The 72,089-nt window shown below is 28.6% G+C and overlaps 1 pseudogene; it reads left to right on the plus strand.

The window, feature by feature from the left end:
• Positions 1-26,084: 26,084 nt before the first annotated feature.
• LOC111316383 (terpene synthase 10-like) lies at positions 26,085-56,575 on the plus strand (annotated as a pseudogene).
• The last annotated feature ends 15,514 nt before the right edge of the window (positions 56,576-72,089 follow it).

Genomic DNA, 72,089 nt, shown 5'->3' on the forward strand with positions numbered 1-72,089 from the left:
TAAAGATTGAATTTTTATAGCCATTAAACCAATGAAAAGATCATTTTGCCATTAATATAAATTTTTTCATATTTAAGCCATTTTCTTATAAATCAATGTTCCCATGCTCATTTTTTAGATTTTAAAGTATCAAAAATCATGAAATATTATGAAATTAAGTTATAAAAATTATCGTGAAAATCCGACCTCGAAAAGATCAAATTATGAAAATACCTCATAAGGGTATTTTGGTAATTTCACAACTCTCGGGGTACTACTATGATTCTGAATGAACCAAAAATCAACAAACAATATGAAATTATATCTAGAAAGTTTCACAATAAAATGACCTTGAGAAGGTCAAATTACGAAATTAGGTCAATGGGGTATTTTTGTTATTTCACATCCCTAAGGTACAATCAAGGTTTTCAAAGTTCTAAAAATCATCAAATATTATAAAATCATAATTTGGAGCTTTTCATGAATTTTCAACCTAAGAAAGGTCATAATTACAAAAATACCCTTAAGGGGCATTTTAGTAATTTTACACCTTTTAAGGTGTAATCTGGGTTTTTAGTGTATCAAAAATCATTAAAAAAAATTCATTTATGATTAAGAAGTTTATATGAAAATTTGATTTCAAGAAAATTAAATTACAAAAATACCCACAAGAGACGTTTTGGTAATTTTACGCTTCTCGAAGTGCAATCGAACTTTTTGTTACTTTAAAAATTACCAATTTCAATCTTAAACCACATTAGTTTTAATTTTGTTGTGAATTTTGATGATTGACCTGGGTTCTATCCATTTTTATCAAGTTTGATCAATTTTGACTAAATTTGACTTTGTTTGATCAAGTTTGACCAGGTTTAACTACAGTTAACTTTAAGGTATATTAGGTCAAATTAGTCTAAATTTTGATTTTAAGAACTTGTAAAAAATTGAAAAATATTGGATTTGAATCGAGTTGAATTTTGAGTGCTTTATAAATGATCTAAAATTTGCCTGGATAAAATTAGGTGTCTACACCTTGCATGTTTCCATTTTTTACAAGATAAGTTTAAAGTTTTAGAACTTAATTTACTACAAACTTACCCTTTAACATAAAGCATCTTTCTTAGCATTTAATATAGGATCCAATGCCATCTTGATAAGATCTTTTTTTGAACTTACCCTCAATGTGAAGGGTGATCCTTGGTTGGGATTCATTTAAGAAGAAATCAACAATCTCAAAAGATGTAAGCAAATGGATAATTTCTTATTTTGCGAAAGGAATTTGAAAGATGGCCATTTTTCATTTCAAGTATGGATATTTCAATTGAAAAGCATTTTTCAAGAGATGATTTTCTTTTCTTTTTGATCTTAGGTTCATTTGAATGTCTTACATGCCTAGTGCAACTCTTTTCTTTCATTTTCATTTTTCATTTCTTCTTTTTTGTTTGCAATTTATGCTTAGAATGCACCATCTCAATTTTGTAACTAAGCAAAGGCCCAATGTAACAATCTTCATTTCATGCCCACTCATGATGTTCATGCAATTTGTGTTCAATTAATGACAATGAATGTCATACATCAAAATATTAAAACAAAGGATATTGTGGACATCAGATAATTTTGCTGTTTTGCTAAATTTGCCTCAAGATATGGGCAAAGAACAATTTTGCAAAAATAATTGAAAAAGAAACATAATGTTGAATAGGTCAAGATGTTGGTAAAAAATATTAAGAAAATATGGTTTTTCAGTAAGTTACCCCAATGAAAGGTTTGAAAAGTTTGAACTTTCTAAAGGAACTTGGGTGATGATACATTTGAAATAGCCTTAACACTTATCAGATCACCACAACTTAAAATCTTTCAAAAAATGTATCATCTATTGGCTTTCAAAGAAATTTTAAAAATATTTTCAAATTAACAAGTTTTTTCATTACCCATAACCTTAATGAAAGTCATTAACTTTGAGATCATTATGGTCAAAGTCGAAATGAAGTCTTTGAAACTCAAACTAATGCCTTTTAAATATTCAAGCCTTTGAATGATCTAAATTTTAACTAAATTTAAGCAAGATAAGATTAGTGAAAGGAATAGGTATATTCATTCTTGACAATAATCACCAATTCTCCTAATATTGCTATCATAAAAGTTTTTTTTTTAAAAAAAATCATTTTCTCCAATTAAGGAAAAAAATTATGTGGATTTCCATTGCCAAAACATCGAAAACTCAAAAGATGAAAGAAAAGAATTTTCAATATTTACAAATTTCTTCCAATTCATGGCAACATGTTATAATGCTCAAACACTAAAAGCCATTCACTATGTACAAAACCAAAGTTAGCCAAGATTGCTTTTTGAAAAAATAGGCATTTAGCTATTTTATGCACAAAAAATTAAGCTGAAGTTGTTCATGCATGAATTGTTTACATAAACAACAAAAACAGATGTACAAATTCATATATGTAACACATGAAGAAATGAACCCAAATTATGTAACAAGAAGATAATATATTCTAATTCAAAATCTCATCCATTTTTATGCAAAATTCTTAAACAAGAATATAAATATGAACAAATCAAAATAAAAATAAAACATGTTCCTTCTTGTGTCTTAATCTTTGGTTATTTACTAACAATGGATGAATATAACTCTAACTTAGGGTTGGCTTCTTATGGCTCATTATATGTAGGGGTTTAGATGTCTTGACAATCTAAAAGTTTTCAAATTACTCCTTACATCATTGTTCATTATAGACTAGTAAGACACCCCAATCCTCACCCATTATAGGATTTAAGCGAAAATGGTTCAATTTGAGTGAAAGTACTTTGCTAGCTCATACGAAGGTTATCACTTCACAAAAGTATAGGTACTATTTTCCTTCTAAAAGAAGAAAAAACTAGGGTAAAGACCTCATAAATGTAATGCATGTATAATGTGTATGAAGGAACATGGAAACCCTTTTACACATTTTATTAAAAAGTTTCAGATTTCACCCCTTTTCAAGTAATTCACTAAAGGATAATACAAATACAAACATGTTAGTAAACAAAAATATATACACAAATGATCAAAGTAAGACTAATAAATAAAGCATAAGATAACCTAAGATTAACAACTGGCTCGACTCTCTAATGTCCTCAATGAAGTCACCAAGTTATCATAACATGTAAGTATAAGAACTAGCCCATTAGACACAACACATAGAGTTTCCATTAATCTTTTTTAACTAAGTGTGATTGAAATAATTATCATTTATTTTCAAACTTTTTTAAAAAAAATTTATGTGATGCAAATACCAGAGAATACAAGAAAATTGAAATTATTAGTTATGCTAACCTATATATATTTTATTAAAACACAATCCTAATTTAAGAATTCAAATCTGTACAATATTAAATAAATAAGTATGTAAACTAAAAGAAACTAATAAGAAAATAAGAAAACTATAATACTTGAAAAAAATCAAAATAAAAAAATAAACTAAATAAAAAAATTAAATAAAAAGAAATAGCAAAGTACTTATCATCAAACTTCTATATGAATGTCAACTTCAGTGGAAGTGGTGATGACATAGGATTGGTCCACACTCCCAAGCAATGAAATCAACACTCTCCCTAGAGTAACATTTTCTCTAAACTTGGTGGGTCTAGGCTTGATTTCAACTGTTACTTTTTTGTTCGTTCTCTTTTTTATTTTTTTAAATTTAAATCACTTAGTCAGTGTTTAGTATGAAGTGATGAGTTTAAAAATTACAGTGATCTGCATTAAGTAATTATATTACCTTATTATTAGCAATTTAAGAATCTTAAGTGATAATGATATTAAATCATTGGGATGAAAAGATCACTGTCTTGAAAAGTGATCTAATCTCCATTTAAAAGGTCGGGAAAGTTTAATCACGGTGAGAAAGTAATCTCTACTTTTTTTTTACTAATTTACCCTGATTATAGCGAAAATAAAAATAGGATTCCCTCCAAATTTATTCTTTTTAAGCAGAAGAGAAATTAACCATTCTCATTGACTCTGGGTATGATTTTCAACTTTTCCCTCGTTCTTTTCTAGATTTTATTAAGTTTTTTTGTTGTTTATATTAGTCATTTTTAAAAATATTTTCATTTTTTTTCCAATAGGTGTTTGCAGAGCTTAAAGCATTGTTTTTGAAGTTTCTAAGTAAGAGCAACCATCCCCATATATACTGTTAACCATCAATCTCGTTAAAATTAGTGGTTGATTTTTTTTTTTTTAAGTTTATGGTTGTTTTGGCTGTTATTATGTTATTAGTTTTTTATTTCTTTAATTATCCAAAAAATTGTTTCTTTTCAAGCCATACCAATATTTTGACTTAATGAATGTGGATGTTTGGGCTTATATCAGTTTATAAACATGCATTATTTTTGGAAATATTATATGCAGCATGACTTGATTTCCAAAGCTTACGCTTTTGCAAAATCTTATTATCATTACTATGCAAATGATGTTATTTGAAAAATTATATTCAATCCTATTATTTATAACAATACTTATACTTCAAAAGAAAGAGACCCATAATTCATTAGGACAGAATGGAGATGCTTGGTGTAGACATCATATTAGAATATCAAATATTGGTAAAATTGTGTTTGATACTGATCTAGGGTGCATAGAGAACATAAGGATGGATAGAAAAGCATTTCAAAAGTTATATCACCTATTAAGAATAGTCACTAAACTCAAACCAACTAAGAATATAGATGTAGAGGAAATGGTAGCTATTTTCCTACATGTAATTGCACATGATATTAATAATAAAGTTATGAAAAGACAATTTGCTTGTTCTGGCGAAACCATTAATCAACAGTTTTATGTTGTCCTCAACTCTGTGTTATGTCTCTATTCCATGTTGTTAAGAAAACCTGAACCAGTGATAGAGATTGCAATATTGATAGGTGAAAGTGTTTCAAGGTATATGTTAATAAAGAAAAGGTTTTTATTTTGTTGTTACATCTTTTGTCTTAATATTCTTTTAAATTAAGTTATTTTTTATGTAGAATTGTCTTGGTGCACTTGAAGGGACATATATAAGAGTCCATGTAAATGAGGTCGACAAACCTAGGTATCAAAATCACAAAGGTGCAATTGCTACTAATGTTTTAGGTGTTTGCACCTGAGACATGCAATTTATATGTGTCTTGCCTGGTTGGGAGGGTTCAGCTAGTGATTTTAGAGTGTTTTAAAATGCCATTTCCAAAAGAAATGGCTTAAAAATACCATAAGGTATGCAAAAATTCATATAAAGTAAAATTGAACTTTTTCATATCATATAAAAGCATAATTTAATTGTATTAAAACTAATTAAATCAATTATATTATATTATAAGATACTATTCTTATGTGATGCTGGTTACACAAATGAAGAAGAGTTTCGACTCTTTATAAAGGGGCAAAGGTATCATTTGAAAATGTGGAGGCAAGGGCAACAACCTACTAGTGCTCATGAGTTCTTAACATGAAGCATTCTTGAGCTAGAAATGTCATAAAGAGGTGTTTTGGCTTGCTCAAAGCAAGATGGGCAATTTTAAGAAATAAGTCCTTTTACCCTGTGAAAACTTAATACGGGATCATTAATGCTTGTTGTCTTCTTCATAATTACATCAAACAAGAAAATAGCTTTCAATCTTTGTCATAACGTTTAGATCTAGGGATCTATCGATAGACATTGACTTTAAGGAGTCGTCACCAATCTTTTTTATTTAGGTGCGATTGGCTACCTAATGATCTATCTTTTCAAGGAACACCTAAACTTAAGGGTTCCTAAAAGAATAAGCTCGGGTCTATTAACCAGACCAAGGTTCGGGAGTACGGTTACATATGAGGAAGGTTATAGCACCCTCACAATGCCCATCAAAAGATGGTACCAACTTAATTTTGTGTTATCCAATAAGCCTTAAAAATTTTACCAAGTAATTAATTATTAAAAATTATTCTTAATTGACTCCAATACTTTTGGCAAAAAGTTAAAAAAATTCCCTCACCTCAAAAGTATGCAAGAAAACTATTGTTTCACTTGCAAAGGCTCCATCGTCAGATTATTTAACATTAAAAAAAAATTCAAGACAAGAAAGGAAAAAATAAATAAAATAATGATTCAATTTTTGTTGCAAATCCTTTTTTATTATTTTTTTAAAAACTCATTACTTTTGTACAAGAAAAATTGATACTTTTAACTTTTCTTTAAAGCATTCAAAAATTTTAATTTTACGAAAAATTGATACTTTCAATTTTTTCTCAAAATATTTATTTGATAATTTTTATTTTTGAGGAGAATTAGTACTTCTAACTATTCCCTAAAATGTATTTTTTGGAAATTTTATTTTAGAAATTGCATTTTAGGAAAAATTGATACTTTCAACTTTTCCTCAAAATACTTTTTTTTTTGGAAATTTTATTTCAATAATTTTATTTTCAAGAAAAATTGATACTTTCAACTTTTCCTAAAAAATATTATTTTTTTAAATTTTATTTTTAAGGAAAACTGATACTTTTAACTTTTCACTAAAAATATATTTTTTGGAATTTTTATTTTAGGAAAATCATTAAAAAAAGAAATAAAATAATAAAATAAAAATAAAAATAAAAATAAAAATGAAGGAATAATAATAATAATAATAAATCAATCAATCAATGAAAGAAAAAAAAAAAGCTTAACGCGGCTCGGCTTGAGCGGCTAGAATTGACTCGGCTTGAAGAAGAAAAACAACTCGAAAATGCAGCTTGGGAGTGCACGGCTTGGCTCGGCTCCAGGGGTCAGCTGGCAGTCGGGTCAAACGTGGGTCAAAAGTAGGTTGACACTCGAGTAGGGTCACCTGATGGCAAAACGCGCAGATCTTCTGAGAATAGTAAGGCTAAAACAACATCATTTTTCTGAAGGTATAAAAGGTTCCAATTTTTATTTTTTCATAGATTGCTTCCTTCCCTCTCTCTTTCCTCTTTTTTTTGCTCCTCTTTCTCTCTAAAAGAACCTAGAATCCAATTGAATGTTCTACCGAAATCTGAAAAAAGACATCGAAAACTTCAAAGTTAGCCAGAAAACTCGTTGGAAAATTTAAATGCCGCCAAAAAGTTCATTGAATTTTGGAAATTTTCTAGAAATTTAAAAAGAAAACTCAAAAATTTGGAAAAATTTTCCTAAAAACTTTAAACTACCTCAAAACACTATTTTTGCTTCTGTTTCACCTCTGTATTATTTCCCTTCTATTCTCTGTGATCTATGGACCTATTTATAGGGATTGATAAGAAGAGTTTCTGATCAATCCCAATTCCCTCTGGGATTTGGATTCAATCTTTGAATCCAATCCCAACTCTGCCAGCCCCCAAATTCACGACAGAATACATTCTAATTTTTTCTGATCCTAATCCAACCAAAGATTGATCAAGAAAAAGATAAAGTCAATAATAATAATAATAATAATAATAATAATAATAATAATAATAATAATAAATAAATAGATAATAAATAAATAAATATATTAATAGATAAATAATAAAAAATAATTAATAGATAAATAATAATAAAAATAAATAAATAAAAATAAAAATGCAAATGGCCTTACTCATTTGGACTAGGCCCAATTAATCCGAGCCTGGACCAAATTGGGTGTCCATAGCTACCCCTCTTTGCACATTTTTTGTGAAACAAGAATTATGCAAAGACGTAGACACCTATTCAAGACTCCACTTGACCTTTTTTTTATTTTTATTTTTTTTGTTAAAATTTTGATCAAAGCTCCTCTAAGCAAAGGCTTAATGACTTAAAAAAATAAACATAGCTTCTCTAATCAGAGGTTCAACGACTTAAAAAAATAAACATAGCTCTTCTAATCAGAGGCTCAACGACTTTGGAAAAATAAATAAAGCTCCTCTAAACAAAGGCTCAATAACTTTGGAAAAATAAATAAAACTCCTATAAATAGAGGCTCAACGACTTTGAAAAAATAAATTGCTCCTCTAAACAGAGGCTCAATAATTTTGAAAAAATACATTGCTTCTCTAAATAGAGGCTCAACAACTTTGAAAAAATAAATTGCTCCTCTAAATAGAGGCAACAGAACTTTTGGGAAAATAAATGGCTCTTATAAATAAAGGCAATAAAACTTTAAAAAATAAATGGCTCCTTGAAAATCATGTCTAGAGGAGTCAAAGATCTTGTCTGAAGGAATTTCAGGAGATTATGCCCAAGGGTCTAACAAATCGATCCTGATATAAAGAGATATCCTTTTCCAAGGATTAGAAACTTACCTCACAAGTTTTTTCTCAAACGAGAATTGTAAAATAAAAAAAGTCTTCACATCTGTCTTCTTCATGTGGGATCTTGGAATACCCTTGCTCTTTGAATTTATGCACTATACTTTCTTAAATGCATATATGCTATGCGAAATACAATGCGTGTAAAATTCAATGCATGTTATGTAAATGCTGGCTAATTAATTCCTATTCAATTGTTGTACTCAAGTTTTTCAAGCTTTTTCTTAGGCCTCGAACCCTTTGTTCTTCAAAAACCAAGTCAGCATAACTTTCAATCATCTCTTTCATTTAATTCTCACATTCTTTCTACAAGAAATTCCTTTCCAAATTAAATGTCCTTATTAGGAACTAAACATCTCAAATTTACCCTTATCATTCTCGACCTTTCCAATGTAATGTAGAAATCTTTCATGCTATTATTCATTTATCAATCATTATTTCAATCTCAAAAAGTAAGAATGCATTCCCACATTTCTTTCATTGTGAGATATGAAAAAGAAAAGAATAAGAATGGTTAGAAAATAATCAATAGAAGAGACAAAGAAAAATATAGAGAATGAAGTGGAATATTTTTTATTAGCAAAAATGATGGCAAACTTTGGCCAAGAAAGAATTATAAAAATGGGTATAGGGAGAGAATACCCAAAAATGAACAATCAGATAATCATGATAACACATCTTGAAGTCTTTTTAGAAAAACTCAACCACCTGACACACTTAACAACTTAGAGCTCTTCAGAATTTGCTAGCCTTCATGCCAGTGAATTTTTTAATTTGATGCTATATTCTTCTTACCTAAGTTGCTTTTTTCAGGTTTTCAACTTAAATAAACCTCATTTTTGACTCAAATCGCCATCTTAAGGTTTTTTACCTTGAGTCCTCTTTTTTCTTTATTTTTTTTATTTTTTATTTTTTTTCTTTTTTTTTTCAAGCATAGTACTTTTTCATAGCATCAGAATTTATAAGATGAGGTAAATCATTTTCATCCATCTCAGCCAATATCAATGCTCCACCCGAGAAAGCCCGTTTCACCACATATGGCCCTTCCCAATTCGGAGTCTATTTTTCTTTATTATCATGTAATTTGGGAGAATTTTTTTTAAAACCAACTCTCTTTCTCGAAAGCAACGGGGTCAAACTTTTTTGTCATGAGCCCTCATCATCTTTTTTTGATATAGCTGACCATGGCATAATGCAGTCAATCTCTTTTTTTCAATGAAATTCAACTGTTCATAGCACTCTCGAACCCATTCAGCCTCTTTCAGTTCAACTTCCTTTAGAACCCTCAAGGATGGGATCTTTACTTCTACTGGCAATACAGCTTCCATCCCATAAACCAAAAAAAATGGAGTTACCCCAGTAAAGGTACGCACTGATGTTCGATATGCATGCAGTGCAAATGGCAACTTCTCATGCCAATCTTTATAGGTTTCAATCATCTTCTCAAAAATTCTTTTTATATTTTTGTTAGCCGCCTCAACTGTCCCATTCATTTTCGGACAGTATAGTGCTGAGTTATGATGCTTGATCTTGTATTGGGCACATATTTCTTGCATTATCTTGCTATTCAGATTCTTGGCATTATTTGAAATGATTTTTTTCGAAAGTTCATATTTGTAAATAATCTCTATTTTTATGAAACTACAAACTACAGATTGTGTTACATTTGCATATGATGCTGCCTTCACCCATTTCGTAAAGTAATCTATCATCATGAAAATAAATCTATGCCCATTAGAAGCCTTTGGGGTAATAAGATCAATGACATCTATGCCCCACATAGAGAATGGCCAAGGTGGTGCTAAAACAAGTAAAGCAAATGGCGAAGCATGAATCTTGTTAGCATATATCTGGCATTTATGACATTTACGAGCATAGTCAATGCCATCACTTTCCATTACCAATCAATAGTATCTTGCTCTCATGATCTGTCTTGCCATCATATGCCCATTAGCATATGCCCCACATATTCTATCATGTATCTTTTCAATGATTTTTTTTACCTCAACTTTACTTACACATCTCAACAATACTTTATTATAGCTTTTTTTGTACAGAACATCCCCATCAAGGAAAAATCTCATAGCTAATCGTCGGATGACCCTTTTATCATTCTTTGTTGCTTGGATTAGGTATTGCTGGTTCTTAATATACTGTAAGATATCATAATACCAGGGCTTCTTATTTTTCTCTTCTTCTACATTAGAGTAGTGAGCTGGCATATCTTTGACATCTAACTTAATAGGTTGAATATCAGTATTATCACTAATTCAGATCATTGCTGCCAGAGTAGCCAAGGCATCAGCTATCAAATTCTCCTTTCAAGGTAAATGATCAAATTGGACATCTTCAAACTACTTTATCAACTCTAAAATATACTTATGATATGGAACGAGTTTTGAATATCTTGTCTCCCATTCTCCTTTCAATTGATATATAACTAGAGCTGAGTACCCACACATTTTTAGTGCTTTAACTTTCCTATCTATAGCAGCTTGTAAACCCATAACACATGCCTCATATTCAGTGATGTTATTTATGCAATTAAAATTTAAGCTCATTGTTATAGGGTAGTATTATTCTTTTGGAGAAATCAGAATTGCCCCAATTCCATATCCTAAGGCATTGGTAGCTCCATTAAAATACATCTTCCAATACTTTCCTTCATGTTCCCTCTTTTCCAATTAAGAAACAGTCATCAGATTTTCATCGGAGAACTTTAATCTCATTGGTTTGTATTCTTCAGCAGTACGATCTGTAAAAAACTCAACTATAGCACTCATTTTTATTACCTTTTGGCTTACATATATGATATCATATTTCGATAGCATCACTTGCCACCTAGCAATTCTCCCAGATAAAGAAGTTGTTTTTAAGATGTATTTAATTGGATCCAGTTTTGCTATAAGCCAAGTGGTGTGATAGAGCATGTATTCTCTGAGTCTTTTGGCAATCTAAGCTAATGCACAACACATTTTCTCTAAAAAAGATACTTCGACTCATATTCTATTAAATTTTTACTCAGATAGTAAATAGCTCTCTCTTTTCGATCATATTCATCTTGCTGCCCTAGCACATATCTCATTGAATTCCCTTACACTGTCAGATATAAAATTAAAGATTTTCCTGGAACAGATGGCACCAATACTGAAGGATTTGACTAGTATTGCTTAATTTTATCAAAAGCCACTTGACATTTCTCGTTTCATTCTCCAGGATTATTCTTGCGAAAAAGCTTAAAAATGGGATCACATTTATAAGTAACCTGAGATATGAACCGCGAAATGTAGTTCAATCTTCCCAGAAAACCTCAAACTTCTTTTGGTGTCCTCAGAGGTGACAAATTTTGAATGGCCCATATTTTATCCGGATTGGCTTCAATCCCTTTTTCACTGACCACAAAGCCTAGCAACTTCTCTGACTTTGTCGCGAAGGTGCACTTAGCTGGGTTTAACTTGAGTTGGAATTTCCTTAATCTCTCAAATAACTTTTTGAGGTTGGTGACATGATCTTCATCTTCTCGAGAATTTGCAATCATATCGTCCATGTACACCTTAATCTTTCTGTACATCATGTCATGAAAAAGCATCACTATGGCTCTTTGGTACGTTACCCCAGCAGTCTTTAACCCAAAAGGCATAACTTTGTAGCAAAAGATTCCTCACATGGTCATGAAAATGGTCTTCTCTATATCATCTGCAACCATTTTTATCTGATTATACCCTGAGAATCCATCCATGAAGGAAAACATTGAATGCTTAGCCATATTATCTACTAATGTGTCGATATGAGGCAAAGAAAAGTTATCCTTTGGGCTAGCTTTATTCAAGTCACGATAATCTACACATCCTAACATTTTCATCTTTCTTAGGAACTGGTACTATATTGGCTACCCACTCTGGATACTTAGCCATTTGCAAGAAACCAGCATCAAACTATTTTTTCACCTCTACTTTGATCTTTAGTAGCATTTCAGGCTTCATTCACTTTAATTTTTGTTGGAATGACTTACATTCCAGCTTCAAAGGCAATCTATGCTCTATTATCTCCGTACTCAACCTTGGCATATCCTGGTAAGACTAAGCAAACACATTTATGAATTCTTGAAGTAGATCTTTCAAATGTTGCCTATCTTTTGACAAAAATGAAGTGTCGATTTTGACCTCTTTCTTATTCTCCTTATCTCTTAAATTCACAAAGTCAGTTATCTCTTGATGAGGCTCAATTGGCTTACTTTCTTACTCAATCAGTTCATTAGGTCTGTAGGTATAACATACTCTTCAGAATCATCTTCATTGTCAAATTCATCAGTGTTAATTGAATTCTCAAAATTAACCTCCTGATCATTATCATAATTATCTTTTTGTTCATTTAAAAACCTAAAATTAAATAAAATAGGATATGTTGGCAAGATGTGTTTAGAAAATAAAAAAATGGCAATAATAAAGGCACAAGAAGAAATGAATAAGAATGTATCTTCCTAATCTTTATTAAAATAATAAAAGATAAATAGCCTAAACAAGAAAGATCACCCCAATGCCTTGGGCAATAGCTATTAGGATGTATAATTACAATGAATTGGTCTCAAGAATAAAAGACATTTCAGTGGTATTCCAATTGTTCAGCTCATAATCTGGCAGACAAGAACGGACCCACCCTTCTTATTCAAGCCCTGTTTCATTTTCAATACCATGGATGTCAACTGGGCGAATGCCTCTTTCATACTTTCTTCTGCATTTTGGTACATGATTTCTCCCGACTTGAAAGTCTCATATAAGCATAAGATGATCATTGATCTTGTTGTCTTACCCACTGGTCTTCTTCTGATCTCTCATTCTGTTATTTCATAACCTAAGCCTAGCCTTTCACTGTTGTCCACTACTATTGGAGGCTCTCTTATTCCCTGTAAGTTTTTACCTAGCCTTACTCTTAGATACCAACCCTTATTAATGACTTGGCTTATCACTATCTTTGAAAAGGGTTGATTTTTAGGTCCTTTACCCATAAAATTAACTAGCTCAAAAGATCGATAAGAACATTCCATCGTTTCTTCGATAGCTTCTACATATAGAGCATTCAATGGTTGGGTCACTAGCATGTCCTCTTCTCTAAACACTACCACTAACTTGCCTTTCATATTGAACATAATTTTTTGGTACAGAGTAGAAAGAACAGCCCCTGCCATGTGAATCCATGGCCTTCCTAGCAGATAACTGTAAGATAAAGAGATATCCATTACTTGAAACTTTACATTAAAAGTGCATAGCCTAATTTGCAAAAGCATCTCGATATCTCTAAGTACTTCCATTCTGGTCGCATCAAAAGCTTGGATGATCATTTGACTATTTTTCACATGAGAGTAATCAATAGGTAGCCTTGCCAAAGTTGACATAGGCATGACATTGATAACGGAGCCATTATCAATAAGAACTTTGGCTATTATATGGCTCTTTGTACTTGATTATGATATCTAGAACCTTAGCACCTCTTCCTCCCTCTAGAGGAATCTCATCATTACTGAATGAAATATAATTTGGCATGACTAGATTTCTAGTCGGTGGTTCACATATTCAACAGATACATTATATGCCATATATGCTTGGTTCAACACTTTCAATAGGGCATTTCGATATGGTTCTGAGTTTAACAGTAATGATAATAATGAAATTTATAATGGCATTTTATTCAACTATTCAACTATTGAATATTCACTATGTTTTACCAGCTTTAAAAATTTACAAGACTTTTTTTTTACACCAACTTCAGATGATTTTCCTCAGGTTCCACTTCGAGGTTATTCTGCTCTTCTCTTACCTTGGCTTTCTCTTTTCTAGCCTTCTTTAATATTTCTAGAGTGTAGCATATTTCACTTCGGGTAATACCTACTACACCAATTATATTAGAGGTGTCAGTCTTAAAAGCATTCTCTTTTTGCCCCTGAACTACTGTATCACAGCATATTTTTAAAGTACAATTTTATCATCTTTATATAGGAATGGAGTTAGAACTTTAAAGTTACCAACATGGGAATGAGTTTGTTTATGATTGACTTTGGCTTGTTCCCATAGTGAATTATTACCGACTTTGGAAATAGTTTTACAAGCTTATCAGTCATGGATACTTTAACACTCTTTGAGTCTTCTCCTTTTTCATAGACTTCCATTTGGTATGAATCCAAGAGCTTTTGTACTTCTTGGTGAAACTGCTCACAAGTTTCGATAGAGTGACCAATTGCCTCACTATGATATTTACAACTAGTGCCTGCTATATATGCCCCACGATAATAGTGCGAACTTATTGGTTGTATCATGTCAGCTTTCCACAAAGCATCAAACAGATGACTAAGAGGTATCTTAATATCTATCACTGTTCTCTTCAAATGATGCTTATGTTTCTCACTCAGAGCATTCATATTATGATTAGGCAAAGGATTACCATTAACGGTTAGTGCAGTTATCCTTCCTGTATCGAAGTTAATCATCCTATCCTTGATCAACCATTACACTTTGTGTTTCAAGGTAGTGTAATTTTTAATAGAATGACCAGTAATCCTATAGTGATAGTCACAATAGGTTGTGGGATCATACCACTTAGGATAAGATAGCTTGAGTGGCTCTAATTTGGTAGAAGCAATCAGATGACTGTTATAAAGCTCACGATCTAACTCTGTATAAGTCATAGAAATTGGATCAAATATAAGTTTTTCTCGAGTATTTTGTTACTCTCATAATCCATCCATTGGGCTAGCTGGATGAGTCTAAGGTCTAGAGGTAGGTTGGGTATTAAGACTGTATGTGGTATTTTGATACCTAAAAGAGGGTTGATATGTTTGGGGATAAGATGACTCTGGGGATGGTTGATATGGGTAAGGGGAAATGTTATTCACGGTAGGATAATATAGAGAGTATCCTTATGATGGGCAGGGTTGATAACCTTTGAATTGTTACCTATCAAAGCTCATAGCTTGAGCTTCAATCTTCTTTTTCTTTGAGGCTCTTTTAATTGATGCCTTCCCTCCTTCTAACTTGCCATTCTTGATGGCACTCTCAATAATTTCTCCTAAAATCACCATGTTGATGAAATTTTTAGTTTCATTCCCTATCATCTTTTCATAATAGAGAGATTTCAGAGTATTGACAAAATAACACTATAGTTTCCTTTTTAGTTAGAGGAGGTTGCACTTGAGAAGCTACATCCTTCCATCTCCGAGCATATTCCTTAAAAGACTCATTTACTTTTTTCTCTAGGTTCTGTAAGGACAAACGATCAAGAGCCAGATTCATAATAAGCTGATATTGACTCATAAAGTCATGGGCCATATCACTCAAAGAACGGATGCAGGTTCTATCTAACTGGACATACCACTTAGCAGTGAAGCTCATAAGGCTATCTTGAAAAACATGCATTAATAGTTTTTCATTATGTGCATGGGCTACCATCTTCCAACAGCACATGGTGATATGAACCTTTGGGCACTTTATACATCATATTTCTTAAATTTTGGTCTTTTGAACTTTAGTAGAATGACCACATCTGGGATTAAGCATAGCCTAGCAGCATCGATAGAACCATAATGCCCAATTCCTTTTACAGCCCGTAGTCTTTGTTCAAGCATACTAATCTTTGAATCTTCTTGAGATTCCACCACATTTGTCTTTTTTTTTTCTTTTTTTTTCAAGTCATCTAGATCAGGGACCTGAATTGGTTCTACTGTCTTTTCAATAAAGATTAGATTCACATAACTATAGTAATGCCCAGGGTTTGAAGCTAATGGTATTCCAGGGTATACAAGATATATAAACTACTATGGTGGTATATCCTATGTGGATTGAGCTTACTGTGGACCAAAACCTAGAGGATATAAAGGGTCGACCATTTCTTGTGATAGAAGGCCCTATTGGCTTGTATTCTCTTTTATCCTTTTTCTTTTGTTCAACTTGTTGAGAGCATCTAAAATTTTACTTAACTCATTCTCAATCTTTTCCTATGTTTTTTTTAATTTTTTAAATCAGTGAGAGTTTTTCTATTCTATTTGTCTAGCTCTAATGTTATATCGTTGGGTTGGGTTCTTACTGGATGGAGCTATCCTTGAACCTTGAATATGATATCTTAGAATTAGTAAGTTTATATGACTATCTTATGGTTACTTTGTTGAATGTATTAAATGAAAATGCATGCATGAAGAGAACATTTGCCTTAAGACAGTGTTCAACTAAAAGATTTCATTTATTCCAAAGAACTTTCATTTACATAGAATCTATCATCCTAGAATTATAACCATAAAATCATTTGATTTGCTCATACTGGGCTCTAGCTTCCTCGATGAAGTTTAAGAGATGCTGCCCATGTTTTTCTACTGGGGTCACCACTTATTTCAATGCCTCTGCCTCTTTTACCATCTCTCTTACCTTACATACCCTTTTGCAAATTTGGGTCGTTAGGTGCTCAATGTACTTTTGTCTTTTCGGGTTCTCTCTGTTACTATACAAGACTTGGTATGATAACTCTTTATGCTCTCTAACCAATGCAGCAATGTAGTCTTCTTGTTCATTCAACTTCTGTCTCAACCTGCTTAGGTGGCTATTCAACATGTTATTCTTTGTCTGTACTTGGGTACTTTCTTCTTTCAATTTAGCATATTCTTACTTCAATCGTGTATTTTTTTTAGTCATCTCAACAATTATTATCTCGTTGGCTTGGACTCTCATACATAACCTTTTATGTTCATAGTGTAACTTTGATAAGTCTTGGATGACTGTATTATGTTCTCTAGCGATCTTACAGACTTTAGCTTCCTATTTTTTAACTCTATCTTTCCATTGATCTTTCTCTTCTTGAAGCCTCTGAATCTCTTACTTTAGCTTATCTTTCTCATACTCAAATTCTTTTGTCGCAAGTTCCAATTCTGATGGTGTCTCTTCATGTTTTTCTTTTGTTGGTTATTGAAAACTTTCATTAGTGAATATCATTTCTTGTCTTCGTCTTACTCTCCAAACCAAGTACCTCTGAGTGACCTTATCAGTGAATGATTCGGGACTCGCTCTACAAGATTTTTCCATGCTTTAACCATCTCATTCATCCTCTGAAATCTTTTGGCTCACTATAAGAAAAATTTGATTGATGAAGCTTATGTGTCATAAGAATGAACTATTATGCCCCAAACTACCTTCTTACTAGAAGTGGCGCATAACTCATTACTCCCCATAAACCTAAAAGTGGGACCATGGTGTTATCTCTACATTGATATAGCATAGGTTCATGATTCATCCATGGAACCAACCATCTCACCTTGGCACTTGTCAGTTTTTGTAAGAAAGCTATCCACTTTTTTTTAGACTTTTGTTTTGTCCACCCACTTTCATAAAATTCTTTGATCGAAGCTCGATTACAGACATAAAGCTTCAAGAAAACACATTTTCTCCACTCAAAGTGGTTTTTCATCCATAAGTACAATAACTGTATGTAGCCTATAAAACGTCCTCTATTTTGGTGACAGTAACTCAAAGATTTGATAGTCTTTGCTAATATTACTATTAAAGGGTTACAACCATTGATCACACTCTCGAAGAAGTTAATCACTGCAATTTCAATATAACCCAAAACCTTTGAAATATCACCATTCCATATATGGCTAAGGCAAATACGTCTAACCTTTATTCTTTATCGACATGTTGCACTAAGAAATCATGAAAAAACTTCCAAGGTAGGTAAATCTATTCTTGTTTCTTCTTTGTAAAAGAATCCATAACCTCTTTGTTTATCCCCATGAGATGGGCCAAATCTTTATGAAATCCTTACTTGTATTTTTTAACATATATCTTGTCAGGAGCCTTGAGGTGTGGGCCTAACAAAGTCGAGTATTCTTTAATGGTTGGTGTCGTATCAACTTCATTAAAGATAAGCACTTGTATACAGGATCCCAAAATTATGCTGCAGCTCTAATTAGTTGATTGTCGACATTAACTGTAAGAAGGTGTGCTACATGCCCATGTCTCTGGCAAAACTCTTTTTGTCTTAATAGACTCATCTTCTTTCATATATCAACCAAATCCTCTAGATTATTTTGTTTAAGGAGGATAGATGTCTCTTGAGACAAGGTAGAAGCATATTCGATTGGTAAACAATCACCCATTTTTAGTTGAATCTTTTCTGACTAGACCTTTACTTCGTTAGGTGACTCACAATGAGCTAATACAGACGAAGAGCAAACCAGTCATTTTATGGAGTCCATGAAAAACTTGTTACTAAAGATAATCTTTTAGGCAAATGTTTTTTATGCAACTTTATGATATGAGTATAGACTATTCAAACATGAATAAGAGAAGAGGTTAGTACATCAAATAAAGAGAGATAAATAAATAAATAACTGAATAAATTAAAACGTTACACACAATTAAAAGAATGAATCCTATGCTTTTGGTCAATTCTAAAAGGAAGGAGATAGCTCTATCTATAGGTTAGACACTTCTAAGGTTCACTATATGTGGTTTAAGTTTAAAGTCTAAAGGTTCTCAAATTGCGCCTTACATCATCGTCCATTACAGACTAGTAAGGTACCCTAATCTTCACCTATTACAGGTTACAAGCAGAAAAGGTTTAATTTGAGTGGGAGTATTTTGCTAGCCACTACGGAGGCATTAAAATCTCATAAAAGCAATAGGTACTTTACTTTCTCTTAAAGGGACGGAGCTTGGGTATAGAGCTCATGTTATACACATGCATATGAATGACATAATTAACAAAGTAAATAAATATTCATGAATAAAAAAATCTATACAAAGGGTTCAATTTTATTAGGCTTTTGAATAACACAAATTTATTTGTTGGCCTGACTCTCGGAGTCCCCAGTAGAGTCGCCAAACTGTCATAACGTTTAGATCCGGGGATCTATCGATAGACATTGACTTTAAGGAGTCACCACCAATCCTTTTTATTTATGTGTGATTGGTCACCTAAGGGATCTATCCTTTCAAGGAACACCTAAACTTTAGGGTCACTGAAAGAATATGTTCGGGTCTATTAACCAGAACAGGGTTCGAGAGTACGGTTACATGTAAGAAAGGTTATAGCACCCTCACAACGCCCATCGAAAGATGGTACCAGCTTAATTTTGTGTTATCTAATAAGCTTTAAAAATTTTATCAAGTAATTAATTATTGAAAATTATTCTTAATTGACTCTAATACTTTTTGTAGAAAATTAAGAAAATTTCCTCACCTCAAGAGTATGCAAGAAAACTATTGTTTCACTTACAGAGGCTCCATCGTCGGATTATTTAACATTAGAAAAAAAATTCAAGAAAAGAAAGGAAAAAATAAATAAAATAAAAAAAGAATAATGCTTCAATTTTTTTTGCAAATCCTTTTTTTATTTTTTTTTTTAAAAAACTCATTGCTTTTGTACAAGGAAAATTGATACTTTCAACTTTTCGTTAAAGCATTCAAAAATTTTTATTTTAAGTAAAATTGATACTTTCAACTTTTTCTCAAAATGTTTTTCTTGATAATTTTTATTTTTGAGGAGAATTAGTACTTTTAACTTTTTTCCCAAAATGTATTTTTTGGAAATTTTATTTTAGAAATTGCATTTTAGGGAAAATTGATACTTTCAACTTTTCCTCGAAATACTTTTTTTTTTGAAAATTTTATTTTAGTAATTTTATTTTCAAGAAAAATTGATACTTTCAACTTTTCCCTAAAAATATTATTATTTTTGAAATTTATTTTTAAGAAAAATTGATACTTTCAACTTTTTCCTAAAAATATATTTTTTTAGAATTTTTATTTTAAGAAAATCATTAAAAAAAGAAAAATAATAATAAAATAAAATAAAAATTAAGGAATAATAATAATAATAAATCAATCAATCAATGAAAAAAGAAAAAAAAAAAACCTTAACGTGGCTCAGCTTGAGCGGCTGGAATCGGTTCGACTTGAGGAAGAAAAATGACTCAAAAACGCGACTTGGGAGTGCACGGCTCGGCTCGACTCGACTCTAGGGGTCAGCTAGCACTCGGGTCAAATGTGGGTCAAAAGCAGGTTGGTGCTCGGGTAGGGTCACTCGATGGCAAAACGCGCGGATCTTCTAGGAGTAGTAAGGCTAAAATGACTTCATTTTCTAAAGGTATAAAAGACTCCAATCTTTATTTTTTCGCAAATTGCTTCCTTCCCTCTTTGTTTCCTCTTTCTTTTTCTCCTCATTCTCTCCAAAAGAACCCAGATTTTGGTTGAATGTTCTACTGAAATATGAAAAAAAAAACGTCGAAAACTTCAAAGTTGGCCAGAAAACTCGTTGAAAAATTCAAATGCCACTAGAAAATTCACCGGATTTTGGAAATTTTTCAAAAATTTTCAAAAAAAAAACTCCAAAATTTGGAAAAATTTTCCTAAAAACTCTAAATTGCGTCAAAACATTATTTTTGCTTCTGTTTCACCTCTGTATTGTTTCCCGTCTGTTCTCTGTGATCTATACCTATTTATAGGGATTGATCAGAAGAGTTTCTGATCAATCCCAATTCCCTCTGAGATTTGGATTCAATCTTTGAATCCAATCCCAACTCTGCCAGCCCCCAAATTCATAATAGAATACATTTCAATTTTTTTTATCCTAATCCCAGCCAAAGATTGATCAAGAAAAAGATAAAATCAAAAAAATAAAATAAATAATAATAATAATAATAATAGATAAAAATAAATAGATAATTAATAAATAAATAAATAAAATATATTAATAGATAAATAATAAAAAAAATTAATAGATAAATAATTAATAAAATATATTAATAAATAATAATAATAATAATAATAATAATAATAATAATAATAATAATAATATAAAAATAAAAATGCAAATGGGCTTACCCATCTGGACCTGGCTCAATTAATCCAGACCTTAACCAAATTGGGTGTCTACAATCCTATATAGTTTGATATTTGTGAAGATTTAGATAACTCTCAACAAGCTAAGTTGGGTGATAGGATTACCTATGGTGATAGGATTACCTATATTAAGAGTATTGATGCTTAGTCTGGTTTTGGAGAAAACTTAGCAAATGAGATGTTTAATTATTAGAAAAATGCAACAAATGTGCAGTTTGGCATGCATGTAAAACAGCAACTATGTTAGCTTAAATTATTTTTATTTTTATTTTTGACAATTTAAACATGCTTTATTTTTAGTTATGGTTTTTTTTTTGTTTATTTTATGAAAAATGTTGATTAGAACAATAAATTTGTTTCTTTACAATGTGTTATATTTTTAAGCATATTGTACCTTGCTTACATTTACTTCAACATGTAATATTAATGAAAAATAGGATAGAGAGTGAACAAAGAGTAGTTGACAATGGGAAGAAAACTATTAATTCCCAAAAAGGTAGACCTTGAGAAAAAGAAAGACAAAAGATTCAGTTGAGTCATTTAGCCATAGAGTTTGGACGAAGCTAGAAGATGCCAAATTAGTTGAATGTATGAGTGAAGCAATTAATGATGCAAATTGGAAAGCTGGTAATGGAACATTCAAAAGCAGGATTTCACCAACATTTGGAGAAAATGCTTGAGAAAAAGTTGTCAAGTTGTGGGTTAAGGACAAATCCTCTTAATGAAAATAGATGTAAAACATTAAAAAAAAAACAATATTGTGCCATTGTTGAAATGGTTGGACATGATTTTGGTTTTAAATGGAATGATAAAGACATGTGTATGGTGGCAGACAAACAAGTTTTTATCTTTGGGTGAAGGTAAAATCTCATTTTAAAATTGCTGATTGTATTTTGTTTTTCTATTCTATATTGTTTTATAAGTGCAAATTATTTTTTTTATGCAATTTGCAGAGCCACCCTACTACTGTTGGCTTTAGAAACAAGCCATTCCCACATTACTTTGACTTAGTAAAGATTTTTTGAAAAGATACAGCTAATGGAGATAGTGTAAAGGATTTATTTAATGCATATGAAAAGATAGACAAGGAAGAAGAAACAAAGGGTACTAAAAAAGATGCTGAAGTGGAAATCAATAAAGAGATCACACTTGACAATACTAACTCACCATCATCTCTTCGTAAACCTACTTTAGCTTCTACATGTACTGCAGAGACAAGTAAGAAAGCTGAAGGGAATGGAAGCAAAAGAAGAAAGCATGGTGATGTTGTGATGGAAAATTTGGTGTCTGAACTTGGAAAGATTGGAAAGTCGTTTAAAGGGGCTATGGAGGAGTTCAAGCTAATTGCAAGCTTTTTTTAAAGGAAAGCTCAAAGAGATGAGAGGCATATGACTTTATTCAATGAGATTATGAATATTGATGAGTTAAATGAAGAAGACATGTTGACTGTGACTGAAATTTTGATGAAATATGAGTCAAAAATTGATTTATTGTTCACCCTTCCTCCATAATTGAAGAAAAGGTTTGTCATTAAGCTCCTGGGGAACACTCCTGAATATGGATACAAGCCATCATTTGGTTTTGATACTTAATTTATACTATGATTTAGTATCATGTTCTTAAGACATTATCTTAGAACCTTCTGCTTTTTTAAGAGTTTGAATAAAGATGAATTAGGATTTACGATCTTGTTCTTGAATTTAGAAACTTTTGTTTATCTTAGGTATTGAATAAATATGATAAAGGTTTTTATTTTTACAATGTGAAAGCAGGAACTTTTTGCTTTTATCTTGGGAGTTTGAATAAATATTTAGATTTGAAGCACTTTTTGGTTAAATTTTTATTTAGTGGTTCTGTTGATGCTGTTGGCTCTCTAATCTCTGGTAAGCAAAAAACAAATCTATTTTTAAAGGGTCGAAAGGAGAGTCAAGCCAAGAATGGAGGCAATGACCCAATAAGCATAATTTAAACTTGATATAATTTGTTTTCTGTTTAAAATTGTTTTGTGCATACCATTTTGTCATGATCAAAACACATTGTACTACTTAGATCAATGTGTAATGTATGTAATCGGTAGAGAACAAGATTATTAACGAATTTGAAAAACATTATGCTTGTGTTTAAATGTGCTGCAGGTGTGTGTGCTTAATCAAGCCCCTAAAAGCTTTGTTTTCATGTACAAAAGGCAATTTCTGCTTATTGTTTCTGAATATTCCTCAATGAGATTCCAGCCACTATGCCTTCAAAGTGTGTTCCGTTTCAAGTCATTTTTAGTCTTTTGTTCTATTTGTTTCTTATCCTCCCCTGTTTTTAGTCTATATAATTATTAATGTTGATAGTGATATAACAAAAAAATAGATTTTGCTAAAATAATATGCACAAACCAATTGTGGTTCAAATGACAAGATCAATGGGAAGGATTCTGTTTATTTTGTGAGTGTCTTGAAAGCAAGAAACCACGGTCGTGCCTACCTGCAAGCTAACCATTTTCTAGCTTTGGCATGAAGGGCTGTTTGTACCTCGGCAAGATTTAGGTAGGAATTGATGTGAATTTCAAAGCAGGGATCAAAGTTCATGACCTAACAATTCCAGATCATCATAGAATTAGGTTAGTCAATCTCTTAAGGCGCATTTGCTTTGAAAAGCCTTTTGTTCCACATCTTGGATTCTCTAATCTTGAGTTATAAATAGCTCTCATCTATGGTCAATCCTTTTTACATTCTTTTCGTGATATAAATACAAGTTTGAATTTAAAGGAGATGTGGTTTTTGACATTTAAAAAAAAAATGTCTAGTTGTCATGGAATAATGGAGTCATCCCATTTATGTGCCCTTTTTCTCTTCTTACAAGATATGTGTCAAAGAAAAATAAAATAAAGAGAAAAGCAAGTTGAGTAGCTGGAGACACAAATGAACTGAAGCAGGCTATTGACTTAAACACCCAAGTTATGTGAAGAATGCTTTCAAACAAACTATTATGGTGCCGAAAGAATGACTAAATCTCTTATTCCCCTTCTCCATCTATCTGATTCACCGAGAATCGACAATGTTTCCTCCTACCTAGGGAAGTTAAATAATATCAAATGAATGGGCAAAAGCAATCCTGAGTGATACTGAAACCTCACAGAATATTGAGTGAGTATATGAACGATTTCAAGGAGGGTTCATTGGAATCCAAGGGTTGGCCTGGTTTTATGTCAGCCTATATACTCTCTAAAGCAGCCATGAATGCCTACACAAGGATCTTGGTCAAGAAGTATCCCAATTTCTGCATCTGCCTTGGCTGTGTCGAAATAGACATAAATTACAATAGTGGGATCTTAACTGTTGAGGAAGGTGCCGAAGGTCTTGTGGGATTAGCATTTTATCGAAAGGGACCTAATGGTGGTTCTTTTGGTCTCTTCTTTTTTGCGGATGGAAGAGTCAGATTTTTTATCGAAGTTGCTTCATTTTAAATAAGTTTGGTGTTGCTTTTAGATTGAAGAAGGTGCCGAAGGTCTTGTGGGATTAGCTTTTTATCGAAAGGAACCTAATGGTGGTTCTTTTGGTCTCTTCCTTTTGAGGATGGAAGAGTCAGATTTTTTATCGAAGTTGCTTCATTTTAAACAAGTTTGGTGTTATTTTTAGATTTTTTTAAGGTTATTTTAGATATTTTATACTTAATAATTTTTTTTTAATATAATACCAAATACAGTAATTTAAGATCCCTATCAATTTATAATATTATAACAAATATATTTATTTAAGATTATTGGTGATCAATTTTTTAAAAATAGAAAATTAGGTTTTGGGTCAAGTCAAATGAGATAATAAAAGAAAAAAATCAATATTAAGTTTTAGGTAAACTCGTCTTTAACTTGATCCAATATATATATTTTTTATTATTTATTTATATATTTTTTATATTTTATATTTACTTAAGTTTATATTTATATTTAAAAATTAATATTTTATATGTTTTTAAAAATAATATTTTATTAATTTTGAATTGAATGTAATTTTATACAATATCGAATTGAATCGAATTTGAATATAAAAAATTTTAAAAAAATTATTAGATCAAATTAATTTTGAGTATTATAAATATAAAGTTGATGCGATTTTTTTAGTCAAAATTAAAGGGAATTAATTAATGGCATAGCGCTTTATGTGGACATATTTTATTGGCGCCATTGAAACAGATTATTATTCTTAATATTTGTTAGTTGAAATGAAATTTCTTTTTTGGTGCATAAGCTCATAAGTTATGAGGCTCGGTAGATTTTAAGCAACACAGGAAAATAACTTTCTACCATATATGTATAAGCTGCTTAATTTTAGATTATCTTAAAGATCTGAATACAAATTTAAGTTCAACTTTTAATTATTAGAAATATTATAACAGTTTTATACTTTAATTGCCTGGTTAACACCTTAACAACCAAGTCAATACCTATTGATTGCTACGTAGATCACCAGCTTAATTGGTTCAATACATGGGTTAATACTGGATAAGTTAGATGATTAAATCACAGTAAGTATAAAAAGTAGGATTTGATCACAAGTAACTCATTTTGAACTTTATATGTTGCTAATTGAAGCGTTAGAACAAGTCCTAGAATACTACCTTCGAGGCCTCTGATCATTCTCTTTGTGACAGATCATCTATGTCACCAAATTAATCAACCTTCCCGGAGACACTCAATCAGCCTACTAGAAAATACATCAACAAACGCTATATCTATTTTCATTTGGGAAATGATGTAATATTAGAATGAAAAGAAAAGGAAGAAAAATATGATGTATTATTAGAGTGAAAAGAAAAAGAAGAAAAATCGCTTCTATTTATAGATAAGCATTCGTGCGATATGGTCTCCATCCCAACTGATATCTTAGCAAAAGAAATATAAAATAAAATAATTCCAAAAGCAACATAGTGTAGACAATCCATCCGAGCAGCAGGCTGAGGCTTCCGAAATGGCTCTTCGCCTGTTTAGTTCATTCCCTATCTGCATTTTCCCCAGACAGTCACCATGGAAACGCATCTCAAGTAATGGGTCAAGCTTCCACAGGTTAAATGCTTTTTCTTGCTAAAACCAAAATTTCTGGTGAAGCCGACATCGTCAGGCGATCTGCAAATTGTCACCCTCCTATTTGGGAATATGATTATGTTCAGTCACTTAGAAGCGATTATCTGCAGGTATATAACGCTAATTTAGTGCTTGAAGATGGCAACAATTTTTTGCCTATTTTTTAAATAATTGTTAGTAATGCTAAATTTTGAGCAAGCTAAGAAAATTTTGTCGTTCCCTGTGCTTATAGGGTGAATCATACAAGGAACGAACAAGCAAACTGATTGGAGAAGTGAGAATGACGCTTGATAATGTGGTGGATCCTTTGGAGAAACTTGAGCTTATTGATACCTTACAAAGACTTGGGTTGTCCTATCACTTTGAAGATGAAATAAAGAAAACTTTGGAGATTATAAGTACCGATCGCAGCAGTGTTGCATGGAAGAAAGACAATTTATATACTACAGCACTTGAATTTAGACTGCTAAGACAATATGGGCGTGATGTGAATCAAGGTACAAAGAAAGATTCAAAATTGGATGTTTTAATTTATAACAAATTTCATCATAATTAATAGTCAATTTTTTTTTTTCATGTACCAGCTGTTTTCACTAGTTTCATGGACAACGTTGGAAACATTAAAGCAAGCCTTTCTCAGGATTGCATGGGATTGCTTAACCTGTATGAGGCTTCATTCCTCTTAGTAGAAGGTGAAACAATGTTGGAGAATGAAAGAGATTTAACAGCTAAACATCTCAAAGAATTTTTAAAGCAGAACGACGATCATTATCTTTCGATTCTCGCAGACCATGCCTTGGAGCTTCCTCTACATTGGAGGATGTCAAGGTGGGAAGCCAGATGGTTCATAGATGTGTACATGAAAAAAGATGACAAAAATCCCTTTATTTTAGAGCTTGCTATATTGGATTACAACATAGTCCAAGCCATGCTCCAGGAAGATCTAAGATATGCTTCAGAGTAAGTGTGCATATACTGCATACTAGCTCGAAATTTACTCACATATTCCCCTCGCTTGCTAATCTGTCTAAATAATTAAGTACTTAGTATGGATAGTTTTGAAATAACTGATTTCAGTCATTGACTTGTAGTATTTAGATGGTGGAAGGATCTTGGTCTTGGCGAGAGGTTGAGCTTTGCTAGAGATAGGCTGATGGAGAACTTCATGTGGAGTGTGGCAATGATAATTACTCCTCAGTCCGGAAAAAGTAGAAGAATTCAGACAAAGGTTAATGCCTTAATAACAGTTATAGATGATGTTTAAGATGTTTATGGCACCTTGGATGAGTTGGAGCTCTTCACAGACGCTGTGGAGAGGTTTGTAATTCTACTGGGATCTGATTTAGTTGCTGTTGATATTTCTTATGAATGTTTAAGCATTAGTATGCTGTAATTTCAGATGGGATATCAATGAAATAAAGAGGCTTCCAAAGTATATGAAGATATGTTTCCATGCTCTTTACAATTCCATAAATGAAATGGCCTTTGACACTCTCAAGGAACGAGGAATAGATGTCATTCCCTTTAGAAAATGGTATGTACTAAAATCAATTTGTAGATTTTTCTTCCTGATCTTCTTCTCCTTTTCTTTATGAACTCTAATTTCTGTTATTCATGGTTTAATTATATATGTTCAGTGGGCAAATCTTTGTAAAGCTTATTTGTTGGAGGCAAAATGTTATTACAGTCGATATACACCAACCCTGCAAGAATACATCGATAATGCTTGGATTTCAATATCGAGTTCAGTAATACTTGGTCATGCCTATTTTGCTAACTGATAACAAAGGAGGGATTGCAAAGACTTGAGGAGTTTTCTTCCAATATAATCCGTTGGTCATCCACTATTGTACGATTAACAGACGATCTTAGAACATCATCGGTAAGCACTATATAAACCAATTACCAAATTTCCATTACTTAATTATTCTGACAATGAAACGCTTGCCCCTTGGATTTTGTTTTGACTAGTATAAGCTAAAAAGAGGTGATGTTCCTAAGTCAATCCAATGTCACATGCAAAAAGTGGAGCATCAGAAGACGTAGCTCGTGGGCACATTAGGAAGTTGATTGACGCAACATGGAAAAAGATGAATGAAGATCGAACTGCTAAATCTCCTTTCTCTCCGATGTTTATTGAAATTGCTTTTAACCTTGCAAACTACAAGAAATTTTTCATATACTGACACTTGGTGATATTAACGGTTAAATTGTATCAGTAAAAAAGATTTATATTGATGATTTTTTAATATCATCAGAATACAGCATACCTTTATCAACATTTTATACAATCGTCGGTATAGATAAACTTTTTCTGATGATATATAACTATCCGTCAGCATAAGTATATTATATATTAACACTTATCTATGCTGACGATTAAATTATGTAAGTAAAAAATATCTATACTGACAGATTTTTATTACTATCAGTATAGATAATGCCTATACCAACGCTTTGTATAACTATCGATATAGATAAACTTTTTCTAATGATATATAAATATCCGTTGGTATAAATATATTATATACTAACGATTATAATAACCATCAGTATAAGCTAAAAAAAATATTTATTCCTAATTTTTTTAAAAAAAATATAAATTCATAATATTTCCCTCTAATAAATGGATTGAAAAACTATAATTTGATAAAAACTATAATTATTAATAAATACAATTTGTAACTTAATTTTAAATGATAATAATTTTTAAATAAAATTTGTAAGTATTATATTAATTAATAAATTTATAATTAAATATTAGACTAAAATTTTTTTAAATTTAAATATTATGTTAATTTGGTTTCAATTAATATTTCAATTTTAATATGGTTTTATAAAATTTTAAAATCATTCTAAATCAAAAGTCAAATTATAAATAATCTACATAGCAATATTTATATTCATATAAATATTTTTCTATGTTATTTGTAAAAGTTTTTTTATAAAATAATATTTATTGTTCATTATATTAGCAGTTTGAGATTTCAAAGTTCAAGAAAGAGGAATGAATTTTTAAAATGATCACAAGGCATTTTACCAAAAAAAAAAGGCCTTTAATTTTTTGTAAGGGAATATTCAAGGTGTTTTTTTGGGCAAAAATGCCTTGAATAATAAAAAAAAAACGTTGAGATTATTGAAGGCATTTTTAGCCAAAAATATCTTGAATAATCTATAAATTATTCAATGTATTTTTAGTCAAAAACGCATTCAATAACTTCATTTAATATTTTATAAGGGATTATTCAAGGTGTTTTTTGGCCAAAAAAGCATTCAATAATCCACTGATAAAAATTTATGGGGGTTACTCAAGACATTTCTAGCCAGAAACATCTTTAATAACTCTATTCAATTTTTTATAAGGAATTATTTAAGGTATTTTTTAGGTAAAAATACATTGAATAATTACCTCATAAAAATTGAAGGGGATTATTCAAGACGTTTTTGGCAAAAAATACCTTAGCAAAAAATACCTTAAATAATCCCCTCATAAAAATTTAAAAGAGAATTATTCAAGACATTTTTTGCGTAAAACACCTTTAATAGCCCTATTTAATTTTTTATAAGGGATTATTAAAGACGTTTTCTGAGCAAAAATGCGTTGAATAATGCCCTTATAAAAATTGAAGGGGATTATTCAAGGCATTTTTAGTCACAAACGCCTTGAATAATCATATGCCAAGATTTTCTAAAGATTATTCAAGGTATTTTCTAACCAAAAATGCTTTGAATAATCCTTATTACTTAAAAATTGGATTATTTAAGTTACCATCGTATATGCCAAGGAGATAGTAATTATTCAGGATTTAATATATATGCATTTTTTCCAACCAAACAAGTGTATCTAAACACGAGATGCCTTAAAAATGGAAGAAAACCTTGGGTATCACATTTTCTCGGGGATCACATTTTCCTCTAGAATCCAAATGCCCCTATGTCTTGGGCATAAATATTTTTATATGTTATTTGTAAAAGTTTTTTTTATAAAATAATATTTTTATATAAAATATACTCTCCAAAAAAATGATACATATGTAAGAGTTTCATGCAAAACAAATCCAATTAATGCTCAAAGAAAAACTTGAAAAAGATTGGTCCATATGCTCCCACGTCTTGGGCATGAAAACCTTTAAAAAAAAATCTAAACTTATTAGAACAAAAGTAGTGAAAATTTTGTTCCCACCATCCTTACCTTGCCTTTCAGTCCTTACATCGCCTGAAGCTTATCTCATCTCACTCTCTGTCACCTTTGATCTTTTTAACTTTGTAGGTAAAATCCTTGTTTAAATTTTCAAACTTTAAAACTTTGTTTTCCTTGCAAAAATCCCTCATTTCTACAAAGTTTTTACAACTTGCCTAGATTTTGTCCTTTTGCAATTATGAGTTATTTCAAAAATTTCCTATTTCCTATTTCTTTAAAACCCAAACCCAAAGAACCCTACATTGGTAACCCTATTTCACATCTGTAGCTTTTTTGCTTTTGTTTTGAGCTACTTTTATTCTATCCTCTGCCTCTCTCTTGCTTATTCAATTGAAACTGACCTTGCGATGGTAACAGGTTTGTCTTTTTTATTTCTTTCCCATTCACAAACCACTATCCAAAGCAACATTGCCTTAGTTACATGTAGTTATATGATTGCATCTTTGATTCTCATTCTATCACCAAGGATAATGATTTTCTATTTTTGTTGATGGTTTCTTGAATAGTCAAGTGAGGAAGAAAATCTCCAATTTCGATTGAATATAGAATCTATTATCTACTGACAAATATACATATATATCAACATTTGTAAGTAAATTAATTAATTGTTTATAATAAAAATGTAACTTAAGGTGGCGGCATTTGTAATCAAATACTATATATATGGTGGCTTTTTCAATTAAATATATATAATAAAGCATTTGGCAGCATAATAAGGTTCATATAATTATTTAGATTATATATAATTGTTTACATACTGTCTAGATTATATATAATTATTTATTGTTTATATATTGTTTAGATGATATACAATTGTTTATTGTTTAGCTTTTTCAATTAAATATATATAATAAAAATATATAATTGTTTAGTTGGTGGCGGCATTTGTAATCAAATATTATATATATGGTGCTTTTTTTAATTAAATATATGGTGCCAGCATTTGGTAGCATAATAAGGTTTATATAATTGTTTAGATTATATATAATTGTGTATATATTGTTTACATTATATATAATTGTTTATTGTTTATATATTGTTTATATTATATATAATTGTTTATTTTTTGACTTTTTCAATTAAATATATATAATAAAAATATATAATTGTTTACATGGTGACGGCATTTGTAATCAAATACTATATATATGGTGGTTGTATAATTTTTGGTAGTTGGCTTTTTCAATTAAATATATGGTGCTAGCATTTGGCAGCATAATGAAATTCTTTTTTTTTTTTTTGCAACATTTTAGAGCTTATGCAAGATGCAAAGCAACCTTTAGTCACATTGCCTATTTCATTGGTTATGCTTCTCCTGAAAATACATAAGTTTAATTATAAAGGTGTGTATGAAATATTATTTTTATTGAAAATGTGATATAATACTTACATAGTCAAATTTTATTTAGTGTTTAAATTAAATACTATTGTTTTAATTTAAGTTTTTAAATTAATGACATAATATGATCGATCCTTTAAGTTTTAAATGCTATTTGTTTTTAAATTTGTTATTGATTATTACGAAATTGGTTTTTTAGGTCTACATTCACTAGTATTTTGAGTTCAACTTTTGCTTTTCTTTAGAATCTTTTTAGTAAGAGATGATACATTCAATTGTGAATATTTATTATTATTATTACATTAACTATTTCCCATCATTTAGATGCATGGTACTGTACTTTCCTTTCATCCTAGTTTTTTACTTAATTACAAGCACAATCTGAAAAACAACATGTGCCTCTAGATCCAAAAACTTCACAACATGAGCCTCTAAAGAATCTCAAGAACTAATTTCTCAATCTACAAATAACGAAGATCAAAATGAATAAGTTGAACATAATTCAGGCATAAACACATTATATTCTGTTAGTTTAATTCTTTATATGTTATAATGTTGTATAATTACATTTTTAATGAATTTAATTGATTTTTTTACATGTAATTTTTCTATGTCGGAAATGTTCAACATAAAAAAGCTTGAGGTCCTACATGTATGGTTGATATTTGGGATTTTGAAGAAGGGGAGCATATTGTTGTTAAGGTCAATGATGATGCTATACCTATCGGTGATGAATCTTGCTCTTTAACTCGATTCATTGGTAACATGGTGAGAATGCCTAACTTTGCACCAATTAATTATACAAATTGGCATGAAATGTCGGATGATAAGAAAGAAGAAATGTGAAAAACATTAGAGGTATCAAAACGATATTATTTTATTTGCTAGCTAATGCCATGACAATAATCTTTTAGTTTCTAGTTAATAATAGCAATTCATATAACATATATTGACATTTTCTTTCCAATTACCTCTTTTAAATTGTAGTCGAAATTTGAATTTCACAAATTTGATTCTAATGAACTCGTTGATGACAACATATTTCAAAAAATTAAGTCTTAGATAATATGAAACATAGGTGCTAAGTGAAGGCAATGGAAGAACGAATTGAAATCTAAATTTTATGATGAACACAAGATACCGGAGGAAATGACTGTAAAAGTTGATAATTCTCGAGTAGACAAAAGTTAATTCATGTTTTTTGCTACACATTGGTGTAGACACCCATCTGTGTCTAGGGTTTTTTGAGTCGATTTTATTACTAGTATATTATATTATATTATATTATATTGTATTATACTTTATTATTGTTGTTATTATTATAGTATAGTACATACTCTATTAGTATTATCATTTTTTTATTATTATTACTACTATTTTTTTTTTCTTTCTTAACTGAAGATTGATTGAAACTAAAATTCGGAAATCAATATAGTCAAAGGCTTTAATTCATAATCAAAGGATTTTCGGATCAATCCAGACAAACCAACAAAAACCTAGCCAAGAATCATGCTCAGATAAAACTAATCTAAGCTTAAATCCTGAGATTGAATTCTGTCCGATCCCTAAAAACTCTCTTGTGGACTACCTATAAATTGGATACAAAATAATGGAACAAACAACGGTGGAAGGAAGATAGAAAGAAATTTTGTGGTTCGAGTTTTTGGGAATTGTGGCTTAAGTTTCTTGAATTTTAGATTTAGGTTTCTGGGATTTTGGGATTTAAACTTTCGAGTTTGGTTCAAAATTTTGGGGAAGATTTGGGTTCTAAATTTTTGTTCTAAAGTGCAAGGATTAGGATCCTGGAGTTTCTGGAATAGTTTTAAAGAAATCTGAGAAAACTGGAAAATCTAGAAAATTCTAGAAATTCTGGGTTTTTTTTATAAAAAATCTAGGTTTGGGATGAATTTTCTAATGAAAAATGAATTTTTTAGTGAAAGATAAAATTTTTCGATGGGGTTTGAATTTTTTAGGTGAAATTCAAATGACTTTTCTAGAAACTGATGGTTTTTCAGTTTTCGGTTAAATATTCTAGTGACTTTTCTAAAAATTGATGGATTTTCTTGGTTTTTTGTTGAATCTTCGACGATGTTCTTAGGATTTTTTAGAGAGAAGGCAAAGAAAACTAAACCTAGAGAAAGAGAGAGCAAAGAGCATCCAAGGTAAAAACCCTGAAAGGTGGCTTTTATAGGGTGCTAGAACAACGTCATTTTGGATAGCTTAGGATCCGCGCGTGACCCATTGACCCACGTGTTGATCCGCGCGTCGACTAGACCCGAATCGTAGGTTTTCCTTTTTGCATTTTCTTTTTCTTTTTGATTTTATTTATTTTATATTTTTAATCTATTTTTATTTTATTTTTAACTTTTTTTATTTATTTTATTAATTTTTATTATTTATTTATTTTTGTTGAATATTTTATAAAATTCTTCTTTTATTGGAAAAAATGAAAATAAAAAAAAGAATAAAAACAAGGAAAAAAATATTTTCAAGTAAGTTTTTTTTTTTTAAAAAAAATCTTTTCAAATAAGTTTTAAAATAAATAAAAAAATATTTTCGAATAAATTTATGGAATCCACTAAACTATTGAAAAATTTCATAAATTAGTTTTTTTTAAAAAATATTTTTATCCTCCAAACAATTAAAGAATTGGTTTAAAATTAAGTATTACTAAACTATTAGGAGACTTAATGAACTTGCTCAAAGGAACAAAACATTTTTGTAAATGTTTTTTTTCCAATAAAATCTCATCAAACTATTGGAAGATATGCTTCAAGGTATATCCTACCAAATTATTAGGAGACTTACTGATTTTCTTGAATAAAATACATTAATGAATCCGACGATGGAGCTTTTTCAGAGTGGGACACTAGTCTCCATGAATACTCCTGAGGTGAGAAAATTATCTTAAATTGCTACCAAACTATTAGGACAATTTTAAGATTAATTTTCTATATTAAAGATTTTGGTAAAACATAAACATTTTTAAGGCTTGGATAATTTAAGATCAAACTGGTACCATCTTTTGGATGGGCACTATGAAGGTGCTACAACCTTTCTCACGTATAATCGTACTTTCGAACCTAAAATCTGGTTTTACATATCAAAAATTGTTTTAGGTGGCCAATCACACCTAAACAAAAAAGATTAGTGGTGACTCCTCTAACCCATGTCTAGCAGTCAATTTACGAATCTATACATTATGACAATTTGACAACTCCACTGGAGAAATCGAAAGTTAGGCCAGTAAATGATTTCTTGTTATCTAAGCCTTACTTAATAAATTCGAGATTATTTTTTTTCTTTTCTATTTCTTTCTTTTCATTGTTTATATTATGTTTAGTTATTCATCTGTATATATCTATCATTCATTTGCATGTGCATAACATAAGCTCTCCACTCGAGCTTTACCCTTAAAAAGGAGTGAATTACCTATGCCCTCATGAGATTTCATGTCTCCATATGGGCCTACGAAACACTCCTACTCAAATTGAACTTTTTTTGCTTGTAGCCTATGATGGGCGAGGATTGGGGTGCTTTACTAGTCTGTAATGGACAATAATGTAAGAAACAATTTATGAACATTTTAAAAGTTATCCAAATCACATATAATTAACTTTAAGAGCCTAACCATTGGTAGAGCCATGTCTTTCCACCCTTGTATAGTTAACCCAAAATTTAGGGTCATGCTATTAGTTTACTTGCTTTATAATGTTTATTCTGTTAAAATAACTGACCATTTTTCTTGTCTTGTTTGTTTCTTTTCTTTTTGTGCATATTCATAAAACATACATGCATTACATTACATTCATTCATGACCATTTATTCATTAAATCATGTTAAGATCACTTATTATAGATTGCGGTACTAAGGTGCAAGAATAGCTCAACATCCATATAACACCGGGGTTAGAGCCAAGAAGATGGAGCAAGACAATACGAACCATTTTGAAGGGTTGGAAAAGAATCAAAAGGTAATTGAAGGAAAATTTAGCAAGATTCTTGAAGCTTTGGATAAAATAAACAAAGGAAAAATGATGAAAAAAGATATCTCGCATGAAGTTACTAAGTCATTGTATCCTTCAGGTTTCAATCCATATCAGACCACTACAATCTTTCAGCCACAACAAATCACGTTCCTAAGTCACAGCTACGCAAGAATGCTCTATGCATCCAGTCAAGTAAATGTTCAGAGTTACACTAATCCTATCTTCGCTGAAAAGGCAAATGAGTCAATTCAAATCCCTAATCTAGATGAGGTGAAAAAAAAGTGAAGTTACAAATGGTTACATCCTCAAAAGATTTTAAGAACAATCAAACCATAAGATGATTGAGAAAAGATTGCAAGCTATAAAAGGCATTGATTTCCATGGCTCTATGGTTGCTGTCAACCTTCATTTGGTCTCAGATTTTGTGATTCCTCAAAAATTCAAAATGCCAAAATTTGATAAATACGATAACAATAAGTGTCTTTTTACAAATATCATAATGTATTATCATAAGATGATAGCACACGCCAACAATGAGAAACTATTCATGCATATGTTCTAAGACAGCTTAACTGGGTTTATTGTAAGGTTGTATGTTCAGTTGGATAAGACTCGCATATGATTATGAAAGGATTTGACTTGATCTTTCATCAATCAGTATAGTCACATTATAAATATGACTCTTGATCATTTTTCATTGTAAAGAATAGAGAAAAAAGCATCTAAGTCCTTCAAGGAATATGCACAAAAATGATGAGATGCCATTGCTCAAGTACAGCCTCTCTTAACTAAAAATGAAATGATGATTTTGTTTGTAAACATTTTGAAGTCATCTTATTATGAGAAGATGATAGAGAACATAATAAAGAATTTTGTTGATATGGTGATCTCATGAGAGATTATTAAAAATACCATCAATAGTGGTAAGCTTAAGGAAAGAAAGACTAACAAAGCTAAAAAAGTTGGGATGCCTAAGAAAGAAGAAAATGAAGCCCAAGCTGTGAGTTTTAAGGGGTAATAATCCAAAAGTTATGCTCTGTATCCACCATATGTTCATCTTGCTTATTATCTAGCAGTCAATAATGTTGCACAAGTTCTTTACCAGCCTTATTTATCAACCATAAACAATATCACTTTAAGTCTTTATCAACCAACTTTTCAAGCACCTGCATATGGGCCTAATCCTATTACTACACCAGTTCCAAGGCCTAAAAATCAAGCGAGTGGTTTGAGAAGATCTAGGGGTATTCAAGAGAAAGCTCACATTGATCATATCCCCATAACTTATATTGAGTTATTTTCAAAATTGGTCAATAATGGCCTAGTATCCCCAATCTTTTTAGAACCATTAAAGTCACCTTATCCCAAATGGTACAATATTAATGTCACATGTGACTACCATAATAGGAATGTGGGTCGCTCCATAGAAATCTACCCTATTTTCAAGCATAAGGTGCAAAATTTGATTCAAGCAGGCTCGCAGAGCTTCAATGAATCAAAAGAGCTGAATACCCATAACACCTTTTACCCTAAGCACCTATGGGCATGATTTTGGAAAGGCTGATTGAAACTGATTATCATCTTAAGATTTTTTGAGAATATGAATCTCTTTTACATACTTAAATTTCATCTTATTTTTTATCATTTTAATAAAAGTGACTTGATTTGATGTATTTTCATGACATTTATCTTTTGCGTGAGTCACCATTATTTACTTTTACCTTCTCATACCTTTTATCATATCTATTCTTTGATTACAAACAATGAATGTTCAAATAGTCCTGATGGTAATTCAAGATTCAATTTTGAAAATATCTTTCATGATGATTTGATTGATAGATGAAGATTGTTGATTCATTAGGACTATTGAATAAAAAAGAGATAAATATGGTGAAAAATCTCGAGAGAGATTCAACACATGATCTTTGCAATTGTTCATTCAAAAATATGCTATTGATTAATAACTGTTCTTCATTGAGAGTGTTCATATTCGAGATGAAAATGGTCATCTTTCTTCTATCTTACAAAAAAAAAGTAAAAATTTACCTTTTGATTCCCTATTTGAGCCAGTTGAGAATTTTTTTTGAGGAGCCCTAACAAAAGATCACCCCCACACTAGAGGCAAAATTAGAGAAGCTTGTTTATCCTTAGTGATTTTGGGGGCAAAGCCTTGTGGTGCTCAAACTTTTCTTAAAAAATGAAAAAAAGAAAAAAATGAAAGAGAATTTGATAAGGCAAAATGCCAATGTGCTCTACATGAAAAAAATTATTCTTGGTTTGATAACCCTTCAAATACAATTTGGGCTTATTTTATCTATTTTTTTCATAACCCCTTACCTTAGCCTACATTATGTCCCTTAAAAGTCTATTTTGATTAAATGTGAATACTTGAATTGAAGAACCATGAATTAAATTAAAGTAGATTTGCCATTAGATTATGTGGGACTTTGAACAAAGTGTCATTGATGGATAAAGGGGAAAGAGAAATGAAAAAAAAAAGATGAGAAAGAAGTGTGCAAAAAAAATGAAAAAGGAAAAAACAAAGAAAATGAAAAAAGAGAAAGGAAACAAGAGAAAAAAGAAAGACTTAAACTAAAAATCCAAAAGGGCAGTTTAAGTATAGATGAAAACTCGAAGAAACAACATCATTTGAGGGTCCCAGAAATGAGTATGACTGGCTCAAAAACTAAGGATATTGATGGAATGAAATAGAATTTTGAGTTAAAGTTTTAAAACTATCTGAACAATCATTATTTTGGATGTTGATATCACATTTAAATGGTCATAGTATTTTACCTTTATTCACCTTTGATATGTTATTGACCATATTTTCTTTTCGATAATAAGGACCCATATCTCTTATCCTTTGCCAAATATACATCCCCTGAATGAATCAAAGAAATGTATCATATTTGTCACCAATTTAAATGATGGTAAATAAATGAATGAAAATATTCATAAAGAGTTTTTCATTCTTTTGAAACAAAATCCAAAATGAGATAAGTGAAAAAAGCCTACAAAAATGATTTAAAATAGGGCAAATAAATTTATATAGATGACTCAGTGATGAATCCAATGATAGATTGGTTGACATGACCTATAAGTTGTGACCAGATAAGAAAAATGAGATAGATCAGCTGATAAAATTTGCTCTAAGATTATTAATACTAAGAAGCTAAGAGGGACTATGAGAGTCTTGAGAACTTTGTCACCACAATTGAAATTTCATGACATCAGCATTACATACATTGTGTTTACATTTGCATCCTAGATAGGACATGCATTTGCATTATTACATTATCACTTCTCACTTATCTGATCGTGACTCAGTCCAGATCATTTTTTTTACTTGCATTTTTGTTCGGGTTATTCATCTTCGACTTTGACTCGATCCTGATTGATTTATCTTTTAAAATCATGATTTCATTTCGATCATTTAATCTCGACTTAGTTCAGATCATTTTCTTGATTCATGATTTTATCTCGACCATTCATCTTCAATCTCAACTTAGTCCTGGTCACTTTATTTTCTTGACTCGTGATTTCATCTTGGTCATTCATCTTCAATCTCGACTCTATCTTGATCACTTTATTTTTTTGACTCACGATTTCATCTCAATCATTCATTTTTGACCTCGACTTGGTCCTGGTTGATTTATCTTTTAGACTCGCTATCTCATCCCGATCATCCAATCTCAACTTAGTTTATATAATTTTTTGACTTGCAATTTCATCTTGATCATTCATTTTTGACATCGACTTGATCTTGGTTGCTTTATCTTTTAGAATCGTAGTTTCATCTCGGTCATCAAATCTTCGCTTAGTCCAAGTCATTTTTTTAACATACGATTTCATCTCGATCATTCATTTTCACCTCGACTTGGCCTTGGTCACTTGATCTTTTAACTCACAGTTTCATCCCAATCATTCAATGTTGGCTCAGTCTATATCATTTTTTTGGCTCATAGTTTCATCTTAGTCATTCATCTTTGACCTTGACTTAATTCTAGTTACTTCATTTTGACTCGCAGTTTCATCCTAATCATTTATTTTCATCCTTAACTCGATTATGGTCACTTTATTTTCTTGAATCACGGTTTCATCTAGGTCATTCATCTTTGACCTCAACTCGATTCTGGTCATTTCATTTTTTAACTCATAGTTTCATCCTGGTCATTCATTTTCGACCTCAACTCAGTCCTAGTTGCTTTATTTTCTAAACTTGTGGTTTCTTCCCAGTCATCCAATCTTGGTTTAGTCCAGATCATCCTTTAGACTTGCGATTTCATCCCGATTATCTGATTTCGATTCAATCCAGATCATTTTTCTGACTTGCCACTCAATCATAGTCAATTCTGTTTATTGATTTGATTTTTTGAAATAGAATGGGTGCTTAGATCTTTGCATCATCCTTGTATAATAGGGATGTGCAGAAAGAGGCAGCTGTAAACACCCATTTGTGTCCGGGATCTTTTAAGTCGATTTTATTACTAGTATATTATATTATATTATATTATATTATATTATATTATATTATATTATATTGTATTATACTTTATTATTGTTATTATTATAGTAGAGTAAACAATCTATTAATATTATTATTTTATTATTATTATTACTATTTTTTTCTTTTTTATTTTTTTCTTTTTTTTTCTTTCCTAACCGAAGATCAAATTGAAACTGAAATCTAGAAATCAATATAGTCAAAGGCTTTAATTCATAATCAAAGGATTTTTGGATCAATCCAAACAAACCAATAAAAACCTAACCAAGAAACATGCTTAAACAGAACCAATCCAAGCTTGAATGCTAGGATTGGATTCTGTCCGATCCTTAAAAACTCTCATGTGGGCTACCTATAAATTGGATACAAAACAATAGAACAACAACGGTGGAAGGAGGACAGAAAGAAATTTTGTGTTTTGGCTTTTTGGGAATTGTGGCTTAAGTTTTTGGAATTTTGGGTTTAGGTTTCTAAGATTTTGAGATTTAAACTTTCGGGTTTGGTTCAAAGTTTTGGGAAAAATTTAGGTTTGAGATTTCTATTATAAAGTGCAGGGATTAGGATCCTAAAGTTTCTAGAATAGTTTTGAAAAAATTTAAGAAATTTGGAAAAATCTGGAAATTTTAGATTTTTTCTGGAAAAAATATGGGTTTGGGATGGATTTTTCGGTGAAGGATGAATTTTTCAATGAAAGATGAATTTTTCAACGAGGTTTGAATTTTTCGGTGGAATTCTAGTGACTTTTCCAAAATCGGTGAATTTTTTTTAGTTTTCGGTTGAATCTCTAACAATGTTTTAAAGGTTTTTTAAAGAGAAGGTAGAGAAAACTAAACCTAGAGAGAAAGAGAGAGAGCAGAGAGTGTTTAAGGCAAAAATGCTGAAAGATGGCTTTTATAGGGTGCCAAAACAACGTTGTTTTGGATAGCCCAGGATCTGTGCATGACCCTTTGACCCATGTACTGACCCGCGAGTTGACCCAACTTGAATTGCAGGTTTTTCTTTTCCATTTTTTTTATTTTTTGATTTTATTTATTTTATATTTTTAATCTATTTTTTTCAAATTTTTTTTTATTTATTTTACTAATTTTATTATTTATTTTTACTAAATATTTTATAAAATTTTTCTTTATTAAAAAAATAAAAATAAAATAAAAACAAAAAAGGAAAAAAATCTTTTTAAGTTTTAAAAAAAATAAAAAAATAAATCTTTTCAAATAAGTTTTAAAACAAATAAAAATAAATAAAAGAATCTTTTCAAATAAATTTATGGAATCCACCAAACTATTGAGAAATTTCATAAATTAGTTTTCAAAAAAATATTTTTATCCTCCAAATGATTGGAGGATTACTTTAAAATTATGTCTTACTAAACTGTTGGGAGACTTAATGAACTTGCTCAAAAGAACAGTAAATTTTGTAAATGTTTTCTTTTTACAATAAAATCTCACCAAACTATTAGAAAATCTACTTCAAGATAAGTCCTACCAAACTATCAAAAGACTTACTATTTTTTTGAATAAAATACATTAATAAATCTGACAACGAAACTTTTTCAGAGTGGGACATTAGCCTGCATACATACTTCTGAGGTGAGAAAATTATCTTAAATTGTTACCAAACTATTGAGATAATATTAAGATTAATTTTCAATACTAAAGATTTTGGTAAAACATAAACATATTTAAGGCTCGGATAATTTGAGATCAAACTAGTACTATCATTTGGATAGGTACTTTGAGGGTGTTATAACCTTTCTCATGCATAATCATACTCCCGAACCTAAAATCTGGTTTCACAAATCAAAATCTGTTTCAGGTGGTCAATCATACCTAAACAAAAAATATTGGTGGTGACTCATTTAAACCATGTCTAGTAGTAAGTCCACGGATCTATACATTATGACAATTGGTTGACTAATAAAGTGAAGGTAAATGTTTGCAAAATATACTATTTACTTTGTTTTAACACTATGATAATAATTACAAAGTTATTATAATAAATCTCTTCTTGTTCATTTGTTTAAAGGAACAAAGTGAGACAAACAAAACAAACCGCTCAAAATAAGATGAGCCTAATTGCATAAGAACAAAATCATTCCTAAGGATCATTCAAACTTTGGTACATATATCAATTTTTCTTGTCACACTCAATTAAATGAATATGAAGTTTACTTTTTTTATATACGATTTTGTTATTATAATAATTCATGTTGTACCTTTGTAGAAACAAGAAGGTAATGGAATTCCACCATCACGTGTTGAGTTGTATATTATTTCTCGTACATATAAAGACGAAAGTGTTGTAAAAAGACAAGGTAGCTGATTATGGTATTTAATTTAGTTATTACTTACTTTTACTTATGTTTAGTTTCTTTATACTAAAATGTTTGTTTACAATTTTAGAAACTCATGAAAAAAGGTTTGAGCGAAACTAGTGCTTAGAATTCTAAAGAGAGTTCATGAAAAGATGATGTTTATTCAAAAGTTAAAAGACTGAAAAGAAAAGAAAGTGTTGTTGCATGGTTACAGTATCTACTTCATCTAAACAATATGGTCATTCATCTTCTGAATTGGTTCAACATAAGGAAAAGGTACAAAAGTTGAATGTTGAAATTAAAGACTTGAAAAAAACTTTAAGTATTGTCTTACCAGTACTTAAAAGATAATTTTCTCATAAAAATATAGGCACCTTAAGTATTGTTACTCATATGGTAAATAGAAAGGTATATATAACATTTATTTTAGTTTATATATTTGTAAATTGTAATCCTACTCATGAATCTTAAACCTTATTGAAATTTCTTTTGAATTATTTTTAGGTTTTTTTATACTAGTAGTGCTTTAGAAATCACACGTGAACACTATCGTTCTTTAAATTCAAGTCATTAGCCTAATCAAAATGAAAATGGTAAACTCATCATCACATAATATATATGAGAAAATGCTTTACTTGATACTTGTTTCTTAGATAGAATGCCAAAATCAATTTTGAATCTAGGTTTTGAATCATGTAATTGTGTTTTTGAAACATTACCCATTATCTTTGCCATAATCATTAAATTATATTTGATTTAAAAGCCTATTCTTTTTCCCTTGAGAAGGCTTTCTTGCCTTTTTTTTTCCCTTTGAAAAGGCTTCCTTATGATGTAAGCATGCTTTGTAGTTGTAGACTTGAATGTTATAGTGAAAATATTTATTTAATGATAGTTCTGTTGACTACAATAATCTTAGGTTGGTTTCATTAAGTTATTTTTTGAAATTAAACTAAAAAAATGAGGAGATCACACATGCAAATTAGGTTATTTCTTGTTCATTCATGCATAACACTAATGAATAAGATATTTATAAAACTATTTTTGCTGGTATATAAATGGATGATTACCTTCTGTACATATGAATGAATAAGATATTTATAAAATTATTTCTACTAGCATATGAATGGATGATTAGCTTCTTACATTCTGTATATATAAGATAATTTACAAGAATTCTAATTGAATTTTTTTTATGCTATATAGATGTTTATTTGTAGAAATCTAAGATGGGATCATTTATTTTAGGAATTTGTTTATTTACTCTAAGCATTATATTTGTAAGGGGATTTGGTTTTATTTTGGATGTTATACACTTTGTTGAAATAAGGCTGTTATATTTTGTGATGCTTGATTGGTATATTAAATACTATTAGTGAGTTGGGTTCATTGAGCTTATTAGTTATATGAGGTAGCTACACTTGTTGACTTTTTCAAGACTTGTGATATTTTGTATGAATTAAAATATTTTGGTTTTGGAAAGGGCTTGTAATAGGTGCATGTATGTTTTTTCTTATTGAGGTGATTTTGCACATGTTTGTTCATTGACAGATTTTTTAAGATTATCTTGTTCAAAGTTCTATTGAAGTTTTAACGTAATCAAAAAGTCTTTAGGTATCTAGTGGTGCAAACTTATCATTGCATTGGTGTAACTCTTTACCTATTGTCGTAACGATTTTGTGTCCGCCCGATGAATTTGAAAATGAAATAAAAAATAACAGAGTCGCCACCAATCTTTTTTGGCTAAGTGCGATTGGCCACTTATTAAAACATATCTTTTAATGAAATCTAAAAATTAATTAAAATTTATTAAGAAAATAATTTTAGGGACTGTGCAATGGTTTGGGCTCGGAAGTTAGCTATGTGTGGGAAAAGATTAGCATTCTCACAGCGCCCATTTAAAAACATTAACACTTAACTACTTCTTATCCTTTGATTTTGATAAAAAAATAATCTTATTTTCGGTGTTTGAAAAATAATTTTTTTGATTTTTTCATTTATTGCAAATTGGTTTTTATATTCAAATACTATTCGAGAAAAATAAATTAGAACCTTTTTATTGAAATAATTCTTAAAATGTTCCAATACGTTGGTAACATTAGAAGAACTTTTTCTCATCTAGAGATTTCTTAGGCATCGCTTCTCGGAATACCTTAGAATCTCATCTTCAGAGGTTCAAATTTATTTTTCGTAAAAGAACTATGTAATGCATGCAATACAAATGATAACACATTAATACAAACATTTTATTTTTTTTTAGAAATTTTATTAATTGATTTCCTTTTTAGTTAAATTTTTGAAGAAAAAAAAAGGAATTTTTATTTTATTGAAGTTTTTTTATAAATATTCTAATACATTGGTAATATTTAAAAAAAACTTCTCACCTAGGGATTTCGTAAAGCATCACTACTCAGAATACTTTTAGAATCCCGTCATTGGATAAAACTTTTTTTTTATCACTTTATTTTATTTTTTTTATAAAAGTTAATTTTATCTATTATTAATAAAAAAAATTTATTGTACTGAAAATTTTTTATAAATACTCCAATACACTAGTAATATTTAAAAAAAATCTTCTCACTTAAAGATTTCGTAAGTATCGCTACTCGGAGTACTTTTGAATCTCATCGTTGGATAGAATTTTTTTTTACATTTTAAATTATTATTTTTTATTAATTAATTTTTATCAATTATTGTATATTTTTCTTTATTCTTGTTCATTAAAATTTTAATAAGTTTATGTTTAGTACTTATTTTAAATTAATTAAATTAAAACTATTTTATATTTTCTACAATTTATTTTATTTTATATGAACAGTTTATACAAAAATAAAATAAAAAAAAAACATAAATTAAATAATAGAAATATATAAAAAAAAATTGAGCAAAAAAAGTTTTTTTAAAAATAAAAAGTTATGGCAAAAATACCTAAAATGCACCTAGTCAACACTAGTCAAAAATTTGAAATGGCTCAGTCGGCTCAATCAACCGGCTTGGACCTATAGTCAATGACTTAGTTAGCTTGGCTTGGGTATACGGCTTGGCTCTATTCCTAGCTCGGCTTGGTGGCTTGGCTACCACTTAATCAAAACGACATCATTTTGATTTAACTATAAATAGCCCCCAAAACACCCACACTCCTTCATTTTTTCTTTCTTCTCATTCTCTCTTCTTTCTTTCTCTATCCTCCATAATTCTTTTTCTTTCTCCTTCTCAGTTTCCATCAATCCTGTTACTGCCGGTCGTCGGCCATCGGTGCCGTCTACGGCCACCATTAAATGTCTAAAAAATTTCCAAAAAATACCTAAAAAATTGTTTTCAACCCTTGATCTCAAATCCAACCTTCATGTGATGAGAAACAGCTTCGAACGATGTAGATTGAGGCCCAAAGTTTCAGTCAGAATGAAAAAAAATTTTATTTTGTGTTTTTGGCGCTGAGATCCTCGCTACCAGGGTTTTTTTTTTTTTTTTTTGGTGTGTTGTTTTTTGGTTTGGTTTTCTTAGCTTTTTAACAAAGTTTTTTTTTTTTTAACTGAAATTTTGTTTTCAGCATTTTTTTTTTTGCAAAGGTTTTCCTCCCTTTTTTTTTTCCCTCATGTTATGAGTTTTCGTGGCTCTATTTATAAAGTAAAAACAAGATTAAAATCCTAGAAAGTCTGGGATTTGTGGGACTGTGGCTGGTGGCTATCAGGATGGTTGTCGGTAGCTGTCAAACTACTAGTAGAAAAGTTGCCAGAAAAGAAAAAGCAAACGAAAAAGAAAAAATAAAATAAAACAAAATAGGTGTCTTTAGTTGCCCCTCTTTGCTTATTTTTTAGAATCAGGAATAAAGCAAACACTAAAAGACAACCATTTTGTTCAAACAAAGACAAAGCATTGAACACAAAGTTTTTTCTTCTTTTTTTTTTTTGAAAAATTGAAAAGTTGCTCTGAGTAGAGGCTCAATTTTTTTCCAAATTTAAAAAGGCTCTTTTCAGCAAAGGTTCAATGAATTTTGAAAATTTAAGAGGGCTCCTCTAAGCAAAGGCTCAACAACTTTAAAAAATTTAAAGAGGCTCCTCTAAGCTTAGGCTCAAGGACTTTTAAAAATATAAATGGCTCCTTAAAGCAGAGGTTCAACAACTTAAAATTTCATCTTAAAAAAGGCTTCTCTAAGCAGAGGCTTAACAACTTTAAAAATTCATCTTGAAAAAGCTCCTCTAAGCAAAGGCTCAACAACTTTAAAATTCTCATCTTCACAAAGCTCCTTTAAATAGAGGCTCAACAACTTTAAAATTGCTCCTTTAAGTAAAGGCTCAATAACAGTAAAATTGCTCCTTAAGCAGAGGCTCAACAACTTTAAAATTTCATCTTGAAAAAGCTCCTCTAAGTAGAGGCTCAACAATTTTAAATTTTCATCTTGAAAAAGCTCCTCTAAGTAGAGGCTCAACAACTTTAAAATTCTCATTTTGGAAAAGCTCCTCTAAGCAAAGGCTCAACAACTTTAAAATTCTCATCAACTTTAAAATTCTCATCTTGAAAAAGCTCCTCTAAGCAGAGGCTCAACAATTTTAAAATTTTCATCTTGAAAATGCTCCTCTAAGCAGAGGCTCAACAACTTTAAAAATTCATCTTGGAAAAGCTCCTCTAAGCAAAAGCTCAACAACTTTAAAATTAAACTATTGAAAAATAACTTCAAATATTACCATAAAAGGGGACTTAATCTCAGATATCACCACCAAAAAAAATGCAAATGATTTTTTAACACTCGGATATCACCATTGAAAATTTTTAATACTCGAATATCACCACCAAGTGATTTTAAAAATGTCTTGGATTTCACCATCAAGAAAATGCAAATGAAAATTTAAACTTTAAACTCAAATATCACCATTAATAATATGCAAATGACTTCGAATATCATCACCGAAGGAAACTCGAATATCACCATCGAGAAAATACAATTCAAGCTTTAATACTTGGATATCACCACCGAGAGAATGCAAATGCAAATTCAAACTTTAAACTCGGATATCACCACCGAAAAGATGCAATTCAAACTTTAATACTCGGATATCACCACCGAAAGAATACAAATGTAAATTCAAACTTTAAACTCGGATATCACCATCGAAAAGATGCAATTGAAACCTTAACACTCGGATATCACCACCGAAAAGATGCAAATTTTTTTAATACTTGGATATCACCATCGAGTGATTTTGAAAATGTCTTAGATTTCACCACCAAGAAAATGTAAATGAAATTTTAAACTTTAAACTCAGATATCACCACCGATAATATGCAAATGACTTCAGATATCACCATCAAAGGAAACTCGAATATCACCATCGAAAAAATGCAATTCAAGTCGGATATCACCATCGAGAACTTTGAAAACAATTTATCACAATATTTTTCTTAACTGATGCCGATTTCATTGGGTTAACAACCTTCTTGCTAGCTAGATTGAGTTTAAAGCTCTCATCTAGTGACATCTCGTCTTGATCTTTTGAATATATTTTTGCCTTTTTTTTTTCTTTTTTCTTCTTTAATGCTTCCAAAATTGGTGAATACCATTATGATGCAAATGTTATCTCTTAAAATGAGGATGCAAATATAAATGTCTTTTCCTAAAATGATACGCATGAAATACAAATGTCTTTTCTTAAAATACTAATACACATATGCTTTATCAATGAAGGACAAGCTAATGATGCAAATGCAATGTCAAAAGGTTCAAATATTAAAAAAAAAAAATTTTTTATTAAAAGGTCAAGATATGCTACTGCCCAAAATCTTCTTTTCTTCAAAGTTCTCTTTCATTCAATCCCAAATCTTCCATCTCAATTCCAAATCCTTTATTTGCTGTTCATTTTATCAATTTTCCTTTTTTTCTTCACAATTTGGATTTTTTGACTTTTCTTTCCATTTTTATCTTCAAATCGAACATGCATATGATCAATTCAAACTTGATGAAAGGGAATTAAAGCAAATGAGCCCTCAAATAATGGTAAAAACTCAACTGATTAAACATACTTTTATGTTCCCATATTGCCCCTTATTTTACTTAAAATTTTTTTAAAATTTTATTTTTCCTCTCTAAAAATATTTTATTTTAATGACAAAATTCTTAGAAAAAATTACCTTAGTCAACCTCTATGAAACAATATGACTCTTAAGTCTTTGAAAAAAATGGTGATCATTATTATGCACATGGCAATTCTATCTTTTCAAAAGGCTGGGATGATTAATTGTCAAACTAAGGTTTGCATGGGAAAATTGAATTTTTATCTAGGCTCAACAATAAATTTTTTGGGAAGGTTCTTTTATGGTTAAATCAAATTTGACACTCTTTTTAGTATCACAATGTGGTATTTTAATAGATGTCAAGACTAGCTATGTTAAATTCAAGGTCATATTGGGAAAGGCCAAGATTTTCTATCTCAATCATTGGTTGCAATGAGCTTTCATGTTACAATCTCATTCTTGCTCTAGATCACCTTTTTTTTTGTTTGGGTTTTCACCCTAGAGCTTTATTCTTCCATTTTTCTATTTTTTTTACGGTTTCATTTTGCACTCAAGTACTCGTGTGAAAGAGAAAATTTTGCAAAAAAAATAAACAAAAGTGAAATTGGTCATGAGGATTCTATAAGGAACAAACTCTTTAGTTCAAGTATTCGTGTTTGATTAAAATGGACTTTTCAAGGTATGTAACATAGGCCAGGGTTTGAGGTTCTGAAAGAATGGATAAACAAGCCCAAAACATGTGTTTAAAGGTGATCAGACCAAGGATCATTTTACATTATGTGAAGGACTCTTTTTTTTTAGGGGGCATTCATCCCTTTTATTTTTTTAGTTGTAATCGTTTCATTTTTCCTGCCTTTTTTCTTTTCACTTTTGCTTTTTCTTGCATATTTCAACATTTGTTGGAATATGTTCAAAACTTCTAAAACTCAATTTATTGGATATTTGCCCCTACAACTGAAGGCATTCTTTCTTGATTGTTGAAGCATGACTTCACCAAATAATTTTTTTTTGTTTTTGTATTTTTCCCTTAATGTAGAAGATGATCCTTGATTAAGGTTTATTTAGAAAGAATTCACTAGGCTCAAAGGGGTAGCAAACAGATAATTTCTTATTTTTGAAATGATGAAGAAAGATGGCCATTTGTCATCTCAAGCTTGGTCACTTGTGCTGAAGAGTGATTCCTTGAAAAATTAAAATTTTATTTTTCTCACCTCTTTTTTTTAATCTTTTTTTCTTTTCTGCTTTTTTTGCTTTTTTTTTTTTTACATTTTTTCACTTTCTCTTTTTAGGATTGCACGATGTACCCATCAATATTTTTCTCTCTTTTTTTTTTCTTCACAACTTATATGACAACTAATCTTTGTTTTATCTTGGTAAGTAAAAAAGGTTTGTGTGATAATGAGAATCATGTTGAAAAGGCCTTTTTCAGGTCCTGATTGTGTACATCATCACCAAATTGGATAGTGACATGAATTAGGTAATTTTAGAGTAACTGAAAATCATTCTCTTTTGTCAATATGCCCCTAAAGAAAAAGGTGCATTTGTGTATTCATGGCTATGAGTTTTTGTTTGAAGTATAGTCTTGACACTTATCAACTCACCAACATCTAGAAAAAAGTATCATATTTGTTTAATTTTCAAAAAATTGAGAAGGTTTTTCCAAATTGGTCATTTCAGTGTTTGTTGCTTTGACAAGAGGTATCACAAAGTTAAAATTTGTATCCTTTGGTGTATTAAGGTTTTTCAAGTGATTTTGGGACATGAAAAGGACACAAGAATATTTTATTCGGGTAGGTTCATAATAACGACCACCAAATTTTTTGAGACTTTTTATTATAAAGAGGAAAAAAAAATTTTTAAACTTGAGACAAAAAAGAAAAAAATTAGGCTCTTAGCATTCAGAATCAACTTTCATACAAGTCATGAAGTTCATACGCATGTTTGATAAAAAGTGAAAAAGGAAACAAAATGGGCATACCTTTTATTTTGAATCAATCCACCTCTTTGCAACACCAAATGAAGTATCCATCATTTCTCAAAAACAGCCACAGAATCATTCTCCAATTCTTTATCTGTCTATCGCATCAATGCTTTAACACTTTTGGTTCACCTCTTTTCTAATATATCAAGGTAGAGAGTTTTCAGCAACACGATGATCAATGTTAGTTTCAAATTTTATTTTTTCAACTTTAATGAGATCTCTAACCTTGTAATTTAATGCAAGATAGTTCTCTGTTGAGTAACCCTAATTTTTATTATAGGAATCACATCTTGCACTAGGATCATACCATTTTGGGTAAAGGGGTTGAAGGGGCTCTAGATGCATAGGTTCCAAAAGTTGATTCTGGATAAGTTGGGATAACAATTCTATGTAAAATATGAGAATAAAATCCAAAGTGATTTTTTTTTTGGTATTTCTTGGGGCTTTCGGACCACTACTTAGATTGGATCTTTGTTCTGATTTGTAAGGTATAGCAAAATGGTTGTATGAATAGCTGGGTGTCTAAAAAAAGACTGAAAATGGGGTGTACAAGCTGGTTGTTGTACTAGCTGATACGGTTGACAAGGATAAGGGATAGATGTGACATTGTTTATTGGTGTTGGGTGTGGAGTGAAACCTCCGAACTGTTACCCTACATAGTTTACTGCTTGGGCTTCATTTTCTTTCTTTTTAGGGGCTTCACCTTTCTTTGCTTCGCTTGTCTCTCCTACATTAAGCTTGCCATTTTTTATAGTATTTTTAATAATCTCACCCGATATCACCATATTTGTAAAGTTCTTGGTTGCGTTGCTTATCAATTTCTCATAGAATGGTACTTTCAAGGTCTTCACAAATAAGACAGTTGTATCTTTCTCAGTGAAAGGAGGTTGAACTTGTATAGCCACGTCTCTCCATCTCTATGCATACTCTCTAAAACTTTCTGGTGCCTTTTTTTTTATATTTTGTAGAGATAGACGGTCTGAAACTAGATCAATGACATGTCAATATTGTATAAGGAATGCCCTCGTGAGCTCTTGCCAAGAATGAATATGAGTCCTATCTAGTTGGATATACCATCTCGCTGTAGATCCCGTAAAGTTATCCTTAAATACATGTATCAACAACTTTTCATCACAAGCATGTGTCGTCATCTTGTGACAATACATAATGACATAAGTCATTGGGCATTTTGTGTCATCATATTTTTAAAATTCGGGAACTTTAAATTTTAGTGGAATGACCATATTTGGGACCAAACAAAGGTCGATTGCATCCGTGGAGCCATAAAAATTCATTCCCTCTATGGCCCTAAGCTTTTATTCTAATAACTTCATCTTCTCTTGGGCACTGATAACTTTCACTTTCGCAGGTATCTTTATCCCTGTCTTTTCTCTCTCTTTATGATAATCCAATTAGGAATCAAGATTGGCTCGGGTGGTTTTTTCTTCATAACAAGATTGACAAAATTTTGAAATTATCCTGGAGTAGGTGTGGATGTCATTTCTGGATAAAGATTGGAATATCCTTTAGGAGTAAAAATTTACACTTTGGTTCCTTGAGAAGGTAGGGTTGGTCGTAGCTCAAACCTTGAAGGGTAAATAGGATCCACCATGTCTAGCAATTGGTCTTGAAAGCTAAAATTTTCTTCCACCATTTTTTCTTTATCAAGCTTCTTGAGCATGTCCATTATCTTATCAATATCCTTTTTTAGTTCTTCTTAAGCCTTCTCCATCCTCTCAAATCGACTAGCTTGTTCTTGTTCCATGATTCTTGTTCGAGATCTGGAGTTGTATGAATAGCAGGTAGGTTAAGTCAAAATTTTTGGTGGGTGAGCTATTTTTGAACCTCTATTATCATAAATTTTTAAAATTAGAATGCCATGCGTTGAAAATTTTATTTTTTTTTATTTTTGATTTTTTGAAAAAAATAATGCACATGATGCATGAATGCAAGTGGGAGATATTTGCTCTTGGACAAATTCTAACACTAGAAACTTTCATTAATTCATACAACTTTTGTTACATGAGATTTGAGCAAATCTATAGTTCTATGGGATCTATGGAGAACTTCTCGAGAGAAAGATGTCTTAGAACAAATACCTTGATGTAAAACTGTATGACATGATTATACAAAAAAAAAAACAAACAAAATCGAGTTAGTGTAAGGATGTGGTTTGAGAAGAAACATTTTGTTGTGTTTTTAAGATTTTTTGTTTTGTTTTGTTTTGTTTTGTATTAGACATAAGTATTTCCTACAATAAGGTGGACGAGGCTTTACCTAAGGATGGTTTCCTAGGCTTATTACATGCTGGGTTTGGATTGACACGTGTCTAAAAGTTTCCAAGTTGTTCCTCACTGTCATCCACATTGGACTAGTAAAGCACCTCGATCCTCACCCATTACAGGCTAAGAATGGAAAAGGTCCAATTTGAGTGGAAGTATTTCACTTGCCATTCAGAGGTTATCACCTCATGAGGCTATAGGTACTCTACTTCCTCCTATAAGGGACAAAGCCCAGGTATGGAGCTCATGCATGAGATGCATCTTGTTATTGTGTGCAAATATATCCTCATTTATTGAGAGTAATATATACAGAAAAATAAAGCATAAGAGGTGTAGTAAAAGAAACGTGTGTGAATTTTTTCCTTTTATTTTCGATTTGTTTTTTTCTTTGACTTTTTGTTGAAGGTGAAAAATAAAAATCTAAGAAACCGATTAAGACTATTTAAATCAAAATTTGAGGATAACACAGTTAATTTTAGCCTAACTCTCGAAAACAAATGGCATCCCCAGTGGAGTCGTCAAGTTGTCGTAACGGTTTTGTGTCCGCCCGATGAATTTGAAAATGAAATAAAAAATAACAGAGTCACCACCAATCTTTTTTGGCTAGGTGCGATTGGCCACCTATTAAAACATATCATTTTAATGAAATCTTAAAATTAATTAAAATTTATTAAGAAGATAATTTTAGGGTCTGTGTAACGGTCTGGGTTCGAGAGTCGGTTACGTGTGGAAAAGAATTAGCAACCCTACAGCGCCCATTTAAAAATGGTACCACTTAACTACGTGTTATCCTTTGATTTTGATAAAAAAAATAGTCTTATTTTCGGTGTTTGAAAAATAATTTTCTTGATTTTTCCATTTATTGGGAATTGGTTTTTATATTCAAATATTATTCGAGAAAAATAAATTAGAACATTTTTATTGAAATAATTATTAAAATGTTCTAATACGTTAGTAACATTAGAAGAACTTTTTCTCATCTAGAGATTTCTTAGGCATCGTTTCTCGGAATACTTTAAAATCTCATCTTCGGATGCTCAAATTTAGTTTTCGCGAAAGAACTATGTAATGCATGCAATACAAATGATAATACATTAATACAAACATTTTATTTTTGTTTAAAAATTTTATTAATTAATTTCCTTTTTAGTTAAATTTTTGAAGAAAAAAAAGAAAATTTTATTTTATTGAAGTTTTTTTATAAATATTCTAATACATTGGTAATATTTTAAAAAAATCTTCTTACCTAGAGATTTCATAAAGAATCGTTATTCGAAATACTTTTAGAATCTCATCATTGGATAAACATTCTTTTTTTCTCATTTTTTATCGCTTTATTTTAGTTTTTTTTATAAAAGTTAATTTTATCTATTATTAATAAAAAAAATTTATTGTATTGAAAACTTTTTATAAATATTTCAATACACTGGTAGTATTTAAAAAAAATCTTTTCACCTAGAGATTTCATAGGTATTGCTACTCAGAGTACCTTTGAATCTCATCGTTGGATAAAATTTTTTTTTTTACATTTTAAATTATTATTTTTTATTAATTAATTTTTATCAATTATTGTATATTTTTCTTTATTCTTGTTCATTAAAATTTTGATAAGTTTATATTTAGTACTTATTTTAAATTAATTAAATTAAAACTATTTTATGTTTTCTACAATTTATTTTATTTTATATGAAAATTTTATACAAAATAACAAAAAAATCATAAATTAAATAATAAAAATATATTAAAAATTTGAGCAAAAAAATAACAAAAAAATAAAAAGTTACGATAAAAATACCTAAAATGCCCTTAGCCAACACCGATCAAAGATTTGAAACGGCTCAATCGACTCAATCAATCGGCTTGGACCTATAGTCAACGGCTTAGTCAGCTTGGCTTAGGTATATGGCTCGGCTTTGTTTCTGATTCCACTTGGTGGTTTGGCTACCACTTAATCAAAATGACGTCGTTTTGATTTCACTATAAATAGCCCCCAAAACACCCACACTCTTTCATTTTTCCTTTTTTCTCATTCTCTCTTCTTTCTTTCTCTGTCCTCCAGAATTCTTCTTCTTTCTCCTTCCCAGTTTCCGACAATCCTGTTGCTGTCGATCGTCGATCACCGGTGTCATCACCGGCCATCGTTGAGTGCGTCAAAAAAATTCCCAAAAAATACCTAAAAATTTATTTTTGACCCTCTAAACTCAAATCCAACCTCCGTTTCATGAGAAACGGCTTTGAACGACGTAGATCGAGGCCTAAAATTTCGGTCAGAATGAAAAAAAAAAAGTTTTCTTTTGTGTTTTTGGCGTTGAGATTCTTGCTACTAAGGGTTATTTTTTTTTTTTTAGGATTGTGTTATTTTTTTGGTTTGGTTTTCTTGGCTTTTTAACAAAGTTTTTTTTTTGAACTGGAATTTTGTTTTCAATGATTTTTTTTTTTGCAAAGGTTTTCCTCCCTTTTTTTTTTCCTCCTGTTATGAGTTTGTGTGGCTCTATTTATAGAGCAAAAACAAGATTAAAATCCCAGAAAGTCTGGGATTTGTGGGACTGTGGCTAGTGGCTATCAAGATGGTTGTCGGTAGTTGTTAGGCGGCTGCCAGTGGCTGTCAGACGGGTACCAAAAGAGTTGCCAGAAAAGAAAAAGCAAAAGAAAAAAAATAAAATATAAAATAAGACAAAATGGGTGTCTTCACCTATGTTTGTTTTATCGATGTTTATTTTATCATACTTGATACAATAACTTTAGTTTTTCTCTTACACTAAGTTTGTAGATTATAAATCATTTACTTGTAGTTTTAATGTTATTAAATACTTTTTACTTTATTGTTTTTTTTTTTTGTTTATATGAAAACATATCATATTATGGTTAGAAATAAATTAATATTAATAATTGAAAATATAATTTTTAAAAAAATTTACCAATGTCTTAACATTTATACTAACGCACATGATCGTTGAAATATTTCAGGCAATACTAACAGTCACCAATTGTCAATAAAATATAATAAAAAAATTAAAACATATAACTCTATACTGACAATCTTTAACTATTGGTATGGGTAAGAAAATTAAAAAATACAAGTCTATACTGATGGATGCTAAGCATTGGTATAGGTAAGAAAAATTATAAGTCTATATTGATAAGCGTTAACTGTTGGAATATATAAGAAAAATTAAAAATATATAAGTTTATACTGACAGGCGCTAATCGTTGGTATAGGTAAGAAAATTAAAACATACAAATCTATATTGACAGGCTTTAAGCATCATTATAGGTAAAAAATTATAAGTCTATACTGACAGATGTTAACCGTCGGTATAGGCAATAAAAATTAAAACATACAAGTCTATACTGACAGGTGTTAACCGTCTATTAAAGAAATAATAGTGGAACACATAACATATGCTATACCAACAGATATACATTTATTGACAGTCTTAAACCGTACATCTATCTCTGTAAGCTATTTCAACACCTTAAAAACCGTCAATATAGGTCTATACCAATAAAATATATACTAACAGTTAAAAATTCATAGAATTGCATTTTGATTGTCGATATAGGGTTTATTATGCTATACTGACAGATTTTTTTGATTTTATCCATGATTTTTTTAGCATCAGTATATGTCAAATTTCTTGTAGTAGCAAAGGTGTCCCACTGCATGTACCAGAATGGCGATGGTCATGGTATTGAAGATGGCGAGACCATGTATAGAGTGTTGTCATTATTTGTTCACCCAATTCGTGCACCAAAATGATTAAGAACATTGGAATTCTTTTCCAAACTAAAAATAGTACTTTTTTAGTTTAGTATGTTGCGGCAAATATGGCCTCACTCTATCTGGTACTGTTATTGTAAGAACTATCCTTCCACAAGTTTGTAATAAAAGTTGTTGTGACACAAGTATGCTAATCAAAGAAAATGGCAAAATATAGCTAAAAGTTGTGCTGGTGACCATGTCGTCGAAATACCTAGAGGACTGGGTCGGTTTGTAGACGACGTGCTAGCAAGGGATGGACGACAAACTGGGGTGGATAGTTTCAAGGACCAGATCAGGGGCCTATTGCCCCTGAAAAGTTTTAAAAAGGTCCCATATAAATATATTATTTTATCTATATTAATTGTCCGCTGATAAATTTACATAAAACTCCGAATCAAAGAACACCAAAAACAACAAAAATACAGTATAAAGTAAATGATTATCCAAAGTAAAAACTATGTTTTCCCTGTTTTTATCCTAATGAAAAGTGAATATATAGACATATAAATAAATATATATATATAAACTAAAAGAGTTAATTTAGAAATTTTCTAGTCTGAAAAACATGCATTCAAACTTTTTATATAAAAAGGTAAAAATATTATGTAGTTAAAATACATAACATAATCATATAATTTCGTTATAAATTAAAAAATATTATAAAATGATACATCCTTTTCAAAATACTTTTTCACATAAATTTTAAAAGTTAAATTTTTAAATTTCAATTCTTACAAAATATTATTTACCTTTGAAATCATACACAATTTTTCCTTTTGTTTTTTTATAAAAGTATTAAATAATTATATTTTTTTACTATCTCTTTGCTAAAAGATTCTCTGCCCCTTGCCCTTAAATCTATAAATACCATCTTGTAATTAAAGCAAACGAAATTTGCACAAATGTGGAATTGAGTTAATCAGATAAATTTTCTACTTAACAATAAGTTAGAGTTTGATATCATTTTCAAGATTACTATGATAATTTAATTATTAGAGTGATATAATTATTATGTGATCTTATCATTCATGATTTAAAATCATTTTATTTGATTAATAATTGTTAATTTTTAAAAATTAAAATTTACTGTATTTAGTATTATTAAAATCTAATATTATTTTATTTGAAATTACCAAAATAATCATATATATTACAATACCTACACAAATTAATGATTTTAATATTGTTTAAAGTTAATAATTTGTAAAATATTAGTAATATCTTATTTACTTCATAGTACAATATAATTAAATTATTAAATTAAAAATATATTTAGTGATAAGTAAACTAATTTTTATAGTATAAATTGCATAAAAACTTTTAATTAGAAAATAAAATTAATCTATTAATCATAATAAAATAAAATTATATAATATTAAAAAAAAGTTAAAAAGCACAAAAATTATTTTTGAATTTCTTATAATAAATATAGTTTGAAAATATAAAAATTTATAATATAAAATAATTATAATTTTGAAAAGAAACAAATTTTTAATTTACATATTAAATAGATAATATAAACTATTATTAATTTTATATATCATTTTACCTTGAAGATAAAAGCTTTTCATAATTTTAGATGAAAATTATATCACCCTCTAAGATAGTGATCTAATCACTCAATTTTTAAAATTACAATCACATAAGATCATTGAATGCTTATCAAACATGGTAATTTAATTACCTTGTATAGATCATCATAAATTTTTAAATAATCATCCCATACCAAATAGTAATAAAAAAATATAGAAGTATAACAACCAACATCGGTTATCTTTCGTTAGCTAGCACCGATCAAAATGTGGATATTTCAAAAAATAAAAAATAAAATTAATATATTAAAAGGTTGAGTTTTAGAACTGAAAGTTTAGTAAAAATAAAAAATTATAATGTATAATTAAATTTGTCATTTTATGCGCATAACATATATAGATAGTTGAATTTTTTTAATTGTATTTTTCTATCTATATAAAAAGAAATATTTTGGCATAATAATTAATATCAACATGCTTGTTTAATTAATTGAAAAGAAATTTTTATTTTAAGAAACTAAAAAATTCAATGAAATAAAAAGTATTTATTTTTGAAAAAAATTTATTCTTTATTACATTAAATAGAATAAATTTTTTATTTAAAAAGGAAAAAATCAAATTATTTGTTGTATCTACAAATAAAAATTTTAATAACTCATGAAATATTATTACAAATGTTCCTAAAGGAATGATCAAATTATTAATTTTTTTGGGAGAATATGTTTTTATATTTTTTGAGTGAAAATATACTAATGCTAAGATGATTTTGAGGAAAAGGGTAGGCCGGGCCACTGCCAGCCCCTTTCGGTTCGCCTCTGCCAATGATGATCAACATGAAGAAAGTGAAATATTTTGCACAATTTTATATTTGAGTGGATTACATTTTAACCAACACGTGCGATTATAACAAAAATATATGGTTCACGTGAAAAACATCTTAAATCCTAATAAATTTCTTTTATATTAAAAAAATATTTCTTTTTCCAGCTACAAATTTTATTCCTGTTTACCTTCACAAACACACTATTTTTAATTTGTTATAAAGAATATTAATTTTAAAATATAAAAATTTATTATATAAAATAATTAAATTGTAAGCAAAATAAGTATTTAATTCATATATTAAAAAGATAATATATATCAATTATTATTAATTTTATATATCAATTTCTCTCATTGATAAATTTTTTTTATATTTTAAATAAAAATTAAGCTATCTTTTAAAATAATAATTTAATCAATTTCGATTATTGAAAATAATCATCACATAAACTCATCAAATACTTACTAAATTTGATAATTTAATTATTATATATAAATTATCATAATTTTTAAAATAATTACATCATGCCAAACATTACCTTGTAATATTAAAGTTATTCATTCACTTCTATTTATTCTACTAAAAAAAACAAAATTTCCATTTTTTCTTGGTCATAACTCCATCACGCCTGGAAGTGGTGGACCCTATAATGATGATAACCATTATTATGGCAATGGGAAGCCACAATTATGCCCATGCATAATTTACTTGTTAATTTTTTATGTTTTAGAATGGAAAACAAGAAATCTCCAACAACTCTGCTGTCAGTATCTTCTTCCAATGATGATCAACGTGAAAAAAGTGATATATTTTGCACAATTTTATATTTGGATAGATTACACTTTAAACAACACGTGAGATTCTAACAAAAATATATGGTTCACATAATAAAGATGTAAACATCATACTTGTCCGGATAATTTAACACAAATTTTGAATAATTTAACTTGATCAGCACAAGAGAATCGATTTCTATTTTAATTTCGAATTAAACATATTTTATTTGGATTCCCTTTTAAATAGTTAAATACCATAAATAATTACCCCGCCCCGAGGTGAATTTTTTTCCTATCAAAATATTTTTTATTTTTTTATCAAATTTTTATTATTTTAAATATATTTATAATTATTTTAATATATAATTTAATAAGAGTATTAAAAAAATTTTAAAAAATTTTACATGTCAACTTCCTTGAAACAATCATAAGAGTATTTTTGTAATTGTAATATAAGATATTATAGTAATTTTAATCAATTGTGATAGAAGATATTTTTTATAATTATGGTAGGAGGAGTATTATAATATCTTTAACAAATTATAGTAGGAGGAATATTATAATAATTTTAATAAATTATTGCATAAGAGATATTTTTATAATTATGATAGTAAGGGTGTCATGTAAATTTATCAAATTATGGTAGGAATGGTATTATCATAATTTTAACTAAGTTATCATAAGAAAGCCATGATAAGAGAGATATAATAATCATTTAAGACACATGTCAACTTTTAATCAAAAAAACATAGAAGCATTCTAGTAATTTCAATGAGATTAGTAATTTAATATGTAATTAATTTTATATTATATTAAAATTTAATATATGTAATTTAATAAAAGTATTATAGTAATTTTTAAATAAAATACCACATGTAAAATTTTTATGAAATGATGGCAAGACTATTTTAACAATTTAATATGTGATTAATTTTATATTGTTATATTAAAATTTCATATGCACATTAAAAGAAGTATTATAATAATTTTCAAATAAAATGACACATATCAACTTCCTATGAAGCAATCATAATGACATTTTCATAATTATGGTAAGGGACATTATAGTTATTTTGATCAATTTTGATAGCAGAATATTTTCGTAATTACAATAAAATGAACATTATAGTAATTTTGATCAATTATGTTATTAGGAGCATTATTGTAATTATAGTATGAGAGACATTATAGCAATTTTGTAGTAAGTTTAGTCAATTATTATATGAGAGATATTTTCGTAATTATGATATAAAGGTATTATAGTAATTTGTCATTTATAATAAGGTTATTTTCATTATTTAAGACATAAGGGGCATTACAGTGATTAGACATTTATAAAGACATATTTTTGTCATTTAAGAAAGAAGAGGCATTATAGTAATTTAACATTTAAATTAAAGGTATTTTTATCATTTACATAGAAGGATCTGTCATCTTTTTTAACATATGCCAAGCAATTAACCAAAAATTTAAAGGGTAAAATTATCATTTCCATAATAAGTTACTTTTATATACAATTACTATAAAGAAAACCCGATCATGCCCAGGTTGCAAACTTTTTTATTTTCATGAATATAAATTTTTTAATTTTTTAATTCAATAATAAATTAAAAAATTAAATATTGTTAGTATTTTGCTAGTTTTTATTTTTAGTTTTGGAAACTATAATCTCCTGAAAAAATTTTTAAAAAAAATTGATTCTCTAATTGCATCACTCAAATGCAATTGTACAGGTGTTAACTTTTATTTTAAATAAGGGAGAGAACTTTAAAATTTTGTATAAATTAAATCTAAACCTAATAATATATAGATGACAATCTAATCTACCGATATAATATTTACTTATTACCATTGTTGATCAATTATCAAATTCAAACCCATTTACCAATGAAATCAAATGTCACAAATATCATCACCCATTCAACTTAACTTTTTAAAGGAAAAAAAAAACCCAATAATTTTACTATGGTATGAGAGATATTATAGTAATTTTAACCAATGATAATATAAGGGTATTTTCGTAATTATGGCTATAGGGGTATTATAGTAACTTTGACCATTTATGGTAGGAGGATATTTCAGTAATTATGATAGGAAGGATATTATAATAATTTTAGTTAATTATAGAAAGGGCATTATAGTTAATTTGAACATGTGTTGTTTAATTTTCAAGTAATTAGAAGGGCATTATGGTTATTTTCAAAGGAATTACTCTCATATTATTATATAAATATTAAAATTTAATATGTAATTATTAAGTAATTAAAAGGGTATTTTTGTCATTATAGCAAAAAGGTATTATAGTAAATTTGATCAATTATAGTGTTAGAGGTATTTTTGTAATTATGGTAAGAGGAGTATTATAATAATTTTGAAAAATTATAGTAGAAAAGATATTTTTATAATTATGGTAATAAGAGTGTTATAGTAATTTTGCCAAATTATGCTATCAACGACATTATCATAATTTCAACTAAATTTATAGTAAAAGGAGTATTTTTGTAATTATGATAAAAGAATATTATAATTATTTAGGACACATGTTAACTTTTAATCAAAGAACCATATGGGCTTTTTTACAATCTCAATGATATTAATAATTTAATAAGTAGTTAATTTTATATTAAAATCTAATATATGTAATTTAATAAAAGTATTACAACAATTTTCAAATAAAATTCTACATGTCAAATTTCTATAAAATGATTATAAAGGTATTTTAATAATTTAATATGTGATTAATTTTTATTATTATGTTAAAATTTAATACATAAATTAAATGGGGTATTGTAGTAATTTTTAAATACAATAGTATATATCAACCTCTTATGAAACAATTATAAAGATATTTTTATAATTATGGTAATGAGCATTATAATTATTTTAACTAATTTTGATAGGAAAATGTTTTCATAATTATGATAAGAAGGCATTATAATAATTTTAATTAATCATAATAGTAAGAATATTTTCGTATAAGGGACATTATAGTAATTTTAGTCAATTGTAAGATGAATGATATTTTCGTAATTATAATATAAGAATATTGTAGCATTTCATTATTTATAAGAGGGGTATTTTTGTCATTTAAGACATAAGAGACATTACAATGATTTGACATTTATAAAAGTGGTATTTTTATCATTTAAGAAAAAATGAGTATTATAGTAATTTATCATTTAAAAGAGGGGTATTTCTCTCATTTAATATAGGACGAGCATTGTGGTCTTTTTGGACAAGTGTCAAGCAATTGGCATAAAAAAGAAAGGCAAAATGGACATTTCATGAGATTACTATCTATGTATAGTGTGTATATATATATATATATATAAATGTTTAACCCAAAGTCATTCAAATTGGAGTTTAATCTGGCTTTGAAGCCCGGAATAGGAACAAGCCCAAAAAATTATCCAATAAAAAAATTAATTTCTTTTAAATGAATTGAAATATTCGTATAATATATTTTTGATAGTGCGAATGTCGAGTATTGCCACTGCAATTTGAATTTCTTTGATTTTTAGATGAAAATAATGAAAATGAAATGTTTGACAAATTTTGGCAAAGAAAGGTTTCACAAAATATTTTATTAACACGAATGATAAATCATCATAAACTTTTATTATTTTTTATCCAAAAATAAACAAAATTAAAGTATATTGATAAACAAACGAAATTATAATATAATAATAGAATTCAATATCGAGATGATGACATATTTGATTGGTTCACTATATTTTATAATTTACCATTCAAAACCTAGAAAAGAATTTATGATTAGCTGGCAGAGAATTCTTTTATTATTACCAGAAAATTTACCAGGTTACACCAAGGACCATAATTTTTTATTTTAAAATAATATTAATTATTTAAATTAAATTATACTTATTTTTTTATTTATGTGTGAAAATATAAAAAATTTTCAATTACAATATTTTCAAAATATTTTTATTATAGGATTTTTTAAAACTAACTTCTTATTCAATTTAATTTAATAAACAATAAGCAAATTGATGTGTTTTAGGAAGCATTATAAAAAAAAGATTTTTTTTCTACTAGGGACTTTTTTTTTTGGTGTTTTCCTTTTAAAAGAAAAATAAAAAAAAGAGATAAAAGACCTCATTTAATTAAACCATCATTTAACCTAGAGTATTATTTGAATGGCTACTTTTATATTTAGAAAATGATGTCATTTTTAATTTTAAATAAAAAAATAAATATAATTATAAAGACTTAATTGCTTGACAAATGTCAAGCAACGAGACCATTAATTAAGGTTAATAAATAGTAAAAATTAAGAGACTATTTTTAATTATAGTAAAGTGGTTCTTCCACTTCACATGAGGTAACATTTTTTTATTAATTGATAAATATATTAAAATTTTACTAATGATATATAATAATAGTCCAAAAAAAGTAAGATGATTATTTTAAAATATTGATTTTTAATATATATATTGAATTAATTATTTTATTTAATTTTTTATTCTTACCTTTTATTTTTGAAGTAATTTGTTCATTCATAAAGTTTTTTTTTATTATTTAACAAATATATACTTTTTACAGAATAAATAAAAGCAAAAAATATACCTCACAAACATATGTTAAATCCAAAAGTGATGGTTCCAAGTTATTGGGCTCATTTCTGGAGGATCTAGTCGGTTCAGGCTTGACCCAGATCCAATTCACCTTTTTCATTTTAAATTTTTTGCCTTTCATTATACTCCCTAAACTACATCGTTTAGTTACCTAGCATAAAATTGTTTTGAAAACCGTGACTCTTTCTCTTCATTTCCTCTTCTTTTCACTAGTGTTGTCCCTCTCTTCTTAATCGAAAAGCTAAAAGGCTCCTATCTTTGTTATTTTTGCTATCTTTGTCTTTAGTAATTCTTCTCTCTATCTTGTTTTAGTATTATGTTATTTATTGTTATATATACTTATTTGTTTTTATTCTTTTTATTTCTGTGTAATTGTATTTAAGTTTTTTTAAAAAAAACTGTAATTTTTGGAAGTTTTATTGTCTGTGGTTTATGATGAGTTAGGAGACATTTTTTATTTTAACAATTGAATTTTACTAAAAATTTTAGATTTGTTGGTCTTTTATTTTTATTTCTATGTTGTGTTTTTTTATAGGGAGATGAATTGTTTGAAACGATTCTTGAATTTTTTTTAAAAATTATTTTTTATTTTGTTGGTATTTTCTTAAATTAGCTTTGAAAAAAAGCTTGAAAAGACCAAAAAAAATTTAAAAAAAAAAAGTTAAAGCTTGGGTGAAATATGTGGACCTATATTTCAATTGAAAGAGATTAGTTTCTATACATTGTATAGATTTCTGAAGTCAAAGGAACCTTTAAAAAGTGGATAACACGGCATAAAGATGAAAAATGTGTCAAAGTTAAATAAACAATATCCGTCCCTGAAGATCTGCACATGAAACATGCCTGAAGCATGCCTTTATGCTATTATTGTTCTTTTCTTGTGGTTGTTAACCCTTCATGGTATTTAAAATTAGAGCAATATGACTACAAAGGAGACCAAAATGATGAAACCCTTCTAATAATGGATCATTTAATTCTTTATTGATTCATCAGTGCTCCCTTTTATCATATATCCTTTAAATTTGACATAATATCTCTTGAAGCAAGGGGCACTAAGCTTGCCAATTTGCATCTTACGACCTGGGAAGGTCCAAAAAAATGATGATTTTTGTGATATTGATGAGAGAGAAGGAAATCCTAAGAATTTTATCTGTCCGCAAGGATACAAGTATTGTTATATCTGTCGGCAGGTTCACTGTTAAGTTTTAAATAAAAGTGTTTGCGTGAAGTAAAATGAGCAAGAGAAAAAAAAAAAACAAAAAGATAAGAATTTAAAGAGAAAAAAAATAAAAAGATAATAATATAAAAAATAAGTGATCTAATCATAATGATTTATGGTCATATTTGATGCATAAAATTATTGATAAGATATGATAATAATTATTTTATATTATATTTGATTTGTATTTAAAGATAATGATATGGATTGTAAGGAGGATTAATATCCTCTTGATATAACATTATTCATTTTTTCTTAAATGGAGAGAATTATTTTTAATTTCTGGAATTAAACTTAATATCAAATTATACCCTTAAAAGTTTATAAATAATTTAAATTATATAAACTTTGAAGAAAGATAAGTTTGATAAATAAATAAATTATCTTATCTTAATCTTTGTATACACCAAAGGCAAAATATGATGACATTATTTAATTTAATCATATTCATAATATCATTTTATCTTATCTTATTATAATCTTGTGCACCAAATATGACCTACATTCATGGGAGAAAGATACAAATGATAATATTGTTAATATTTTGGCTTTCTATAAAAGAGTACATATAATTCTTATTTATAGATGATATATAGATAATATATAAAAAATAATAATGAGAGATATTAGGGATTAAAATTGATTATAATTGATTCTAAATATTTTTTTTAATTCAATATTATTCCCTATTTACTAGAATTATCTCCTAATTATCTTTAAAAAAATCTTGAGAAAGTCAATATTTTCCAAAACATCCCCTCAAGTTGGCACACAAAAAATTAGAGTGATAAACTTGGTCGAAATTGTGAAAGTTGAGATTTAATGGATCTTTACAAAAATGATCGTCGAAAAAAAAATGTTGTGAAAAGTGAGCTCCACCCATTTGGATATGAAGTGCGAGAGAAGATGTTGAATCTTTGCAAGAACGATTTTGCAAAATAAATATATGAGTTCTCTCCTCAAGGTTATGAACTAAAACTCACAATTTGAAAAGAGAAAATTTGTTAATGGATATTGAGAAAGGTAGTATGTATTCCATTAAAAAAAAAAAAAGAGTTCATTGAAAAGCTTAAAATATGATAGAGATGAAAAATACAATGAGATATGATTAAGGACTATGGGTGTAGAAGAGGACGAGTTTGCCTTTTTTGGCATTTAAGGATGAGAGGAATAAGTTATTTTGCTCATTAGAGCTTGTGGCTCTTATACCACATTAAACTTTAAGATGGACATCCAACCTAAAATCAATGGACAATAAATGGAATAGTTCTTATTATATTTAAGTGTCCTAGTTACTCCTTTAAGATGTGCAATTTATTTTATCTCCACTTCAACACTGTCCCTTAAGTATTATACCTATCACGTGGTATGGACTTTATATGTAGGATAACGGCATATCACGAAGAGATTAATGAACATGTCAAGTTTTAAATAAGAATGTTTATATGAATAAAAATGAGTAAGAGAAAAGGTAAGAAGAAAAGAACTCAAAAAAATGTGATTCGACCATGATGGCTTACATCAACGGAAGAAAAGCTTAAAGGGTTACATTGTTAATATTTTGGCTTTCAAGAGAAAAGGTAAGAAGATAAGAACTCAAAAAAATGTGATTCGGCCATTATGGTTTACATCAATGGAAGAAAAGCCTAAAGGGTTACAATTTTAATATTCTAGCTTCTAGGATTGTGCTGTAGATAATATATGAAAAATAATAATGAGAGATATTAGGGATTACAACTAATTATAATTAATTCTAAGTATATTTTCTAAATCAATAATTGATTGGTCCATAAATTAGGGATAAGGAAAAAAAATTGGGGAAACCAAAAATCGATTTGAAACCATAATATTCAATTTAATTTAGATCGATTTTTTTTTGTTCGGTTTAGATTAAATTAGGATGTTATATATATTATGTTCAGATTGGATTGGATTTCAGATAAAAAAGTGAAAAATCGAAAAAAAAAATTTGAAGTGAACTGAATTATATATTTTTATTAGTTTTTATATATTTTTAAAATTTTTATAAAATAAAAATAATTATTTTATACGTAAAATTATTTAAATATATTCAGAATTCATATTAAATAATATGTAAAAAAATAAAATTTAAAAATTGATAAATATAACTAAACTGATAAAATTTGATTCAAATTAGATCAGATCAAAATGTATGAAAAATGGATTCAAATTTGGATTAGATTTTAAAAATTTGTAATACTATAGATTTTTTGAAAAAACTAAACTGAATTCAATTCAATATGAACCGTTATCACCTCCACCACAAATATCAAAGTCATCGCGTAGTTGTCTTAAAAAAATCTTAGAAAAGTTAATATTTTCCAACACAAACCCCATTGACACTCTTTGGACTTAATCTTTAATCGAAAACAATTTCATCTGGTTAAATCCAACAAAGTTAGAGCTATTTCTAGTCTCAAATCATATATATATATATATATATATATATATATTACAATATACATAGTTACTAGATAAAATTTGTTGACGTGGATGCTTATATGACAGCTTCATTTTTCAACATGTAAGAAAATTATTAAAATGTTTTATTATAATGATACATAAGATATTTATTAATTATAAATTATTTATCAAAAAAATATATTTAAAAAATTATTGAATTATCTAAAATATTACAATTTATCTATAGTTGAAAATTTTAAAATAATTTATCCTTTTCAATTTATCTGCAGTTGAAAACTTTAAAGTAATTTATCAAATTTTAAATGAAAAATCAATTTAAATTTAAAATAATTCAATAGATAAAATTATTATTTTTGTAAGAATTTATTTAAATGTATTTAAAAAATTATTGGTTAAGATATATTCAAATGAAATTTTTTAATTATCTAAACTTTTAGATATATGATTTGTATATCAAAACTAGAAGGCCTTAAGCTTTCTTTACTGATTTCCCATTCAACTTATTTCCCAAACACCATTCCATTTCCACATAGACTTGATAAAATTAGCACTACTCTTGTGATTCCTCTTTTATTTAGGGTTTGGATTTATTTTTTCTTTTTTATTTGGTTTAAGTAAACTCTCTTAATTTAACTTTGACACATATATTTTTATATTCTTACTGGTGTTATCCACATACATTTTATCTTTACGTGGACTCTTCACTCAATTAAATAATATTTTTTGTTTTTTAATTGATTATTTATTCAATATTTTTTTTATTTGAGATACACCACCTAATATGCTAAAATGAAACCGAAACAAGAGATCAAGAGATGTCATCACTTTGTCTTTGGCTCTAATTCCACATTCGTATAAAATAAAATTGATGCCCTGATTAATTGGTATAACATAGTCATATACCCATTATGAACCACGTGAGGTTGAGGGCTACATTTATTGGTCGTCAAACTATGAAAGCGACAAGTTCTAGAACATTTCCAAGGCTGGCTGTAGTTATAATGTATATCAACATTTTTTAATGAAACTAGAAGAATCGACAAACTTGAGACTTGCAATTGAGTATGTCTACCCGACAAAATTTTTAGAGGATGTAGTCCACTCAAATTTTTAGAAAAACAAGATTTACTTTAAAATGACTACTTGCTAATTCTAAGGCAGTTGTGAAGCTATTGTAAAAGGAATAACGTGTAGTCCACTCAATTTTAACTTCTATGTAACACAAATCGAATATATACACTTCATAAATTGTGAGTGAATTTTGCAGCAATGGAGAGGGTTAATTGCAGGGTATGTGTTACAAGAGTTGCTAGTTTCATTGTCTCTTAACTGTTCAAGAAACTATTAGAGAAAGGATGCACTGTCCTTGCCACGGTAGCCAACGCGTTTGATTGTGTTTCTAATGCAATTTTCCATGGGGAATTCAAATTGTTATTTGTTATAACAGGAGATTTGTCAAAGGTTAAACTCTTTAAAAGTTTTATTTAGCTAACTATCAAATTAAATGTATTTATTTTAATTAGTTTAACTGAATTAAATTTATTTTAATTAGGTTAATTAAATTAAATGTATTTTCTCAATTTCAAGATAAATAATTAGATATATATGATTTTGTCTTTCATTTAAATTTACGAAATTTTGGATAACTAATAATCTTTTAAATACATTTATTTGATGAATAGCTTAAAATTAATAAGTATCTTCTATGTTATCATGAAGATAATTTTTTTTCACAATCATAAGTTATTTTTGTTTACCTTATCATATATATATATATTATATTACAATATACATAATTACTAGATAGAACTTACTGATATGAATGTTTATGTGAATAGCTTTTTTTTTTTTCGACATGTAAGAAAATGCCTATCATATGATATCATGTTAATGTTATTACATATAATTTGAACATGTAAATGATTCAATAACATTAATTTATATTTTTATTCAAATTTAAATAAAATAAAAAATAATTTATCCATTGCACAGATTACAAATTAGTTGTCATATTTGTGTTGAATTATATTTCTTCCATGATAGAATCTATCTGATTAATCCTAATTTAAGGTCCAAATAACACACATTTAGTCGTCTGAAACCGAAGATGGCCTCAAGTAGCTTGATTTGGCTTGACTATTGCCAATCTAGCATCAACATTGTAGGATGTAGTTAAAAGAGGAAACAAAAGACTAAAATATGAAAAAAGTCTTACAAATATTTAAAATATTTGAACTAAGCCCTTATACTATTATTATATTTATACTCTTATTTTTCACTATCTAACAATTATACTATTATTGCATTTAATTAAATCCCTCAACTCTTATTTTTCATTATCGCTCATCTAATTAATAAAAAATAAATATCAATATCTATATGAAATTTAATAAAGTGGAAATTAAAATCACTTTTGTAATGTTCATATAAATATAAACATTTCTTTTTTTATTAATTTTACTTATAAACATTTTTTCACTGATTATTTACGATAATAATATCAAATAATTAATTTTTTATTAATTTTCATATAAATATAAATATAGATATAAAAAATGTCTATATTTATATGGAAATTAATAAAAAAAATTTATTTAAGATAAAATGGTAATTAATGACAGATATGGCAATTGATACTTTAAAATGGAGTATCCTACATATTATTTGATTGATCAGATTAAGTAAGATTATAATCTCATATAATCGGGTTCGATAGTAAAATAATTACTACCCATTACAAATTCTAATAGTTTATCTTATAATATTTACCATTCGAAATCTAATTGTAAATGTAATAATTTTTCAATATCAAATTTATTTTTATATTATTTTTATTTATAAATTAATTATGATTAATGTAAGACTTACTAAATTAATTCACTATTGCTCTTAATATGATTTTAACTTTTATTTTTTTTATGATTTAACTTTAATTTATGATTTAATTTTCATTAGTAATATATAAAAATGGTCAAATTATGATAATGAACTCTATAAATTAGCAAAATTTGAAATTTAATCCATTTACAATATTTCAGAGAAATGTGGTTTTCAACTATTTTAATTTGATAATCTTAATCCAATTACTAAGCCATCCAATTTTTGCTATAAAAATATTGACGTAACCTTTGACTTGATAACATGGGCATTGACCTTACTAACGTGGTATGGACTTTGCAGACATGATGTTGATTTTACTGACATGATAACATAGATGAATGAAATTAGTTGTCAAAAATAGTCTATGTACTCATATGAAACTTAAATTTTAGTCTCTTGAGTATAATTCATAAAAATGTCATTCTCGTAGAAGTTAAAATTAATAATATTAATTCAATTACTAGTATGAATAATTAATTTTCATTAACTCTAGTAACATGATTGTTATCCTTTTAAAAATCATCTAAAAATTAAAAAGCATCTTAAAATGTATTTTAAACAACTTGAAAATAAAAAATTCCAAAAAATTAAAAAAGTTACATTTTAGGCTTTTTTTAAAAAAACTTTTTAAAAACAATAAATTTAACTTTTTCAAATATTTTAATTTTTAAAAAATTATACTTCTTGAATTTTTTTTACAATCTGATTTCAATTTTTACAAGAAATCAAAATGTTGAATTATTTAAAATTTTCATTTTAAAAATATTAAATTTATTTTTTTCATTATTTTAAAAATACTATTAATTTGTAAACAAATAATATTAATTGAATTTATTTTAAAGATAATATTATTTTGAATTTATTTTTCAAAAAATATTAATTCAATTTTTATGAAATATTAGATTTTTGTTTGTTTAAAATTAATTTTCAATATTTACTAATTTTAAATATTTAACAATATTATTTGTAAAAAATAATATATTTTTGAATTTTTTTAATAAAATTGAAATATATGTAATTTTTAGAAATTTTTTTGATTTTTTAAAATATGATATTAAATTTGATATTTTAAAATATTAAATTTAATATTTGAAAGTTAAAGTATTGGAAAGGATTAAGTTTAATATTTAACAAATCGATATGTTGTAAAAATTGAAAACTATTTTTCAAAGAATTGAAATCTAATTTTTTTAATAATAAAGGAAATATTATTTTTTAAAAATTAAATTATTAGAAAAAAT

The sequence above is a fragment of the Durio zibethinus genome, chromosome 24 (genome assembly GCF_047325235.1).
Source record: "Durio zibethinus cultivar Kanyao isolate XHJ-2024 chromosome 24, ASM4732523v1, whole genome shotgun sequence".
Classification (NCBI taxonomy): domain Eukaryota; kingdom Viridiplantae; phylum Streptophyta; class Magnoliopsida; order Malvales; family Malvaceae; genus Durio; species Durio zibethinus.